We start from the raw sequence: 72,089 nt of genomic DNA on the forward strand, positions 1-72,089 counted from the left end.
AAATTATTTTGACTCAATATATCCGAATATTGGACTTCGTGATTTAGAAAAAGCGGCTAACATGCAACATAAAGAAGCATGTTATGCTTACGGATTAGTAATGTTCGCTTCTCACCAAAGTGAGAACAAGAACATCGGGCTACAACTATTAAACAAAATGTTCCCACAAGTGACGGAGTCGGTAATTAGGGTAAGAAATCAGGTTTTTAGATTGTTACGGGACTGTTGGACATTACGTAACCCTCGTCCCTTTGACAACGTTACAACACGCTATCTTATCAATGGCCATAACGGTTATGTTCCACAAGACCAAGGATGGGAAGTAATCCTAGTAAAACCAGAATGCATGACTTGTTTCTGGACGTATGAATTACGTGTCTTTATTGCCTTTGCTGAACGACTTGTGTACTAGCTAGAATTATCTTCACAACCATCTTGTATCAAATTTATTGTGTGCTATATTTCATGCAATATGTAAAATAAGCGGTATTGTAAGTTTGTAAAATATTGTGTAAAAGTTTGAACGCGAATTATTATTATAATCAGTTTTTCATATAGAATTGTAGTAGTTGAATTGTATATTAGCTACTAAGTATGAACTTAACGGGTAGGTACTACCCGAATTTAAACTTATAAAATGCTAATATGAAGAAAAAGCTTTTATAAATGAGTTCATATTATGCTACGAAATACTATTAACTACTCTTAATATTCTGTATGATTAACTTGTTCCATTTGACTATTTTGAAGGAAATGGCACCGACTACTCGACACACCGTGAATATGAATGAAGAGGAATTCCGTACTTTTCTAGCTTCAAACATAGCCGCAGTACAGGCTGCGCTACATACCAACAATAACCTTGGATCTAGCAGTACAGGAAATCGTGTAGGATGCACCTACAAAGAATTTACTGCCTGCAAACCTTTGGAATTTGATGGAACCGAAGGACCGATCGGATTGAAATGGTGGACCGAGAAGGTCGAATCGGTGTTTGCCATAAGTAAGTGTACTGAAGAGGACAAAGTGAAGTACGCTACGCATACCTTCACAGGTTCTGCGTTAACATGGTGGAATACCTATCTAGAGCAAGTCGGACAAGACGATGCGTACGCACTACCGTGGTCAGCATTCAAGCACTTGATGAACGAGAAGTACCGTCCCAGAACCGAGGTCAATAAGCTCAAGACAGAACTTAGAGGGTTACGAACCCAAGGATTTGATATTATCACGTACGAAAGACGATTCACAGAATTGTGCCTACTGTGTCCGGGAGCATTCGAAGATGAGGAAGAGAAGATCGACGCGTTTGTGAAAGGATTACCGGAAAGAATCCAAGAAGATATAAGTTCACACGAGCCCGCCTCCATACAACAGGCATGTAGAATGGCTCACAAACTAGTGAACCAGATTGAAGAAAGAATTAAAGAACAGACTGCTGAAGAGGCCAATGTGAAGCAAGTCAAAAGAAAGTGGGAGGAAAACGGTGATAAGAATCACCAATACAACAACAACAGCAATTACAACAATAATCGCAACAATTATCCCAACAATCGCAACATCAATCGCAACTACAACAAACGGCCCAACAACAACAACAACAACAGCAACTACAACAATCATCCCAACAACAATAATAACCGCAATAACAACAACAATCAGAAGCAGCTATGCCAAAGGTGTGAAAAGTATCACTCGGGGTTCTGCACCAAATTTTGCAACAAGTGTAAAAGAAATGGTCATAGCGCAGCGAAGTGTGAGGTCTACGGACCAGGGGTTAATAGAACGAAAGGAACAAATGGTGTCGGAACGAGTAATGGCGGAGCAAGTAGTGTCGGAGCAAGTTATGCCAATGTAGTTTGTTATAAATGTGGAAAACCGGGCCACATTATTAGAAATTGCCCGAACCAGGAGAACACGAATGGACAAGGCCGCGGAAGAGTTTTCAATATTAATGCGGCAGAGGCACAAGAAGACCCGGAGCTTGTTACGGGTACGTTTCTTATTGACAATAAATCTGCTTACGTTTTATTTGATTCGGGTGCGGATAGAAGCTATATGAGTAGAGATTTTTGTGCTAAATTAAGTTGTCCATTGACGCCTTTGGATAGTAAATTTTTACTCGAATTAGCAAATGGTAAATTAATTTCAGCAGATAATATATGTCGGAATCGAGAAATTAAACTGGTTAGCGAAACATTTAAGATTGATTTGATACCAGTAGAGTTAGGGAGTTTTGATGTGATAATCGGGATGGACTGGTTGAAAGAAGTGAAAGCAGAGATCGTTTGTTACAAAAATGCAATTCGCATTATACGAGAAAAAGGAAAACCCTTAATGGTGTACGGAGAAAAGGGCAACACGAAGCTACATCTTATTAGTAATTTGAAGGCACAAAAACTAATAAGAAAAGGTTGCTATGCTGTTCTAGCACACGTCGAGAAAGTACAAACTGAAGAAAAGAGCATCAATGATGTTCCCATTGCAAAAGAATTTCCCGATGTATTTCCGAAAGAATTACCGGGATTACCCCCACATCGATCCGTTGAATTTCAAATAGATCTTGTACCAGGAGCTGCACCAATAGCTCATGCTCCTTACAGACTCGCACCCAGCGAGATGAAAGAACTGCAAAGCCAATTACAAGAACTTTTAGAGCGTGGTTTCATTCGACCAAGCACATCACCGTGGGGAGCTCCTGTTTTGTTTGTCAAGAAGAAAGATGGTACATTCAGGTTGTGTATCGACTACCGAGAGTTGAACAAACTTACCATCAAGAACCGCTACCCACTACCGAGAATCGACGACTTATTTGATCAACTACAAGGCTCGTCTGTTTATTCAAAGATTGACTTACATTCCGGGTATCATCAAATGCGGGTGAAAGAAGATGATATTCCAAAGACTGCTTTCAGAACACGTTACGGTCATTACGAGTTTATGGTCATGCCGTTTGGTTTAACTAATGCACCAGCTGTGTTCATGGACCTTATGAACCGAGTGTGTGGACCATACCTTGACAAGTTTGTCATTGTTTTCATTGATGACATACTTATTTACTCAAAGAATGACCAAGAACACGGTGAACATTTGAGAAAGGTGTTAGAAGTATTGAGGAAGGAAGAATTGTACGCTAAGTTTTCAAAGTGTGCATTTTGGTTGGAAGAAGTTCAATTCCTCGGTCACATAGTGAACAAAGAAGGTATTAAGGTGGATCCGGCAAAGATAGAAACTGTTGAAAAGTGGGAAACCCCGAAAACTCCGAAACACATACGCCAGTTTTTAGGACTAGCTGGTTACTACAGAAGGTTCATCCAAGACTTTTCCAGAATAGCAAAACCCTTGACTGCATTAACGCATAAAGGGAAGAAATTTGAATGGAATGATGAACAAGAGAAAGCGTTTCAGTTATTGAAGAAAAAGCTAACTACGGCACCTATATTGTCATTGCCTGAAGGGAATGACGATTTTGTGATTTATTGTGACGCATCAAAGCAAGGTCTCGGTTGTGTATTAATGCAACGAACGAAGGTGATTGCTTATGCGTCTAGACAATTGAAGATTCACGAACAAAATTATACGACGCATGATTTGGAATTAGGCGCGGTTGTTTTTGCATTAAAGACTTGGAGGCACTACTTATATGGGGTCAAAAGTATTATATATACCGACCACAAAAGTCTTCAACACATATTTAATCAGAAACAACTGAATATGAGGCAGCGTAGGTGGATTGAATTATTGAATGATTACGACTTTGAGATTCGTTACCACCCGGGGAAGGCAAATGTGGTAGCCGATGCCTTGAGCAGGAAGGACAGAGAACCCATTCGAGTAAAATCTATGAATATAATGATTCATAATAACCTTACTACTCAAATAAAGGAGGCGCAACAAGGAGTTTTAAAAGAGGGAAATTTAAAGGATGAAATACCCAAAGGATCGGAGAAGCATCTTAATATTCGGGAAGACGGAACCCGGTATAGGGCTGAAAGGATTTGGGTACCAAAATTTGGAGATATGAGAGAAATGGTACTTAGAGAAGCTCATAAAACCAGATACTCAATACATCCTGGAACGGGGAAGATGTACAAGGATCTCAAGAAACATTTTTGGTGGCCGGGTATGAAAGCCGATGTTGCTAAATACGTAGGAGAATGTTTGACGTGTTCTAAGGTCAAAGCTGAGCATCAGAAACCATCAAGTCTACTTCAACAACCCGAAATCCCAGAATGGAAATGGGAAAACATTACCATGGATTACATCACTAAATTTCCAAGGACTGCAAGTGGTTTTGATACTATTTGGGTAATAGTTGATCGTCTCACCAAATCAGCACACTTTCTGCCAATAAGAGAAGATGACAAGATGGAGAAGTTAGCACGACTGTATTTGAAGGAAGTCGTCTCCAGACATGGAATACCAATCTCTATTATCTCTGATAGGGATGGCAGATTTATTTCAAGATTCTGGCAGACATTACAGCAAGCATTAGGAACGCGTCTAGACATGAGTACTGCCTATCATCCACAAACTGATGGGCAGAGCGAAAGGACGATACAAACGCTTGAAGACATGCTACGAGCATGTGTTATTGATTTCGGAAACAGTTGGGATCGACATCTACCGTTAGCAGAATTTTCCTACAACAACAGCTACCATTCAAGCATTGAGATGGCGCCGTTTGAAGCACTTTATGGTAGAAAGTGCAGGTCTCCGATTTTTTGGAGTGAAGTGGGGGATAGACAAATTACGGGTCCGGAGATTATACAAGAAACTACCGAGAAGATCATCCAAATTCAACAACGGTTGAAAACCGCCCAAAGTCGACAAAAGAGCTACGCTGATATTAAAAGAAAAGATATAGAATTTGAAATTGGAGAGATGGTCATGCTTAAAGTTGCACCTTGGAAAGGCGTTGTTCGATTTGGTAAACGAGGGAAATTAAATCCAAGGTATATTGGACCATTCAAGATTATTGATCGTGTCGGACCAGTAGCTTACCGACTTGAGTTACCTCAACAACTCGCGGCTGTACATAACACTTTCCACGTCTCGAATTTGAAGAAATGTTTTGCTAAAGAAGATCTCACTATTCCGTTAGATGAAATCCAAATCAACGAAAAACTTCAATTCATCGAAGAACCCGTCGAAATAATGGATCGTGAGGTTAAAAGACTTAAGCAAAACAAGATACCAATTGTTAAGGTTCGATGGAATGCTCGTAGAGGACCCGAGTTCACCTGGGAGCGTGAAGATCAGATGAAGAAGAAATACCCGCATCTATTTCCAGAAGATTCGTCAACACCTTCAACAGCTTAAAATTTCGGGACGAAATTTATTTAACGGGTAGGTACTGTAGTGACCCGAACTTTTCCATGTTTATATATATTAATTGAGATTGATATTTACATGATTAAATGTTTCCAACATGTTAAGCAATCAAACTTGTTAAGACTTGATTAATTGAAATATGTTTCATATAGACAATTGACCACCCAAGTTGACCGGTGATTCACGAACGTTAAAACTTGTAAAAACTATATGATGACATATATATGGATATATATATAGTTAACATGATACTATGATAAGTAAATATATCATTAAGTATATTAACAATGAACTACATATGTAAAAACAAGACTACTAACTTAATGATTTTTAAACGAGACATATATGTAACGATTATCGTTGTAAAGACATTTAATGTATATATATCATATTAAGAGATATTCATACATGATAATATCATGATAATATAATAATTTAAAATCTCATTTGATATTATAAACATTGGGTTAACAACATTTAACAAGATCGTTAACCTAAAGGTTTCAAAACAACACTTACATGCAACGACTAACGATGACTTAACGACTCAGTTAAAATGTATATACATGTAGTGTTTTAATATGTATTTATACACTTTTGAAAGACTTCAATACACTTATCAAAATACTTCTAATTAACAAAAATGCTTACAATTACATCCTCGTTCAGTTTCATCAACAATTCTACTCGTATGCACCCGTATTCGTACTCGTACAATACACAGCTTTTAGATGTATGTACTATTGGTATATACACTCCAATGATCAGCTCTTAGCAGCCCATGTGAGTCACCTAAAACATGTGGGAACCATCATTTGGCAACTAGCATGAAATATCTCATAAAATTACAAAAATATGAGTAATCATTCATGACTTATTTACATGAAAACAAAATTACATATCCTTTATATCTAATCCATACACCAACGACCAAAAACACCTACAAACACTTTCATTCTTCAATTTTCTTCATCTAATTGATCTCTCTCAAGTTCTATCTTCAAGTTCTAAGTGTTCTTCATAAATTCCAAAAGTTCTAGTTTCATAAAATCAAGAATACTTTCAAGTTTGCTAGCTCACTTCCAATCTTGTAAGGTGATCATCCAACCTCAAGAAATCTTTGTTTCTTACAGTAGGTTATCATTCTAATACAAGGTAATAATCATATTCAAACTTTGGTTCAATTTCTATAACTATAACAATCTTATTTCAAGTGATGATCTTACTTGAACTTGTTTTCGTGTCATGATTCTGCTTCAAGAACTTCGAGCCATCCAAGGATCCGTTGAAGCTAGATCCATTTTTCTCTTTTCCAGTAGGTTTATCCAAGGAACTTAAGGTAGTAACAATGTTCATAACATCATTCGATTCATACATATAAAGCTATCTTATTCGAAGGTTTAAACTTGTAATCACTAGAACATAGTTTAGTTAATTCTAAACTTGTTCGCAAACAAAAGTTAATCCTTCTAACTTGACTTTTAAAATCAACTAAACACATGTTCTATATCTATATGATATGCTAACTTAATGATTTAAAACCTGGAAACACGAAAAACACCGTAAAACCGGATTTACGCCGTCGTAGTAACACCGCGGGCTGTTTTGGGTTAGTTAATTAAAAACTATGATAAACTTTGATTTAAAAGTTGTTATTCTGAGAAAATGATTTTTATTATGAACATGAAACTATATCCAAAAATTATGGTTAAACTCAAAGTGGAAGTATGTTTTTTAAAATGGTCATCTAGACGTCGTTCTTTCGACTGAAATGACTACCTTTACAAAAACGACTTGTAACTTATTTTTCCGACTATAAACCTATACTTTTTCTGTTTAGATTCATAAAATAAAGTTCAATATGAAACCATAGCAATTTGATTCACTCAAAACGGATTTAAAATGAAGAAGTTATGGGTAAAACAAGATTGGATAATTTTTCTCATTTTAGCTACGTGAAAATTGGTAACAAATTTATTCCAACCATAACTTAATCAACTTGTATTGTATATTATGTAATCTTGAGATACCATAGACACGTATACAATGTTTCGACCTATCATGTCGACACATCTATATATATTTTGGAACAACCATAGACACTCTATATGTGAATGTTGGAGTTAGCTATACAGGGTTGAGGTTGATTCCAAAATATATATAGTTTGAGTTGTGATCAATACTGAGATACGTATACACTGGGTCGTGGATTGATTCAAGATAATATTTATCGATTTATTTATGTTCATCTAACTGTGGACAACTAGTGTAGGTTACTAACGAGGACAGCTGACTTAATAAACTTAAAACATCAAAATATATTAAAAGTGTTGTAAATATATTTTGAACATACTTTGATATATATGTATATATTGTTATAGGTTCGTGAATCAACCAGTGGCCAAGTCTTACTTCCCGACGAAGTAAAAATCTGTAAAAGTGAGTTATAGTCCCACTTTTAAAATCTAATATTTTTGGGATGAGAATACATGCAGATTTTATAAATGATTTACAAAATAGACACAAGTACGTGAAACTACATTCTATGGTTGAATTATCGAAATCGAATATGCCCCTTTTTATTAAGTCTGGTAATCTAAGAATTAGGGAACAGACACCCTAATTGACGCGAATCCTAAAGATAGATCTATCGGGCCCAACAAGCCCCATCCAAAGTACCGGATGCTTTAGTACTTCGAAATTTATATCATATCCGAAGGGTGTCCCGGAATGATGGGGATATTCTTATATATGCATCTTGTTAATGTCGGTTACCAAGTGTTCACCATATGAATGATTTTTATCTCTATGTATGGGATGTGTATTGAAATATGAAATCTTGTGGTCTATTATTATGATTTGATATATATAGGTTAAACCTATAACTCACCAACATTTTTGTTGACGTTTTAAGCATGTTTATTCTCAGGTGATTATTAAGAGCTTCCGCTGTCGCATACTTAAATAAGGACGAGATTTGGAGTCCATGCTTGTATGATATTGTGTAAAAACTGCATTCAAGAAACTTATTTTGTTGTAACATATTTGTATTGTAAACCATTATGTAATGGTCGTGTGTAAACAGGATATTTTAGATTATCATTATTTGATAATCTACGTAAAGCTTTTTAAACCTTTATTGATGAAATAAAGGTTATGGTTTGTTTTAAAATGAATGCAGTCTTTGAAAAACGTCTCATATAGAGGTCAAAACCTCGCAACGAAATCAATTAATATGGAACGTTTTTAATCAATAAGAACGGGACATTTCATCTAGTATGTTAAAACATAAAAAGCGCATGTATTCTTAGTCCCAAATATAGTTAAAGTAAAAAAGGGAGCTATAACTCACAGTGAATGTGCGGTAAAATTGATACGAAAACGTAAGCAAATAGTAAGTCGGTCCGAAAAGTCCTCAACCTAAGTCAAAGGTTACTAGGTCAGTAAATCGTCCCAAGAGGTTTAAAAGTATGTAAGTTAAGTCCTAAGCATCATCATTATCATCATCTTACGTAAAAGATAAAGTAAGTTTTCAACAAGAATAGAGATCGAAACAAAGGGCTGACTTCGGACAGCTGCTACGACCTCTATACAAACTGAAATGGCGCGCGGCCAGTGGCCAAGGCTCCATTTGTGAGTCCTCTTACCGTTGTCCAATTTTCAGATCCTAAATCGATGTCGTTTGACCGTGGTGACGGTTCAAGCGCGAGTAGGTCAGAAATTTCAGCACGTCGTTACGAAGGCATAGTGATTTTTGGAAGGCTATAAATCCTAAATCGTATATAAGATTTAGGTAAGTCTTAAACAAAAAGTCATCTAATCGAACCGAAATATTTGAAAATCAACTTTCCAGAAGCCCCAGGAGTCTGATCAGACTCTGAAAATAGAAACAAGTGCTCTGGTGGGTTTCTTGGTGTTTGATGCTTATCACGGTTCTCATCCTTGATGCATATAAGCCTCAAGTGTACAACTCTTTGATGTTTTAGCATCATTATGACCAAGTTTTAACCATCAACACACAACTAAAAGTAAAAGTTAACTTTCTATAAGTTTTGAACATCAAAGTTGTCCCTTTATTGTATAAACACAATAAAGCTTCAACCTTTGTCCTTTTGACACAAGTTTATGCATCTTCATCATATGAGATGATGAAGACTTGATTTTTATCACCATAAAAATCATAGAAAGGTTCCAAGTAAGTGAGATCTATAATAATAACTTAGATCTCAAGTGTTAAGAAACCCTAAGCTAGAAAGCTTGGATTTTTACAAGATTAATGAGACCATAAGCTAGAAAGCTAAGATCTAGTAAAAGTAATGAGATCATAAGCTAAAAAGCTTAGATCTAAACAAAATAATGAAACTCTAAGCTAGAAACCTTTGATCTTTAATGTTCTTGAAGATCTTTAAAGCAAAAAGTTAGATCTTCAAGTTTCATGAAGATCATAAACATAAGTTTTGATATTTTAACAAAATAAAGTGATCTTAAGCTACAAAACTTAGATCCAACAAAGAAATGAAGATTCAAAGCTAAAAAGCTTGAATCTTTCATGTTCTTGAAGATTCCAAATCAAAGTTTGAATCTACAAGATGTAACAAGATCAAAAAGCTAAAAAGCTTGATCCTTTGATGATGATGATGATGATGATGTCGTGATTCAAGAAAGAAAAAGAAGAAGAAGAAAATTCAAGAACTTACAATTTTAGTGTGAGAAAGACTAGAGAGAAAATTAGAGAGCAAGTGTGTGTGAAATGAGAATCAAATGAAGTGTGAAATAAAGAATGAGGCTTGCATTTATAGTGGTGGTGGTGTGCATGGTGGCCGTAGGTTTTGGGGACAAGGGGGGACAACTTTTGCTTTTTGCATGGTGGTGGTACAAAGATGGTGCTTATATGTTGGGATCCCATGCAACATGTTGTAGTAATGGCACACAAATATGCTAGTATGTTGTCTTATCTTAATGGGTTTTTGTCTTACATTTTAATGGGTCATAATTCCATTAAAATTGGGCTAACTTAAAAGTCCAATAGCTAGAGTAGGGTGGGCCTAAGTCCATTAAGGTAAAAAGTCCATTAAGACTAACTAGTGTACATTAGTAAAACACTAAGTGTAGTTAAGCAACCAATAAGCCAAGTAATTGTCATTAGAAAATAACAATTAGTTTTAAGTAGTCATAATACTCCAATTATGACAAAAGTTTAACATGTACAAAGTACATAGCTCGTTTTAAACGACAAGTGACACTAACGGTCGTAAAAGCATTCGAAGATCAAGTTAAGTGATTACGCACTTAATAGCACGTTGTAAGATATTAACAAAAGTTATTAACATGAATAATAATCCCAGAATATAATGCACAGTTTCGTGAAAGTAATAAGTATAAATATAATTCGAAAAAGTCGGGTCGTTACATTATCTTTGCGTGGCAACATATGGATTGAAGCCATTATGACATGTTTTCTGATATAATTGATTATGTTATATTATAATTATGTCAATGAACCCATACGATTAATGTTCACGTCATTATTTTATTGCTTAGATGGTATTTTCGTATTTTAGCACCCTTAGATATTTGTTGCAGCAATTACTGTTGAGTTTGTCTTCGGTTGTCTTTTTACAACAACCACCATATTTGATGTTGTTTTCGTAGACTTACCTGTTTTGTATGCTATAAAGAACTAGGTTGTGATGGTAAACATATTGCAAGTGGCGTAAGCAAATTGATTAAATATTTTCGTATCATGGCAGTGCAATCTCCGAGTTGCAGCCATGGCGATTCATTTACAGTTGATTGGTTTATGCATATGTATGAGCTACAAAGAGGACCACAAAGTTTGGCACAACGACTTTTGAGTGGTCTTCTTTACCCACACAACACATTTATATTAACAATTTGTGTTTAATTTGCTCACAACTCCGAATTAAAATGAATGATGTTTCTAGAAAGGAAAGTTAACAAAAGAGGCTGTGATGATTAACTTGTCGGAGTTTGGTCAAGAAATGAGTTAAAATGATTTCGTACCTTGACGATACAACTTATAGTTTGCAGCCATTGCGAACCCTATTCTCTTGCTTGATTTTATCCACTTATTTTATCCGATCCTATGTCACTCCTTCGTTACCATTTTGACGGTTTCTAGCGACACAACTTGCATCTCCTTCGAGCCGTCACCTCTATCTCCTATGCCTCCATCGCAACAACCGTCATCATCTTCACCATCGTTACGTGATTTTCTGTGTAACATGTAAAACTTTGCTTATGTTACAAAATTTGCTTTTGTTGGTATAATGAATAATCTGTAAAATTTAGGGTTTCAGATTTGGGGATAATAACTATTGACAGATTCATGCCCTTTATACTGTAGAGACATAAACCTCCATTTTCATTCCGACATTTTTTATTTTTGTGATATGATCTTTCTGAATTCAAATGAATCGAGAAAGATCTCAAAACAATCGGGAAGCGTCGAAGGAAGAATCAGCTTCGGAATTGAATCGAAATGAACTTCTATTGATGTTATTCAATTGATAGTTCACAGTTTACAGAGAATAGAGAATAGGGAGAGAAAATGTGTTTCCACAAAGTACAAATCTTAAGCTAACTACAACTACATTTAAAACTAGGACTTATACTACTCCTACTTGTTTAGTATATTCAGTTATTTCACGTGTAGGCCACATGCCATATATGAGCACATAACAATCTTTTCCGCTTGAAAACATTCTTGTCCTCAAGAATGTGAAAAAAGTAACAGCAAAGTCTCTTATGATCAGTTCTCATAGGCTGGGATTCGTACTACGCACTACACCCATGGTTGAAGTTGAGCATCCACTCTCAGCCACTCCCAAAGGAGGGTTTGCTTGCTTTCTATACCTCGATCTTGATCGCTTTCTATACCCAGATTGGTCAATGTGCACATCAGGAGTTGACTCTGTTTGAATGACTTCCCCATACTTGCAATTCACTTTCCCGAGAGCATCTATTGTGTCAATTACAACGTCTAATCTTCCTTCCTTGATAAAAGGGCCCTTGAGCTCCCGAAAGAAAGCGTTAACATTTGAAATGCAGTTAGAAATCTGATGTTCAACCACGTCCTCGACATTCATCACTTCCACATCAGTACCAGTCATATATATCCTGTCATCTCTCCAATGTGATTCCAAATCATTCGAAATCGAAACGGTCCCAATGAAGCTCGTGAATAGATCAGCAGCACAATCATATCTATTTAACTTATTCCCTATCAAATTTGACAAAAATATAAGTCCTGGTTTCCATTCGAATGTATCAACAACTATCAAAGCACTTACTAACAGCCATGTTCTTTTATCTCTAACGAAAACAAACTCCACAACCTTAGCACTCTTTTCAAAAAGAATCCAAGTCCCTTCTTTCCTGGAACTTCTTGAAATTGTATGGACAAGTAGACTAGAGAGGCTGTATTCGTTGAAATTATATGCGTCAAGATTTTTTTTATTCACAGTAACATCTTGTAGTGGTTTTTGGTGTCCAACCAACAGATTCTTTGTCTTGTAATCTGATTTCACGAGATCAAGAGTTTCACCATTTTTCGGACTTTGCTCCGGGTGGAGTTCATCTTGAAGTTTATCAATGCATTTGTTGGGTACACTGAGTGAGACTATTTTCCCATGAGTAATCATCTCATTGTTGGTTACTGTCTCCGATGATGTATCAACGTCATTAGCATGTGCTAGAGTCTCATCTTCCAAGCTCAAATCATCGCGAAATTCTTGAATGTAATTTTCGATTCTGACCTGCTCTGCCATATGTTTATAATCTGCCATTAACTCATCAGATTCAACGATTTTAACAAAGCATTCTGAACCTTCCATGACTTGTTCCTCAAGCTTCGCTTCTAGTTTTTCCACATTGGTGTTTAACAACAGTAGTTCACTTGCACTCGCATATTGGTTCGATATTGGAAGAATTGCTGACCTGCGTTTAATTACCGCCATTGTATCTTCTTGTACTTTGGCCAAAATATACGCATCATGCAACGAACGCGGTTTGAAATTGTTAAGACTACTCTTGATTTCTGGTTCCAACCCTTTTGTAAAGTAGTCAACAATCTGAATTTCACTCAACCCGATTGTCTTACTTAACAGAGCTTTAAACACTTCATAGTAGTCATGAATAGTGCCATTTTGTTTGACATTTTCTAAGCTTAGCATTTCCTCAAACACCTGATATGCATTTTTATTTTCCTTAAGAATTTTCTGTTTAGTACACTCACTTGCCACCAACTGCCTTGAATCATTCATCATATGCAGATTTCTACTCACATTATTCATATCAGGACAAGAAAATTGATTAATTTGACCATTACCTCGGTTCACTTTGATCAATTTCTGCATTTCTTTAGTTAACAGGGTTTGTGATGTAGGTCGTCTGTTAGCACTTCCTTGCTCCAAATTGAGCATACTTCTTACTTCACCAATCAACAATTCTTGATTCTTTTCAACTAACGCCAATTTCATGTTAAGATTTTTGCCAAAATTCTTGATAGAATTGGAAAGTTGTTGGATTTCTTGATTCAGTTTTGAAATTTCAGTAGCAGCCATTGAAGAGGTTTAAAACTTCTACTTCAATTCTTGATTTTCATAATAAATAGTCCAGAAAAGTGCTGTGATACCGATTGATATGATCTTTCTGAATTCAAATGAATCGAGAAAGATCTCGAAACAGTCGGGAAGCGTCGAAGGAAGAATCAGCTTCGGAATTGAATCGAAATGAACTTCTATTGATGTTATTCAATTGATAGTTCACAGTTTACAGAGAATAGAGAATAGGGAGAGAAAATGTGTTTCCACAAAGTACAAATCTTAAGCTAACTACTACTACATTTAAAATTAGTACTTATACTACTCCTACTTGTTTAGTATATTTTGTTATTTCACGTGTAGGCCACATGCCTTATATGAGCACATAACAATTTGTAAATAAGTTAAATTAAAAGATGCAATTATGTTTTTGAGCTTTTGGTTTCTTACTTGCTTCATTCTAATTCGGCAAACTAATAGAAAAATATGTGTAGATTTATATACATGTATGTATATAAATATGATTTGGTCATATCAATGTAAAATACATTTTTTTTTTAGTTTTTTCTGCACCAACTTTATGATACGAACTCGGTTTGGTAGTGTTTGATTTAATTTAGTTTATCTTTTACTTCTATTTTTTTTTTCATTTGCTCCAGTGGTGCTGATTTGAACTGTGTCAACTCGGTTGGCAAATCAGAAATTACATATAATTGTCGATTGATTAATTAAAGTCGATTTAACGGTGGATTCAATTCAATGATGGAGAGATGGATTACCGAGTTTGACGATAATTATGTGTTTACTATATCAGAATTTGAATTTATGTTTCTCTATCAATGATGAAGGTATCAATAAATGTTCACCTCTTAACTTTATTTTGTATTTATGTATACGATTTTAAAGCTAACTTTGTGATGTATACATTATGTATCAGGTTATTCTATGCTAAGATTTAGAGATAAAGCAGTCAATTATGTTGAAGTACCTAATCCATCTTCATGGTTTGGTTTAGACAGCTTCAAACATCAACGGGCCAGTACCAATTAATGAGAAATGAAGGTGAGGGATTAAAACATGTATTGTTTTCACACAAGTGCATCAAGGTGGTAATATCATCTGATATAGTTATATCACATTCTATTTTATAGTGCTACGTTTTGCGATTCGTCTATCTATTTGAACGTTGAAGGTATATCACTATGATTGTAGTTCTATTTATATGATTTCTTACTTTCTCATGTCTTCATACATGCGTAACTCCATCCGATTCTAATTAATATTTCTAAAACGGGGTGTTTTGCTTTCTTTTTTCTTTTCATAATGAAACCTAGTCATCCAATGTGAGAGCTTCTTATAATAGAATGAGTTTCAAAATCTTGTGTGAATGATCTGACAAAATATTCAGATTGAAAAAGGGGGCTCTTGGAAGGAGTCTTGCGCTCTGTTGTTAACGTTAGTTGCACTAAAATATCACTTACAATATTCGTTAACGAACTGATTGTATTTCATTTTTCTAGGATGTATCGAAAGCTATATTTGTACTTTCAACTTGCATTCTGTTCATCGTAATTTAGACGTGTTTTCTGCAATTCACTTTCTCAGGTTTGTTTTCTTTGTAAGTCATTAATTGTATTTTTCTATGTAATATTTGTTTGCGATGTTGTTATTTTGTTACTTATTCATTCCAGTTGCTATTTTGATTCGCCAATGTGTGTGTATTATGTTTGTTCATTACGCTGACTGTCTTTAATTTTTTTTGGTTGAAATTTTGCAGCTAATATAATTTTAGGGACTACCAAGTGTTGTTGCTGCTAAGTGTCGTTGCTACTGCTATTTCAGTTTAAATTGGAAACGGGTCAAAAGGGTTGGAAGTCACCGAAGTTTTGAAAAGACGATCCTACTTCTGTATAGTTAATGCATGCTAGTACAACATTTCAACTTTGTTACTTAAAAAGTCTATAAAGAGAGCATACTACGTTGAATACCCTACTAAATTGCACTCGCACAAGACTTTAAAATGGTCGGTCACCGCAACGCACGGCTGACCATATGTTTGTTGAAATACATACGATGACTTTTAACAACGTGAACAAGTGATATATATAAATATAAAATATTAAACAATGAACTTTAATATGTGAGTCGAGTCTTAATTTTAAAACAGACTTCTTAAAATATCTTTTAGATACATGTTACGATATCACTATTTGGTTAGATTATGTGATCGACACTGCTTGGTTTAAGATTTTGACGGGGTTTGTCTTAGTTATAATTGGATGTTATCGTTGTGTTGGTCGTGATCGATTTTTTACTATGTACATGCTTTCTTTTGGGTGATTGCCCTTTTGTGGTATTGTGTAATGTTGATTTGGATGCGGATTGATTCTTCAATTGTTCAATTGTAGCCATATTTATTGTGTGTTTATGAGGTTTGTGTATTTTGAATCGAGTTGTAAGGTCTTTAGCAATTGAGGTGCTAGTCGTGGAGACGTAAGTCTTCGTCGAGTCGTATTTATTGAAGATATCCTTGTTGTAATTACTAGCTTTTTGTTATTTTTATTTTATTAATATTATTGATTGCATTTCATAAAAAAACTTTACTAATTTATAGAGAAATATAATACATATTATTATTATAATAACTAGGGATGTCAATGAATCAGTTATGGATATGTATCCATATTTTATATCCATTTAATTTTTTAATCTATATTCATATCCGTTATTTTAAATATTATTCATCAATATATATTCACATTCGTTGAATTATGCGGGTTGATGAATATCCGTTAGATATTAAGTTTTCTTTAAGATATTATTATTAAGATAACATTATGAAATGAAGCATCAAATTATGTTTGTTTCTTTAAGATAAACAAACGTGTAATCATCGTCGTTAATTGAGAAAAATCTATATGTTTTAACTAACGTTACATGTATCTTTAAGTTTATTAATTAGTCACACATGGTTTGAGCTAGTTTTGATTGTTACTGTAGTCACACATAGTTGGTTTTTTCACAATCCATGTATTCGACAACATTTTAATAGTTTATGATGTATATGTATAACGATAAGGACATGTACATGTATATATATATGTATTTCGGGTGATAAATGAATATATCTATGTATCATCAATACCCGATCTACTAATTTCCACATTATCCATATCACTATATCATTCATTTATATCATCTATGTCTACTTAATTCAATCTATCTGATAGACATCCGATGAATCGAACATACATCGTCATCCTCTATTATTCCTCTATTAATAGCTCCTCATTAAATAAATAAAATAAAGAAGAAAAAGAAAAGTAGTACTAGTAGTAATGACAAAATTCCCAACAACTTATGGAGTTGTCCATTATTCAATTTTATTATTACTAATTTTGTAGTATAATTCATTCAATTCAATCTTCATTTAGCTATAATCCATCCATTCTCTATATAAGCCTATATTCACATCCTAAGCACCAAGTTATTATCTTCATCCAATCTCGCACCTTTCTTCTCGAATTCATCAATGGCATTATACTCATCAACAACAACCCATCTTCCATCGCTATCATCTTCATCAAAAACCCACCTCACAATCCACCCATTTCTATCTCTAAAACCAAAAAGTCACAGCTTTTTTGTCTCGATTAAAGCTTCTGAAAATGGGTCTGGAATTGCCATTCCTGAAATCGAAAAGAAAACTTCTGAACCACCGGTGGACGGAAATGTAGCTCCGGTACCGGAACCGGTGGAAGAAGTGGTGGTGAAATTTGAAGACCCGAAATGGGTTTCTGGGACTTGGGATTTGAAGCAGTTTTGGAAAGATGGAGCTACTGACTGGGATGATGTTATTGATGCTGGTAACATTTCTTTTGATTTTATTGATTTAAAGCTTCAATTTTTACATATTTTCAATGCAAAATAATAAAGTTATTTAATTTAATAATAATAGACCTTGATATTCTAAGATGCGGTTCTATTGAATTGTTGAGCTGATGATGTATTACAATTTGGTAAATTGGGTGGTACCCCTATATAGTGACTATAGTGGCAAAGTCGCGAGACATAGACGAGTCGGTGACGGCTTTGAAACGACTAGTCGGTCGAGTCGGGTCAAGTCGGATGTTGACATACGGAGTATATATTAATCTATCTATATATATATATATATATATATATATATATATATATATATATATATATATATATAAAAGAGAGATTTGATTAGCTTACATGTCATTAGCTCCTTAATTGTAATTTCCACATGTCACAGTTATTCATATATACCCTTATCAACCTTTAAAATCACACCTAAGTAAATAACATAATATCATATATAACCAATTTAATACTAAAAACTACCATATGTACCCATTTAATTTAAAAAATTCACTAAACCCAATTTTACACAATTTAATTCCTGTTCCATCTCTACAACGATCCTCATAAAAACTATAGACATTTATTCATACACACATGTCGTATTATTATAATATATTCAAACACACATTTGTTCATATAAAATCATAAGAAAAACTACCAAACAATTTTTAATACTAATTTTGAGGGAATAGTAACGTATTACTCTTATTAGTAAAATTATGTCATTACATAATTAGATTCAACCGATTTCTTAAATTTGATAGAACTCGAGCAATTTTTTGTTGCAACTACACGCAATATGAAACATATATGTATTTTATAGTCCCGTTTTGCCAATGAAACATACTAACATACTATAAATGCGTCATTTTTTAACAACTATGACTTATTGAAAATAGAGTACGGGCTCAAATTAACCACACTTAAGTTATTGGGTCGACATTTCTCCCTTAAATGCAACCACAAATTGCTTGAAAATGTAGATCAAGCGTCATAAAATTAAAATAAGTGACTTATTTAAAGCGGATTTTGAGTAGTCGTGCAACGCACGGGCTCAAAACCTAGTATACTATATACTACACTTAAATATTTCAAAATAGGGCACAAAATCAGAATGTAGAAAATATTAAATTTTGACCAACCATTGACTTTGACGGATTCAGATCGACTTTGAACGACTTTGACATGACCTTTTAGCGTTGGTTGACTAGTCGGCGTTTTTGGCAAAACGGGACGAGCTACTACTTGTCGGCCGAGATTGCCACCATCTGCAACACTGGACTTGATGCATGAACTGTGCCTTTTTGATTAAATATTTTAAAGTGTTGCCATATATGTGTGTGTGCGCGTGTGTGCTTGCACACACGTGCCTGTACTTGACACTATGATCTAAAGAATCATTAAACTAGCAGAATTAAAATAAAAAAGGGTAAAATGAGCTATACTTATCATTAGGCGAAGCCAAATGGAGTGTTCTTTTTTATAGTTGTTTTTGACATCTTCAGTTTTTTTGAGTACCATCTGTAGCCATTTGTTGTACTGCTGGATGTAAATGAATATGATAATATGAATACTCTCATGTTTCGGTTTCTACCAACATATGAAAGCGTTAATCTTATTGGCCAATTGTGATAACAGAGGTTAAAAGAAGAAAATGGCTAGAGGACAACCCGGAATCATCCAATAACGACTTCCCTGTTGTTTTCGACACCTCAATTATTCCTTGGTGGGCTTGGATGAAGAGATTTCATCTTCCTGAAGCCGAACTACTTAATGGTTTGCTTGTCATCTTAATTTTGTTCCTTCTAGAGTTCCTACTTTACAAGGTTGCAAAAATCGCTACTCGAGTACTCGGTTGTAACTTTTTAGGGAATACTCGGCAACTCGAGAAGTACTCGAATGTTGACCAATTTTGACTTTGACCGATTTTGACCGGTTATCCGATTAATCCCTAGTTTTAGCCGAGTTTCGACCAATTTTTTGACTTAATCCCGAGTTTTGACCTAGTTTGACCGTTTTGACCAAGTTTTGACTTAGTTTGACCGATTTTGACCCAGTACTTGCCAAGTAATTCCAAGTTCTACAACACTGCTACATATTTACTTTTGTAATCCGAAACTGATAACAAACAGAATACCAAATTTGATCAGCCATCACACGGGTCACACAGGATGGGTAACTGTCAGAATGGGTGAATGTATTTGAGTATCAAGTTGGGTTGACCCAAAACACTTTCACTTAAAAGGAATTAATATTTTACCAATAAGTCCTCTTGTCGAATAAATTACATGAAATATACTGTTTCATATATTCAATACTGAAGTAATACACTTTGGTCAACTTTTGACCTTATACAAGTTTGACCCGTTAGAGATAAATCATAACCCAAATTGACCTTTTTTATGACTCAAAGTACTACCTCCACTTCTTACTATTTGACCATTTTTGTTGCAGGCCGAGCTGCAATGGTTGGGTTCTTCATGGCTTACTTTGTAGATAGTTTGACTGGGGTCGGTTTAATTGACCAAATGGGAAATTTCGTCTGCAAAACACTTCTATTCGTAGCAGTTTCGGGTGTTTTGCTTATTCGGAAGAATAAAGATTTGGACAACTTGAAAAAACTGCTTGAAGAGACTACATATTATGACAAACAATGGCAAGCGACTTGGCAGGACCAGAACAAAGACTAATCGGTTATTCGAAGTCTTTTGTTTTCAAGAAAATGGTCAGTGTTGTTTGTCAAGAATCAAGTTCCCAACTTTTTAAAGTAATTTTTAGCACTATTTTACTGTTTCTGATAGTATCTGTTATGTTGTCTGTTTTAGTGTTGGATTTTTAATCATATTTAAAGTTCTATAAAACAAAAGTTTCAATTTTCGAGGCTGAGTTTGATGCGTGAATATGAATATGAATAAATATATATACAGAAAATTTCTGTAACAATTGATGTTAGTCAACATGCTAATTAAATTGGACCTATTGCAATGTGGTTGAAAAAATTTGATGAATTATTTTGTGGGGTTTGTTTCTTGATTCGGAATTCTGTGCCAAGGTACTTTCTACAGGTTTTAATGCATGATTTACATGTTATTAAAGCCACGTTGGTCAGAAGGGCCTACAAGACTTTATGAGAAAATGATAGTTTGTTGGTGTGGAATAATGTACTTGTAGTTTGTTTCTTGGTCAGACGGGTTTACTTTGCAATTTTTTAAAAAATCATGGATTTTTTTGGAAGATTACATCATTGACTTTTTTGATCAATTCCATGTTAATCCTTCATTCCCGAAAGGATTCAACTCATCCTTTATTGTGTTGATCCCAAAGTCCAACTCGGCTAAAAGTATCGATCAATTGAGGCCGATTAGCCTCATCAATGCCACTTACAAGATTTTAGCCAAAACGCTTGCTAATCGAATGAAGGTCGTTATCCCTTCTATTATTAGTGAAAACCAAAACGGCTTCGTCCCTTCAAGACTTTTAGTTGATGGTATAATGGTTGTTAACGAAGTCGTTCACTTGGCTAAAAAGAAAAAACGACCGATTATCCTTCTTAAAATCGACTTCTCAAAAGCCTACGATTGTGTGTCCCATGAGTTTTTGCTTACTGTTCTTGAAAAAATGGGGTTCGGTCCAAAGTTCATTTCTTGGATTAAAGCGTGTATCTCTAACATTCATTTCTCGGTCCTTTTAAATGGCTCTCCTTCTCGCGAAGGAATCATGAAACGGGGTTTGAGACAAGGTGATCCGTTATCGTCTTTCTTGTTTCTTATAGTGGCGGATGTTTTGAGCAAGTTACTTTCTTTAGACTTAGCAAACGGTTCGTTAACCGGATGTCATTTTGGCAATGGATCGAAGATTAATCACTCGCAATTCACGGACGATACAATCATTTTTGCACAACCTTCGTTCCAAGAGTTAGGCCGTATCAAACTTCTTTTGCAACTTTTCTTCAATTTATCGGGTCTTCAAATGAATGCAATTAAAACCACCATGTATGGTATTCATGTTTCGAAGGAAGATATGATTTCTTTCTCTTCTATTTTCGAATGTCAAGTAGGCGTGTTTCCTTTGACTTATTTAGGAGTTCCTATTGGCCTTAATCGTGATAAGACTTCGATGTGGAATCCTATTATTCATAAGTTCAAAAAGAAGTTAGTTGGTTGGAAAGGTAGATGCATGTCGTTCGGAGGTAGACTAGTAATGGTCAGTGCGGTTCTTTCAAATTTACCGATTCACTATATGTCCATCTACAAAGCTCCGGTGTCTATAATCAAACAACTCGAACGGTATCGTAGAAATTTCCTTTGGGGAGGAGATTGCCTCAAAAAGAAAACATGCCTAGTTAAATGGGCTTCTGTTTGTCTTCCCAAAGAGATGGGTGGCTTAGGTATTACGCCTTTACGCTTAAAGAATTTGGTGTTATTGGCAAAATGGTGGGCAAAGCTTAATTCTAACAAGCAACCTCTTTGGAAGTCTATCGTTACTTCTTCCTTTGGTCCCTTGGTCCCTCTTTTAGTGGTAAAATTATGAATGACGTTTCGTCATTACAAACATCCCAACTCTCGCCTATTTGGAGGGATCTAATTAATTTGCAAAAAGATGATTCTTCTAAACTTATAGTGGGTTCTAACATTTGGTCGTGGGAGCTTGGCAATGGTGCAAGTCTTTTGTTTTGGTTCGATCCTTGGGCCGACGGTCATATCTTAAAAGAAGACTTTCCTTCACTCTTCTTAATTTGCTCGAACCGTTGCATCACTGTTAAAATGTGTCGACATCCCCCTGATGTATCTCAAGCCCAAACCGGTTGGGCCTTCCAGTTTACTAGGCCCATGGATGTTTATGAATCTCGCAAGTGGAATGAATTGCAATTGTTTCTGTCTACTTTTCATCTTAGTGACAATAAAGAGGATCATGTCTTATGGAATGTTGAAGGGTGTGATTCTTTTTCAGTTGCGGACGCAATTCGTATTATTTTACAATCGGGCAATATTACCATTCCAGTATGGCCTAAAGTTATTTGGAGTAATAACGTGCCTTCCAAGGTCATGCTTTTCCATTGGTTGGCCATTAAAAAGAGCGTGCCCGCGTCTTACCTTAGCACTTAGACACATTCTACCTCCTAATATCTCAACTTTATGTGTTTGGTGTATGCTTGAAGAAGAGTCAATTGAACACCTATTGCTACATTGCAATTGGACTTTTAAAATTTGGGCCGAATTGTTTCGTTGGTGGAATATTAGGTGGGTTCTTCCAAAGTCGGTTGAAGATTTTTCTTTCGATTGGTACCATGGTATGGGTATTAATGCATCCAAGTTTTGGAAGATGATTGGTCCCGCGACTTTTTGGGCTATTTGGATTGCCCGCAACGACATTATTTTTAATGGGAAATTTACTTGCCGTTCGGTCATCGTTCGGAATATCAAGCTCAAAGTTTTCCTTTGGGCTACTAACCTTAAACTTTGTCATGGCTTACAATTCTATGTATGGGATCAAAATCCCTTTTTATTATGTTTGTAAAAGTCTTTAAGACTTAGCTTTTCAAGCTCTCTTTGTAATTGTGGGAAGGTTCTTCATTGATTTAATGAAGTCCTTCCATTATTCTAATATAATTTTCTTCTTCGCCTTTAAAAAAAAAAAAAAAAGATAATCTTTCAACATCATTGCATTGGAAAATAGGTTTTGCTCAATTGATTACTAGATTGTTTTTTTCTTTCATTTTTATTTTTATTTTTAAAATAAGGTAATAACACTCCTAACATCAAATATATACAACCGATACAACGAACCAAAAGGAGTCCTAGCGAAACTAAACGAACCTAAACAAAACGGTCTCGCCAACAGAGAGACGCCAACTGAGAAAGAGCACGTTTGACTAGGAAGTATAACAAGTCTAAAAACTATAACATATGGAATCAAATCAAACTACCAACTATACTAAGATACAAACAAACTAAATAAACGAATGCCGGTGGCCGGGAGAACTCCAACCACCACCATAATAGAACAAAACAATGACCGCATGTAACCCGAGCCGTCACAAAAAGCTCTCAACCTGCAGAAGACCAGAAAAAAAAACCCCTATCTGGACCGGATCTCCAACAGGAGATCGTCGCCTGATCCAAATCTGAAGGCGCCACCGGAAAGGCAAGAGGTCGAGAAATAACCACGACAATAGATTACTGGATAGTTGAGTTGTACATAAGATTTCATACAAAATTTAAAGCTTGATTATTGAATTACTAAGTAGCTACTAGCCATGTAATTGCTAAAAGGTTCATCAAAGATTAAAAAAATTTCTAAAGTGAAATGCCTTCAAAATAAAGTTTTCTCTGAAGTTTCAATGTATAATTTTATATCTAAGATACAAGTTACTAAAATTCACATTAGACAAATAACATTCACATATATGGTCCTTTTTTTGGCAAAATAACGAAAACTTGTATAAAAACAGAAAACGTTTTCGAATAGAAAACGTCTTCAACAAAGGATACAACGAGAAAAAACCGCGATGAGGGCTCATACCTAGACACAACCTTACGAGCTATCTATATCTAACCTCTTGACCATTCCTAACCAAAATCCGAAACAAATTGGGATAACTATATAACGGAAATAAACCAACGCTAAAAACCAACTAACAAACTAACAAGGACATCGAACTCAAAAACAACAAAGACACAAAGAGACACAAAGCCGAGAACAACAAGGTCAAATATCTTGCAAGGACATTATGGTCATCTATGGTCATCTAGGGGGTTAACTTGCAAGGACATTATCACATATTAGTGTAACGGTGAATCCAAAGATTTCATGCAATATTGCCTTTCTTGGCCTGCACTTAATTTCTATCTATTTATCACTTAAACACAAATTAATGTCAAACAATTAAGGTAAAACCTCTCTTTTAATCACTTCCATCTCTATCTCTTTGATTAATCCACAAATGGAATTGCAGGATTCATGCTTAAAAAACAAGACTGTGTCTATAACGGTTTATGTGGAGAAACCAACAAAGAGAAGATCAACAACAAATAAAAATGGTCACCATCATCACTACGACTACCACCTTCGTATTGACCGGTCAAAGAACGGTGAAGGTTACGATAAAAGAGCTGATCTTCTTAGATACTCACAACGCTTACGAGAATTTGCAAAATCGACATTGATATCTTCATCTAACCAGCAACAAAAATCTGCTATCGTTTCTGAAACAAAGAAGCAACAATCTGCTCCTAAGGTGAGTGATTTAAATCAATTAAATTTATTATTTATATTCAATATTAATGTGTTTAGACTTGTGTAAATGTTATGATTTAAATTTGAGGTTAATGAAAGGGTATAACGTGAAATGTGATTCATATTCACTCGTATTTTGCAGGTCGTTCCATGTATAAAAACACAGAAGGTGAACAAGCGTCGAGTGTGCTTTGAATGGATGTCGTTAAAGTTTGACGATAACAAGATGGAGACCACAAAGAAGAAAACAGAGAACACTTTTATGTCCAAAGTGATGACAACAATACAAAACTGTAGGTGATGAACCGTGCGAATATCATAATTTGAAAGTCTAAAAGTAGTAATTCGTAGATGAAGAGACTATGTATGGACTTTCACTACCATGTTGTACAAAAACAATAATGATATACATGTGAGACACTCAATACTATGTTGTCATTATAAAAGCATAACGTGTTTTAAACATACTACAACATTGTTACATTTGAATACATGGTCAGCAAATCTATGATGTTTCTATCATGATGTGCCCTGTCTAGGCAGGATACTAATTTCTTTCACGACACAATTAGAACTAACCAAATTCATAACGCATATCTAATTTTCTCCACATCAAAATTTGTTGCTTAGCATTTCAAATTTAAGTAAAGATAGTCTATAACAATCTTTGTTGTCGAGTATACTCCCAGAGAGCAATGGCACCACTAACATGAACATTGAGTGATCTCACAACTCCTAACTGCGGGATTTCAATGCAAGCATCGAGTATATGAATTAAGTCAACTGGAATACCTTCCTTTTCTCTACCGAGAACCAAAACCTATATTCAAGGGACCAAATATATTATAACTTATATATGTTAAAAAAAACTGGAATTAACATTATCAAAATGGATATAAATAAAGGTTACTCACAATCTTTTTGGGGAAGGAGTATTGGTCAAGAGCAACGCTGTTAGCTGTTTGTTCTAAACCCATGATAGAAAACCCCTCTCGTTTCTTCTTCTCCAAGAAACCTTTTACATTGCTTACAGGTACCTCTATTATGGGGACCCACTTCTCTGCAGTCACACTAATACACACACAAAATAAATAAATAATCAAACATTAGGTTATCAAGCACATAAGTTTCAAATTGGTTTGTAAACGAACCTGATAAGTTGGAACTGCTTGTCGTGTAATACGTTTAGATTGTCGATCACCAAGCTTGATGCTTTAAAAACCTACATGTAACATAAATAAAAGCACAAAATAAATTATCAGCAGCATTCGTTCCATTCTTGTGTGAATTAGCCGTTCGTTGTGCACAAGTGAGATACATTTATTAAAGAAAATTGAAAAATAAAATGAGTAAGAATGACATTTTGCAAAAGGATGAGACTTTTTGTTGATGTAGATTAAAATCTCAACTAAATAAAGAAAGGGTAAGTAGATAATATTATACACCTGTATCATAAGTTTTCTTGTAGTGGGTATGACCCTCATTATCCAAACTATTCATCCAAACATTAAAACTTGACTATATAAAATAATATTATCCAAAATGCAATTTTTAGTATGGTAATATCGAAAAGAAAAAAAAACTTACCTCGCACGTCCGAGCTAATCCAGCAAGATTAGGCACACGATCAATTAACGAAGCTACGAGAATTATTTGTTGTCGCCCTGCTTTTAAATTTCCCATAGCAATATGTCTGGCTCTTAATGACTGATCAAGAAGCTGATCTTCCTTTTCCACATCTAGGCTCAAATCAAGACTATTTAGTTACTCGTGTGCCCCTTTGAAAATATTTAACATTTACACAAATGTTTAGCAACAAAACGAGCGCTAAAACATACCTAAAAGTGAACTATAAGTGTCATTGTTGTTTAAGAAGTTAGAATGTGAATCCTGTGCCTCTTGTTTGGAAACGATAACTTTTTTCTGAAAATCCAAAGACGGGTCGTTTTGCATTTTTGCAGATGTTTCGTTATTTACTTGATCGATAGACTCAGAATCTTGCATATGCATCTGCTCGTTTTTCAATTGTGTTGCATCTTTAGCCATTGAAGATCTGAGGTCTTTTCTGACATCCTGTAAGCGTTAACCATGAGAATTCACTAAATGCAAGAGAGAACAACAAAAGGGGATCGTCAAAATCTTTAACTTACATTTAAAAAGTCGATCACACGTTCTAAGAGTGATACATGAGCACATTCAAATTCAATGTCCTGTAAACAAGAGAATATTAAATATCATTGTGATAAAACAAAGGACTGCCATTACCAATATAATTAGCGAATGAAATGATTTATAAAATATACTAAATGAAAAAAAGTGAAACAGGTCAATCCAAACAATACAGTTTTTATTAATCTTTTACATGCAAGTTGGCCTGACCCGTCATGACCCGTACTTAGGAGTGCGCATATCGCGGGAAAAACCGAGGAACCGAACAGGTCCCGAACCAAACAAGCTATTCGGTCGGTTCTCGGTCCACATTTTTCCATATCTCCGGTCTTCAGTCCGGACCAGACCAAACCCAAAAATAACGAACCGAGCCAAAAAATATATGGTCCGAACCTCATCCCAACTTTCTGCAACAAATTGGGACTTGGGACAGAAACCGAACCGAACTAGTTTGGTCCTGTTCTGTACCATGCACACCGCTACCTGTACTAGACAGTTATCGGTTTTGACACATCTTGTCTTCCGAAGAAAATTTTTTGGGAATTGGCACAATCAACAGTGTTTAAAGAAAGTATTTAATACGAATATGTGCAAGCATCTTACATCAACTCGGTTGCTAAAAATTCTAGCTGGCGTTATGGATTTATTTGGATCAAAAGCATCAAGATGAACTTCCATAGATACTCTCAACCTGCAACACACAAAAAAAGAAAACTACCTTCTAAGCACAACACTATTTTTCTTTACTAAGATTTTAGAACTAAAATATATGTATCATACCGTGCACAGTCAGAATTATCTTCTAAAAAAGATTTTAATTCAATAAAGCATCTTTTCTCCAATGAGAGTGTTCCATAAGCATCCAAATCAAGGGACGGCAACAGTTTGGATAAAACTTGATACACTAATAACTGGTCAAAAAATCATATTGTTTAAGCACGGAAAAATAATGAATTAATCTATATTAATTTTTATGATTAATCATCACTCGCCTGAGTAAAACCACGTAAACTATGGTGATGCGAAGTCAACAACGGTACAATAGGAGGGAGCAATTCATCCAAATGATTCGATTGGGTATCTTTTGTTGCATGTAGAATGACATTTGCTGCTATAAACACATACGATGAGAGAGCCTGCAACAAGAATCGTTATAACTAATGTTAAAAACTGAAACTTTACAATAATTAATTTAGATTTAAATATGAAAAGTTAATTATAATCTTTGCCTGAGTTCTCATATCGTATGTCCGAACCATTGGGACCAACTGCTCACCAACCTGCAGCAAGTTGGTTCGTTATATTTACATTTTTTAGAATAAATCTTTTACGCATTTCTCGTAACTTTCTTACCAGTGATGGAAATTTCAGATATACATAAATTGCAACGGTTTCCAGATACTGTCGAACAGCTGGCATGTTGTTTCTCTACATCAAGATCAACGAAAGTGCAAAAGTTGAGATGTATATGAGGTTTAAGGAAAACTATTATATTGAAAACAAAATTTCATTTACTTACATAAAGAGCTGTATGCAAGTAACCCATAACCTCGGATACTATATCTTGATCAACAAATCGTGATAAAATGCATATCATTTGCCATGCGCGAACTTTGCGCCTATGAGTCTGCCAAAGTAAAAATTAGAAAAATTGAAGATAAATTTTTGAAGGAAGTAGCAACAAATTTAACAAAAGATGGAAAAAGAGGTTAAAAACTAACCGCACTGTACTTTTTATACAACTCCTTTGCAAGATCAGTATCGTTCACCTGCATTTTAATAATCAAGATTTTAAATAACATAACAAAAGCACTTTCAAACGCTAATCTAAATACTTACTTTTCCAATATTAATTTTTGAAAAGCATTACGGGTTTCAAACTATAATCTTAATTACCACAGACTGTAAGAGTTCGAGCAAGAATAGTTTGCCAGATTCTAGGGAGGCATGGCTGCTTTCGAGTTCATCATTAGAGCCAATCATATTGGCCAAGTCTGCTAGTTTGTTGAACATAACAGCAACAGATACCCTCGCATAAAGCTCTGTGTTGATAAATGCCTAATGATGGAAGTCAAAATTAGTCAATATTGGGCAATTTAGGAAGTCAAAACAATGATTCAGGAAAAAAAAAAAAAAAAAAAAAAAAAAAAAAAAAAAAAAAAAAAAAACTTAATATCAGAGCAGAAAAAGATAACAATAAAAAGGAAAATAATATAAACAGCAATGGAATTGGCAATCCACTAGTTTTTAATAAAAACTAGTGAAATACGACTCAATTTGGCTTTTAACATAAAAACTTTTTATGTTACTTGACCATGTGAAATACGACTCAATTTGGCTTTTAATTCAAGCAAACTAACGTAACCACCCACCTCAGTTAACTCTGGGTCAGGACTAGTTGACAAGATGGAAACTTCAGTCCTTGCATCATGATTTTCAGTCACTTCAGCTTCAAAATCCTCATCGAATGCAACTGACAAAAACTCATGTGATATGCATGTATTACAGATATTACAGCAAGAGCAACGTTGAAACGAAAATTTAGACCCAATATTTATACATAGGCCAATCATATATCATCTAGATGTGAGAAACCTTACTAAACAGCTTATTTCACAATTAGAATAAATCTAATTCTATCATTATTATTGTTAAGAATCGCATAGCCTAAACACAATGTCCTGCAATATAAGCCCAAGAGTCCATCCTTTTCTAAAACCAATTGGTGATAGAGGGACTTCCCCTTAGACTTATATACATACATTTGTTTTATCCCATGACCGATGTGGGACTTTGGTTTGCACCCTTACAAACCTCCCCTCAAACCTAAGTCCATCTAGGCCTCCCCTCCAACGATAGTCTGGATCCAACCTTTACCGCCGCCAACTCGGAACTCTCAACCTGGTGGGAGGGCAGGGAGATTTCGATACAAGGCTTACAGGATCAACTCATCGTGCCAGGGTCCCCCTCGAACGAGAGCTGGGTCCACTCATCGCTGCTAAAGACCGAGGGGTGCGCCACGTCGCTGTGTGCGCTCAGGGGTGCGCCCTACTGCGCCGTCCACCACATCGGGGCTATAGCCTAGCTCTGATACCACTTGTTAAGGATCGCATAGCCTAGACACAATGTCCTGCAATATAAGCCCAAGAGTCCATCCTTTTCTAAAACCAATTGGTGATAGAGGGACTTCCCCTTAGACTTATATACATACATTTGTTTTATCCCATGACCGATGTGGGACTTTGGTTTGCACCCTTACAATTATAACAAAAGATAGTTTTTGAGATAATATTAGTGGCATCAATCTTTTATAAAACGGAAGATTGATGTCAACCCAGCCAACCAAACGCCTTTGACCCATACCTTGCCATATTTAAAATACACTAAGACAACTCAGTAAATAAGTAATGGTCTTAATAAAAGGGTATTTGTGCAATTAATGTACCGGAACCATACAGAGTTAACAACTTTAACTCCTTCATGTAATACTTTATCGCGCTCGGGTATGAGAGCCACAATCCGGTTAAATGCAAAGCTGTAAGACGAATAGTACGTGGACTTCTTGTTCCTTCTTCAAGAATTTTCTCCACAAACTACACAAAAGTATTAAATTAGATCATAATTATGTCGATAGTTCAATTAATTTCAACTAAACTGTACAGATAGAGTCAGTGGTGTCTATGTACCAACCTCTCATGTATGAAAAATCGTTACGTGTGCATATGCGTAAACACAGGTGCATATTAAACGTGGCAGGACGTTCACGTCAGGCGGGTTGTGTAATGGATCAAAAATGAACTGGGTTGACCAGAAAATACTATCTTGTTCAATTTATACCCATTGGTAATAAACTATTAACGAGATTAAATATAAAAAACAGAACTTTAGTAATAGCAATAATATCCTATGATAAAGGGGTTTACAAGGCTGTATGCACTAAAAATACACTTCTGGCAATTTTTAAGGTGTTCAACACATTAGGCCGAAACCACACCCTTTCTAGCTAAAAAAATTACTTAACTTTTTAAATATTAGAAATATCCCAGATCAGCATAAATCGTTCCATAAGTGGTCGAAACTGCCATATCTAATGCGTGAAAGTAAATATATGGAAACATGTTTATGTTAATACATACCCACTTCAAAGGTCCTGGAGCGTTAACACATTCATGCATGTCCATATTACTGAACACAGATTCATGTAAAATAGATGACAAAAGTGCCGCAATAGGTGCCACCCTTCTCTTATTACAGCTAACATGTAATAACCATGAAGAACGAACCAAATGCCACATCATCTGCAAAAGATAAGAAATTGTAAATATTCAGCCTATAATTTAGAAACGAAATTTAATATGATTCTTCGATAAAAACCTGGACACTGATGCCAGTGTCATCACATGAGGAAACACCCGGGCCTTTCTTTCCTAAAGCGAAATGATCCAATACCAGTCTGACAGATCTTAACATGGGCAAAACCGAACCTTCACCGGCATTTTCGAGGCTGTAAAATAAGTCAACGATGACTCCAACAGTCTAAGCTAAATCTAAATATTAATAAAACAAATGATGGAAACTATGACTTATACACTACAGTATAGGTCATTTGGGTTGTGCACTTGTTTTTACATCTTAAAATGGTCTAATACGCAGAAAAGATTGAAAGTAATCCAACAGTTAAGGTTTAATACTGTTATAATCATGTTTAAGTGAACAATTTTTTAGCACAATAACTATTTCTACGAGCTTCGAAATGTGGACAGATGATTGTTTGTGGGTCAACCCAACCTAACCCACATACTCCAACGTACACCATTTTGACTCATTACCGAAACCCGCCCATATTACAACTTACCTTTCCACTAGATCATCAAATATCCTTCTGACCATGTCATCTGAAAATAAGTAATTACAATCATCTACCTTAACTCTCTGAATAGAATTCTTTGATATCGATAACAAAGATTCCAAGCACATCCACTGAAACAATTACAAATATATCCCCATAAATAAAGATTTGCAATTAGTCAAATATATTCAATTTAATGTATACAATAAAAAGGGTATAAAAGGAATCAATAATTCAGATGTTCACCTTCCAATCAATCAATATTGCTCTCCGTGCACGTGTCAAATATCCAGCTTCGATCACATTATTAATGTTTTCTAAAAAATTCTGAACAAAGTCATCTATGTGTGGCTCGACTTCAGCTTTCGATGCTGAAAAATTATTAGGTCCCGTTAATTGAGCTAATTCTGAAGGTAACAGCATAAACGCTAGAGATTTCAGAAGATGATGTAATGCTTCATATCCTCCTAGGTTGATTTCTGCTTTAGTCTGCATCACAAAACCATATAAATTAATAACGTTACAGTAAATTAAAACAAACTCAAATCATATTGAAGACTTCTTGACACTAGTTTTACTCAATAAAAGGTTGAACACTTGTTGTTCACAAAAATAACTCTTTACATAGATAGTTAGATACAGTGTCCCAAATACGATTATAAAATATACATAAAACCTGCTTATGCAGAAAAAAAAAATATGATAATCTAACTTCACGAAAATAATAGTTTTGGAGGTTTCACACATAAACAAACTCTGTACAGACTACTGACCCGTTTGATCTGTTTTTTAGGGTCTATATTATGCCCGTTTGGATCATAAGATATAAAGTACCATCACATGAAAGTACCTCTGAGTCACATGTTGTGCAAGATACGAACTTCCAGGAGAGTTGCCATAGAACATGGAGACGAGAATTTATAGACTCTTCTAGAAATTGTGCACAATATGAAGATACAGATGCTAGAGTCTTGACTGACATTATCTGTGTGCATAACAGAATAATATTTAAATGAATAAGTAAATAAAAATAGACAACACCGTAAGGACCCCCATAGTAGAGTAGCATAAGTCATACAGCTTGTAATACCGCAGTCGTTTTAGACGAAGACAATCGTCGTTGACTAAGTCCACCTAGCCTCCCTTTAACAGACGAAGGCAGGTCCGTTTCCCCAGCCTCGTTGCACCAGAAAACAGAACATGAGCGGTTAGTATATGTCATCAGCTCGTCCTGCAAATAGGTCGTGTTATCAAGTGACATTAATTACTAGAGTCTAATTAAGTACATGTTTAACAATATCTACCAATATGTTAGCGAACGATATAGTAAGCTTCTTAATAATCATGGAAGTATCTATATCCTCTGGATGATCCACTTTTTCAACCAAACCGTCGGTTCTTAATTTTGCACGATTATCAACCATTTTGGTTTTCATTACATTTAGTTCTTGAAGAATGCTTAACATAATAATCATATATTTTGTTGGTAACCAATCATGGTCGCCACTCTTTTCGCCGAGTTTATTGCCATGTGTTTGAATAAACTGCAAGAAAAAAGTAACAGTTAATTGAAACCCTATAATCAGGTTATATGAAACTTTTTGATTTAAATGATTAACTATGAAGTTATGAAAGACACCTGCAATACAGAATCTAATTGATGTTCCTTTTCTATTATAAGAAAAATAACTTGCGCCCATCTTTTTGCTTTAAGCTCCCATGTTTCTATGTCTTCATCATCATAATTAACAATATATGTCGCCAAGTATTGATGCTTTATAAAACTTGCGGGGAACTCATCGAGCTTTTTTAAGACCTTAGCTTGCTTTTCGTAACCTTGAAGCCATCCCCGCATTTTTTCTCTTAAAGAACCTAGAAGCCAAATGTAGTTAAATAAAATTAATGAATTAATGTCACGAAAACATAACATTCATGAAGAACATGTGAGGTTGCTTACCACCATAGGTAAGAAACTCTGAAGGAAAAGATGAAATAAAGTGAAGAAGGGGCTCGAGAGGCACGTCGTTTGGTGATATTACCGAAATAGTAGCATCCAGAATCTTTCCACACACTGGAAATGAAGGATTAGGTAACAATTGTCAGAAAAACTTACATATTGATGGATAATAACTAAATATATATCTGGTATTATCTGAAAGTGATAAATGAGGGTAAATTAGGAACAACAACAATACTCAATCCCTCGCTCGCGAGGTATGGGAAAGGTAAATTAGGGAGTTTAGTGATATTTAGTAGTTATTTTTTGCAACTGGACAATTAGTTTGAGAGAGGTATAAATAGTAAGGTAGGCACTTATTTTGGGACGGAGGGAGTATATAATTAGAAAATGCAATACTATGTATAAATTGATTTTGAAGGTTGTATGCATTAAGATACACTTTAAGCAACTTTTGACCCAATTGACCATATTCCCAATTAACTAGTACTTTAAAATGGGACCCGTTGATCCGTTGGAGATAAACCATGACCAAAACCGACCCATTACCCTTATGAAATTTCTATTAATTTAGCACTTCTCAACCTTTAAGACGGTAGTTAGGATTAAAATGTTGTTTGCTGCTCTCAATAATAAATCTGAACAAATCAAGCAATGTCGCCTTATCGTTGTAAGTAGTATCTTTATCACTATGTTCCACTTCATTCTTGCCAGGTGGCGGAATTTCAGCAGCAGCGGCGGCAACACATTCAGCAACACTCATTAGGCCCGCACGACCAAATGAGTAGTTTTTTACAAGACATGCAACATTGCTTAAAAATGTCATCTGTTCCCTGATAATAATATTAATATATAATAATAAAAAAATTCTCAGAAATGTTGCAAAAAAAAAAACCTGACCTGAGAAGAATACAAAAGTATAATAATCAAATTACCTTTCACTTAGGCATGCAGTATATTGTTGTAGAAATGTACTAGCACCATCAATTGTCCTTGAAGAATAGACCCCTTTTAGTCCTAAATGTGATAAATAATAGATGGAAGAAATCAACAGACAGTAATAATTATATTATAAGGAAAAATATGATAAGAGTGAAATATAAGAAGGAAATATATAGATCGAACCGAATTCTTTGTGATGTACAGGATCATTTAACCCTTGTATAAAAGGACCAAGTATAAAATCTCTAGGCACAAATTTAGCATAGTTTCCATGGTTCTTCCATTCTATCCCGAAAACTGACTGCATGATCAAACACCGTACTGCATATATAATATATAATAAGTAACATTTGAGAAACATATATGAAGATTAAATCTCACGAAATGTAAGAGAAACAAAGAACAGGTCAAAACAGGTAATTTGTAATTTGACTGAAACAGGCCAGGTTGAAACAGGCCAGGTTGTGACCCACTACCTTTTAAGCTACTTCTTTTTTATTTGACTCATTCGAGATAAAACATAACTCGAATCAACCGGTTCATCAGTACACAGGCGAAACTTACCACTCTAAGCACACAAATAACTGAGAAAGTATCAGATTATGTGAAGACTAAATACGTACAAATTACTTGCCTTGAGGATTATCATGGCAAAGGCCGCGTTGCCACAAGACAGCTAACCAATCGAACATATCTTCTAATGTTTCCATTGGATCAAGATTAAGCCTTTCACCAACAGGATTAAATGAATTATCAGAAGGTTGAGATGTCTGAAGCAACAGGTTCATCTGCACATATATCAAAGGTGTTATATTTACATAAACAAAATACTATCTGATAATAAATTTTACGTCTCTAAGTAATAGATGAATAAAAAATACCATTTACGAGTGAATGCTAACTCAGTTAAACAAATTATTAGTATTGTTCTGGATATATAAATCATGTGAGTGACCAAAGGGCATTCGGCCTAGCGGTATCGAGGAGCCCCTCTAACCTTGAGGTCATGGGTTCAAGTCCAGGTGGTGGACACTATTGTGTAAATATAGGTGTAAAATTCGTGTTAGGGAGTGTGAGTTTGCCTTTCAAAAAAAAATTAAATTAAATCCTGTGAGTGGCTTCTCTAGCCTTTACTTATTTATTATAAGGTATACATATGCATAACTCGGTCAAAACTTAGGATTACTCAGAAAATCGGTAAAAACTCAGGATTACTCGGAAAATCGGTCAAAACTCAGCCAAAACTCTGGATCACTCGGAAAATTGGTCAAAACTCAGGGATTACTCGGAAAATCAGTCAAAATTGGTCAAAAATAGTCAAAATCGGTCGAAGTCAAACTTGGTCAGAGTACTCCCTGAGTACTCCCTGAGTACTCTCCCAGTTGCCGAGTACTCCCTAAAAAAGTCCCAAACGAGTACTCTTCCGAGTAGCGATTTTTGCAACTTGCATTTAGGGGTACAAATATATAGAAAAATGGCATTTTTATCCAATAGGCTGGTGAGGTATTTAAATCCTTCTTTTTATTCTCTATATAATCTGATAACGTATCAAGAAATATCAATAAAGCAAATGCAGTTCAAACCTGGTAATTCCATGCAGCCTCAACAAGATGAGTGCCGTACTCTTCGAGCATTTCATACAAAAGAAAAAACGCAACCCATTTCTGCTTACTACTTGAACCACTATCAACTGAATCACGTAAATTCTCGATACCAAGAGATTTGGCTTCTTTGGTAGCCCATCGTTCTCTTTTTGTCAAACCGTTCAAATTTGGTGTTTTCTCACTGGACATTGCCTCCACAACACTAGTTTGTGGCTTCCCCTCATATGTAATAACTATATTCTTCAATATATGCAATGATTGCTTCCTCACTATACCTTCTTTATCAACCTAAAACATATTCAAATAATTAGAGAAAAAGCTAGTAGTACGTTTATCTAGTGAAACCTTAAAATAATTGGAAAATGGTAAAACTAATACATATGATTTTCTAACTAATATATGATTAAACAGCAGAAATACATGCAATAAGCATCTCCAATAACCAATAGATTATAGTATGATTTAAAATGATATAAAATATCACATTCATTTTCAATATTATAATCTAGACACCATGTGATCGAATGTAACCAAACAGTTATATACCAAGCCTTTTTTCATCTCATCCCAAAATTCCTTCTCGGCCCTTAAGTCAAATGCTACGTCTCCGATTGTAGGATCATCATCAAATCCGTCACCTTTGGAGAAATAAGATACATACAAAGAGAGTATAGTGTACGCATCTCTTCTCTCAGTGGGCCCCATTGAATACAAATCCTTGCAGCATTTCCAAATTCGAGCAACGAACGTCTTCCTGGAACAAAAAAAAATATATATATATAAAAAAATGCATATATGTATAATGTGGCATCTGTAATGCAATTAAAAGTACCCTCAGGTGGATGGTGTGAATACAGCAAATTACATAAGAACTTTAACTAACATTTGCTAAATTCCGATTCATGTAACCGACTTTCAAAAAGAAGAAAAAAAAAACAATGATTTCATATGAACTTGTAAGCCAACATACACAAAGTTATCATGACATCATTGTCACTGTATAACCACGTCATATTACCTTAAAATAAAAATTTTGAAACTAAGTAAAAAAAAAAAAAAACTATTGAGGTTTTCTTGCCCTAGAAAGTTGGTTACTGAAGACAAAAACAACAAAATTGGTTACATTATTATGAAAAATATCCTTAAATGAGCATTATTTCTTTTTAATATAGTACAGAGTAATTATTACAAGAAGGATTGGATTCTACCTTGATAGAATAAATTTCTGCCCGTAAACTGAGATCTTGAACGGATTTTCAGATACAAATGCTTTCAAAAGCTGCGGAAGAAAAACGGTGATGGCACAAGACCGATGTTCCGGGCTGTGTGAAAGCATTTGCAAAGCCATGTTACAAATATCCCAAAGAAGGTTATCTGTAAATGTATGCACACGGCATCCATTGGCCAAATTTGATCCAGATGTACTTTCTGAAACAGATTTACCTTTTACAGAAGCATCTAAAATCGATGCTAAAATATGGCATGCCATGAACAACGGGAAAGACTCAAAAGCAGTTGATGAAGAATCTTTATAACTTTGACTTTTTCCAGTCAACTTATCAACTGCAGACGGTTCATTATGAGACATACCCATAGTTGAACCAACCACTTTGATAAAATAGGGGGCCACGGTTTCTTCTACAACCCCCCAAGCATTTGTTTCCGTCACCACATCCAAAAATGAAGCTATAGCCTATATAATAATCATGTGAAAACGAACAAACGAATGAACAAAGATCTAAAAAGCGTTGATTAGGGTCCTGTTTTATCTCTAACGGTAACATTGATACAATTTGCTTGTATGAAAACTAGTCAAACAAGCAGAAAGTTGCCCAAGGTGTTTTCTTACTGCATAAAGCCCTCTAAATCGCCTTATTCAATTTAAACAAATTATTGTTGAAAAAACCATAACTTTTGTAATCAAATTTGACATGCTAGTTATTTAATAATCATACTAAATTGTTGGACAACAAGTGTTTCACATTAACCCGGCCCGGCCCATTTTGACACTTTGAGACCCTAAGCATGATCATATTAATATATTAATATATCCACATATATACCTTGTCAACTATCTCGCGATGACAACTCTGGGTCATCCTCATTATTGCAATTAATACCTTCCAAAAAAAATCCTGTAAAGCCTCCACATTTAGCCCTGCAGGGAACTCGTTGAAAATTTTCTACTACTCATTAACGGACCTCGGTCAAAATTTTAGCTACACTAACGAATTACCCATGGCACAATCTTATGACTTGCCTAAACTTCAACTAGCAACAGAACATAATATATGCATAAATGAACACTCATAATTCATATTACAAAGTTCACGAGATCTTTTCGTTAGCTCTAAATCCACATACATAATAATTGCACAAAGTGATATTGCGAAAAACTTATATAAAATAATACAATTTACCTGGCTTCTTTAAAAGGTGACAAAGTGCACCCACATATGATGCAATAAAATTACAAGTTTCATCATCCAAGCTCCCATATGTAAGTTCCTATTCCAAAAAAAGAACAGTCAAACTTAAAACTCTGTATATATTATAAACTTCATATTTTAACATCATAAAATTCTTACTTAAACAGTTAATAATCATGCATTATCTAAAAAAATCCACCCCAAATTAAGAAACAATTTCAAGAAAAATATTAGAAGAGAAAAACACATTTTTTTTAATTGCCCGTTCTTGTTTCTGTCAAATTTACGCATATAAAAAGTTCAAATCTTTATGGTAGAGTGGTTAACATTGAATCAGTTCATTAAAGAAATAAGGGTTTGTACCTTTGACAGGATTGAATGTGAATCAAGGAGTGAATAGAAAAGAGAAGATGGAGATGAAGCTGTTGAAGAAGCTAAGATACAATCTAACGTCGCCGGAATAGCAGCCGGAGGGATTCGCCGGAAACTAGACATAAGTAACGAATCCGCCATTATTTTATTTTTTTGGGCTAGGAGGGAAGATGGAAGGGTTTTTACCTTGGTTAGGTTTTAGCTCGTGAGTTTTCAAAATGGTTTTTAAAAAGGATTTTTCAACAACAATAAAAATTATCATTAAGTTGTTTAAATTTTTTTGTATGTTGCGATTATATATTTAACTAGTCCGGATCCGGCCCGCGCGATGCGGCAGGTGCTTTCAGCTTGTGTATTCATATTTAACGTAGCGTTGCGTATTTACAGAGGGGAAAACGGCTCATGTCTTAAATGCCGTTTTAGATGTCGTTGTCTTAAACTTTTTTTAAAAAGTGTCCGTTTCGGACGTAGTTAGTTTCGTTTTGTTCATAAAAAAAATTTGAGTGTAACGGTGCTGTCGAAAAAATTTAACTTGCGGCGAACAGAAAGATACGGGTTGTCGTTGTGTTAAGCGTTTTTTAAAAAGTGTCCGTTTTGCGTATAGTTAGTCCCGTTGGGTTCGTGAGACTTTTTCGAGTTGAACGGTGGCCTCGGAAAAATTTAACTCGCACCGACCGAGAAGATAGGGCCCGTTATAAATTCGGAGAATTACTTTTTTCTATTTTAATAAAATTATATGTTTACACTTTTTACCCCTGAGAAATTGTAAACTTGAGGGGTTGTTGTGTAAATTGAGTCGAATTCGAGGTACCGAGTGTAGTGTGAACACAAATCCAAAACTACAATCCAAATAAATTTAAACTACACATTTGACCATGAGTTTAAGTATATATATATATATATATATATATATATATATATATATATATATATATATATATATATATATATATATAAGGGTTAAACATTTAACCATGAGTTTTAGTATATAAGGGTTAATAATTTTAAATAACTATTAATAAATTCTATATCTATAATCTATTATATATTTTAACGATAAAGATAAAAAAATTCAAAAAAACCTTTTGTAAAAGGGTTTAGTTCCTTATAATCGGTCGGTTTCAATGTGTAAAAGGGTTTAGTTCCCACCGAACTATTAGTTTACCGGTAAAAAACCTATGTTGGTCATGGGTCTGTATATTAGAAAAAATAGGTGCAAGTTCAAATCTTGGGGAGAGTTTTCTCAGAGGTTAAGCAGTTAACCTAAATCATTTCGGGTACGCTTTGCGCGATGGATGCGGGGAGTTTCTTCTTAACGGATGTGTGGATGGTAAATGAGAGGATTCAGTGCTAAAATTGTCGTTATAAAAAAAAGAAAAAAATGAAAGAGTGGTTCAATGTTGGTTTCAGTATTTTGCTGAGATAAAAACTTAATTCTTTTAAAATTATTTATTATTTATTTTTATTATTTGATTAAAAAGAAAAGCAAATTCCATATCAAACGGATCAATTTTGAAATTCGAGAACCACACTCAACGAAAGGACCAGTGTTGAGCAAGAGACTTTGGAATGGAGACACCGAAACCGACACTGAAGGGGTGTCGTTGATAGTCAGTATTCGATTTCAGTTGAGAGGCGACGCTGAATAATGAAAGGACCCGTCCTAATCCATCCGGACGAAGTCCACATCGATTACAAACGAATCACAATAGTTGATTACATCGCGAGGTACTTGACCTCTATATGATACATTTTTACAAACATTGCATTCGTTTTTAAAAGACAAACTTTCATTTCATTGAAAGTTGACGACATGTATACCATTTCATAATACATCCAACTATAATTGACTTAATAATAATCTTGATGAACTCAACGACTCGAATGCAACGTCTTTTAAAATATGTCATGAATGATTCCAAGTAATATCTTTAAAACAAGCAATTGCACAGCGGAAGACTTCTTTCGTACCTGAGAATGAACATGCTTTAAAGTGTCAACTAAAAGGTTGGTGAGTTCATTAGTTTATCATAAATAATCATTTTGTAATTTTAATAGACCACAAGATTTCATATTTCTATTTCTCATAAACGTACGTCCCATGCATAGAGACAAAATATCATTCATATGGATTGAACACCTGGTAACCGACATTCACAATTATGCATATAAGAATATCCCCATCATTCCGGGATCCTCCTTCGGACATGATATAAATTTCGAAGTACTAAAGCATCCGGTACTTTGGATGGGGCTTGTTGGGCCCGATAGATCTATCTTTAGGATTCGCGTCAATTAGGGTGTATGTTCCCTAATTCTTAGATTACCAGACTAAAAAGGGGCATATTCGGTTTAATAATCCAGCCATAGAATGTAGTTTTGATCACTTGTGTCTATTTCGTAAAGCATTTATAAAAGCAGCGCATGTATTCTCAGTCCCAAAAATATATATTGCAAAAGTATTTAAAAAGGGAATAATGAAACTCACGCATATAAATATTGTAAAACAGTTAATAAAGCATTTGCATGTATTCTCAGCCCCAAAAATGTAAAGAGTAAAAAGGGAGCAAATGAAACTCACGCATATAAATATTGTAAAACAGTTAATAAAGCATTTGCATGTATTCTCAGCCCCAAAAATGTAAAGAGTAAAAAGGGAGCAAATGAAACTCACGCATATAAATATTGTAAAACAGTTAATAAAGCATTTGCATGTATTCTCAGCCCCAAAAATGTAAAGAGTAAAAAGGGAGCAAATGAAACTCACGCATATAAATATTGTAAAACAGTTAATAAAGCATTTGCATGTATTCTCAGCCCCAAAAATGTAAAGAGTAAAAAGGGAGCAAATGAAACTCACGCATATAAATATTGTAAAACAGTTAATAAAGCATTTGCATGTATTCTCAGCCCCAAAAATGTAAAGAGTAAAAAGGGAGCAAATGAAACTCACCTAATGTATTTTGTAGTAAAAATACATATAACTCTATTGAACAATGCAGGGTTGGCCTTGGATTCACGAACCTATATCATTTGTGTGTATATATTAATACACATAATCGCAATCGAATAAGTTATATATATATATATATATATATATATATATATATATATATATATATATATTCTATTAATGTTATTATTTTTATATAAAATATATATTTATATTTCCTATATTTCTTTTATATATATACAAAAAAAAACATTGTGTTATGTTATGTGTGTTAACATATATATATATTTATGTATTTCATTTGTTTATTCAAAACAGTAGTTTAAATTGTATTAAATTATTATTAGTAAGAAAAAAAATAATGTTAATACATTAATAATATACTTATGTTAATAATAACTCTATTAGTGACAATAATAATGATATTAATAATAATACTTGCAATCGAACAAAAATTTATATTATTCAGTGATATCATTTTTATATTAAAAAAATTTGTAGTCTTTATTATTTGTTTAAATATATACATTTCATATACCTTGCAGATATTAATATAGTTAAATTATGTAATTTAAATATATCTTTGTATATATAATCCTTAATTATATACGTATACTCATAACAACGTTAATAAAACTTTAGTAACAATAATATTAATACTTAACAACAACAATAATAATAATAATAATAATAATAATAATAATAATAATAATAATAATAATAATAATAATAATAATAATAATAATAATAATAATAATAATAATAATAATAATAATAATAATAATAATAACTACCTTAAAAGAATAAGTTCCAAAAAAAATATAGCTGCCTTTGCCTAGGCTCGAACTCAAGACCTCATGCTTAACACTAGCACTCCTAACCAATGGTCTGCTTGTAGCTTTTCTGTTTTAAACCCACTGCCTTAAAGTATATAACATGGTTATCGGATTGTTTTCTTCAGCTCCTCATATAAAAAAAATAATACAACCACAGATCGAACCCAAGACCTCTCGTTCGACGACCACATGTCTAACCATACCACCGTCTATTATTTTCTGTAATAACTCAACCATTAAAAATGTTTTAACCCTTAACAGTCTTTTTCCTTCTTCTTCATTTTCTTAACTCCTACACTACGCATCATCATCTTCTTACATCTCCATTATCATCTTCATTTTCGTGATCATCATACACAACATTACATATGATAATCAGCAGCCATCTATACGGGATCTTTGGCCAAATCAGGACGTAACCCAAATAAAAACATGGCAGCCCATTAACTAAAACACTGTGACATGTACGGCCCAATTATAAAACGAACAGCAGCCCAAAAGCAAGTTTAAATGGCCAGGTTCATCACGTTTGAAATTTCTATCAGGAAACCAGAATAATTGTTATGTAAACATCTTTACAGCTCAGCAAAACTATCTAGGATTCATTTTTCTTAAATTGTCCCACAATATTTTATCATTCCACCAAGCATCCCACTAATCACAAGTCTAAAAGGTGTAAGGTTTTAAAAAAAAAAAGTAGTATGGCCTGCAGTATCTTGTCGACCACTATAGTAAAACAATTGTTTATTGATTCTTTGTTAACTAACCCATCATGGAACGAAGTTGCAGTTGAGGCAATAAAGCATTTGGCAACAAAGGAGTATTTATATATTACTCCACTACTCGTCTTATAATATACATAAAGGGATCGACCCACATGCAATTCTTTAACCATAGTGATATCAAGAAATGTATACATGTCTTCTTTATATAATAACTTAGGTGAGAACCCAAGTATCAACGCATAACCGGCAGGGAAAAAACATAAAATAAAAAGGAGTTGTATCATTTATGTGTTTTGGATTGTTATAGTGATTATGGCGAGAGTTTTGATGATAGAGCTGCGGTGGTTTGGGTTTGTTGTGAAAGGTGACGATGTGGAGTTCACGAAGAAGAAAACCAAGAAGGAAAATGGTGATCAAAGTTGGTGGATTGTGGTTAGATCGAAAGACTTCGAGCAAGGTGGTTTTGGTTGTGTTTGATTTGATTCTTGAGTATGTTTTGATATCGACACAAAGAAGAAATATATAGTTGTAGGTTTCATGGAATGGTGGTTGATGTGGGTTGTTTATGAGAGGAACAGACTCGAAATAACAAGACCAGTATGTGAGGAAAGGAAACACAAAAAGATAGATGGTGATGAGTTAAGGAAATAACGAAATGGGTTTGCTTCCATATGCAATGTCGGCATATAGGTTTGTATATAAGAATTAGTTAGATTCGATAGAAAGTGGTAGACAGGTATAATCAAACCAAGGAAGAAAGAACAAAAATATCAAAAGTGAAAAATGACTTCAAACGGAATTTGTTTGTATACTGAAATTAGTTCGATATATTAATACAATCAGAAAACAGAAACCAACTTCATAAAGTCTGATGTTGATATAAAAATAGATTCTGTAATATTTGATTGATATGTTGATTAAAATATAGATGTGTTAATAATATCTTAATAATAATAATACTTTCCATGTTATTAATAATTAATAACTATAATTACATTAATACTAATAATATTACAGTATATAGTTTTGTATTTTATTTTACATTCTTAATTATAGTGTTTAAATTATATTATAGAATTTCAGTTTATTACTAAGACTTACATTATATATATATATATATATATATATATATATATATATATATATATATATATATATATATATATATCCATGTAATAACATATACTGAATATTTATTATTTATACCTTACAATATAATAATTATTATTTATAGAACGTATATATAATAATATCACATACATATTTATATATATTCATATAATTGTAACTTAATTATTCTATTTATTATTTTTCATTTATAAGTCCAATTGATTAATTGTATTTTATTTATTCGAAATACTATATATACACTTATACTTATATTTACATACATATAATTATTTACAGACAATTGTTCGTGAATCCTCGGGAACAGTCAAAGGGCAATTGCATAAATGAAGACACTTCAAAATATATGAGATTCAACAATACAGGCTTTGCTTATCGTGTCGAAACATATAAAGATTAAATTTAAATTTGGTCGGAAATTCCCGGGTCACTACAGTACCTACCCGTTAAAGAAATTTCGTCCCGAAATTTGAGTGAGGTCGTCATGGCTAACTATAAAAATATTTTCATGACGAATATTAGTTGATAATTAGAGTTTTATCATTATTGGGTAATGTGGATAAAACAATTCGATTAATCGAAGAGTACGAATTAAGCTATCACAAAGGAGTGGAATAAAGAAATAGAGTTTCGTGTTATCTTTTGACGTAGTCACTGTTGCATTTAGAAAATAAAGTGCGCCTTAACTTTTGACATAGAGGGTTGAATTTTGAAAGTAAGATACATCTCAACTTTTGATGTAGTCACGATTGAATTTAGAAAAACAGGATGCGTCTTAACTTTTGACGTTGTTTTGGTTGAATTCCGGAATTCAAGGGATTTAAAGAAAATCTTCGAAATTTAAAAGGTTTGATTCTTTGGCGTGTGAGGAAATTAAGATTTTTATAATTAAATACGGTGATCTGCCTCGATTACTCTGTCTGATATTTCCACTATAAATTAAGCTCTTCCGTTCCCTTATTCTCACCATTCCTGTACTTTTTCTTTTTAGTTCATACACCCAAAAGATTATGAAAATGCTTAATCCATTTCTAATCCTTGATATTTTCCCAATTATCATTTCTGTCATCCTTCTTTTCGTTCTTCCACCAGAAAAATCTGTTTACTTCTACTATCGCCTTGGGGTGATACTATTCTTAATTATACCGTGTCTTTATATTGCTATTCATATTAATATCCATGATTTGTAATTTATGTGTTGTTATCGAGCTTTATATCTTCCCTTATACTTCGAAGTCCTTGCTTCTGTTTTTCTATAATCATTGTCATCCATAGTTAATACGCTCTCTTATTTGCTGCGATTTATATTCCAATTTTCTATTTCTTTTGGAGCTTTGTCCCTTCGTTTCTTCTTTTTTTTATGATTGGACATCTCTGGTGATGGTCCAGAATTCGTAGATATGAAATTCGGAATGAACATAATTAATGTTCTAAGAAGGAAATTGTAATGGCACGATCTTGATTTGTCGAATTACCAGGATATCCTGGAAAAGACCAAATTATCAAGAAAATATTTTCTTGATATGTTTAGAGATTAAATAGAATGTAAGAGTCGTGTAACATATCACATGATGATGGTACTGTGAATCATCACATTTCATTAGAAACTCAACATGAATTACTGTAATATAATCACGTTGATCAAATGTCATTATATTATACTAACTCATGCATCAGTTTCCAACACTACTTCAAAAACATTCATAATTTAAACTTGAAGGTTTACAGAATATAGAAACTAACAGTTTCTATATTATGTAACACTGATAGTACGAAGAGATTAATGATTTCAGATAAGAATAGTTATAAAAATATCTTCAGAAATATGGAGGATATTTATAATGAAAGATACAATAATATCTCGGAATATCTAAGATCAGAGGATGATAGAAACTATTGTCTGCAAGGGTTTAGAGTAAGGAGCAAGTTATTCATTATAGACTTTAGCAGTCATTGAATCATTTGGATTCTTTGAAGTCAAACTTATTCTTTGTGATTTGTCCACGGCTTTCTTCATAGTTTCGCATAATCTGCTTTTCGGTACTATATTTTCTATTGAATGTTTCCAATATAATGATACACAGGAAGCACGAAGAGGTATATAATTTCAGACGAGAATATTTATGAAAATATCCTCAGAAATATCGAAGATATTGATGATGATATTTCAGAATTTTCTAAGTTCGATGGTTGATGGAGAAAGATTTTCCGCAAGATTTTAACATGACTTCGGAGCAAGATATTCTCTAAAGATTTCAACGGATCCAGAATTACCTGAATCGTTTGAATATAGGGTTTGGTCCTTGTATTTGTCCTTGGTCTCCTTCGTGGTTAGCTCAATCCGTTTTCCAGTTCCAACTTTTCTGAGCTTTTCCAACATACTATTGTTTATTATCAAACTTTCGATGATTAAGGTCGTTTACGGTTGTCTATGGTTTCTGCTGCTTCATTCAGCTTTTTCAACATTTAGAGTATTGATTTGTGACTGAGTGCTTTTCAGAATTTCCGAATGAGAGATCATAATTCTAAGAGATAAATTTCATACATATAACTGTTGATGTAGATATGCTGTGAGTTTTCAAAGTACTGATTGCTGATTCTCGGTAATTATTATGGCAGTTCTCATTACCAGATGCGGATGAGTATATGATAGAGTTTCAATGAATAAATATAATTGTGACGATCGCTCCAAATCCATATGGACGAACACGTCATTCATTGATTTCATTGCGAGGTATTTGACCTCTATATGATACATTTTGTAAACATTGCATTCTTTTGAAAATGCATACCATAAATGAATATTTAAATCAAAGGTTTTCGACATCTGATGATTTCTACATATAGACAATCACCGTATATAATAGTTTACAATAGTACTTCCGTTGACAATGCAGTCAAAATAAGGTACATGATGATGAATTGGTGAATGCAACGTTTTCTTGAAAAATATGCCATATAAGACTCCATGCACATAGCTTGTCTATCATATAAGCAAACAGCGGAAGACTTCTAGGGAACCTGAGAATAAACATGCTAACAAGTGTCAACACAAAGGTTGGTGAGTTCATAGTTTGTATGTTTCGCATAATCTGTATATAAAGATGGATCACAAGATTTCAGTTGTTTCATCCAGAAACGCTTATCAAAATATTCTACGAAATTGAGCACCCTGGTAACTAAACTTAACGTATATATAATTTGTACCCTTTGTATAATCATCTTAATAATACACGCAAACCAACGTGTACGCTTCTCAAATAGCATACGTCCGTTAAAAGGCTAGTGCTCTAGCTCGGACGGGGATATCAAGCCCTATGGATCCATATACTATTACTCGCGCCCACCAGTTCTTATAACTGGCAGTTAACAATTACCAAAGCTAAGGGATTTTTGGTTCAAACTCAGTGTAGAATTTAGTATGTACTTGTATCCATTGCGTTTAAAATAAAGTGCATATATTCTCAGCCCAAAAATATATATTGCAAAAGCAATTAAAAAGGGAGCAAATGAAACTCACGCATATAAATATTGTAAATCAGTTTATAAAGCATTTGCATGTATTCTCAGCCCAAAAATGTAGAGAGTAAAAGGGATCATATGAAACTCACCTTAGCTGCATAAAAAGTCGTTCACCAAAATGTGACCGAAACTCGGATTACCAAATAACCGTAGATCTCAACCTAGAGAACATATGTTGGTCAATAATTGTTTATCAAGCTAGGTCAGGTCATAGTGTATCACAATCCTAATGCTCGAGATCGACATACAATAGTTATCAAAAGTTATTTCAAAAAGTCAATCTGACTCCATACAATAGTTGAATGATCATGGCAATCGAATCATTTTAATATTTCACATAGGTTTTCAATTAAACTATAGTTTTTATAAGGCTTTAAAATATGATAAAACGATCAGTTTTGACAATTGTTCAATAAAACGAGACGTGCCTTATATAAGATTTCAGTTACTCGGTTGGTAATATTTAAAAATCCATTTTATCAATCTCGTAAACAAGTTGTTTATATCTTAATTGCAGATTCAAAAGCAATTTCAATTAACGTCAATCATAATTCAGTTGATCATATCTTTTAATCCGTTCATCGAAGCTATTCGATATCTAAATGAAAAGTTATTGATTTTTCGCCAGCTTTCCAAAAACATGTATATCATATACCTTTTACCAGTAATATATGTATTTAATTCGTGATTCATTATAACTGTTTAACGACGAAATTTAGCATACAAGCATGTATAAATATATATACTCGAGCACTGGACATGGATACACAATTAATATATAAAAGATAAAATATGAGTGCTTACGTATCAATATTGAGATTCAATATTGTAGGAAAGTATGTAAACGTAACGGAGATGATAAACACTAGGTTTGACTTTACGAGCATAATCCCCAAATCATACCCATGACCTCCATAGCTATAACTCATAATTTCCTTAGCTCTATCCCGCTCGAAAAACCATTTTGAAAGTGACAAGCTCATGACCTCGTCGTAGTATTTTATGTATAATATTACTAAAAATATTAAGATTAATAATAATAATAATAATAATAATCTTAATAATCTTAATAATATAATAATAATAATAATAATAATAATAATAATAATTAATATAAATAATAAATAATAATAATATTACACATGGAGTAATATATGTGTAAGAACTCGAGCAGAAACTGGACTTTTATAGGCAACTTTTTGAAATCTGATGCCCATGCGATCGCATGGGTTTTTAGTGTATTTGTCATGCGATCGCATGGCCGCCTGATCCAGCTCAAAATATTTTTGTTTTCTTGTTTGTCAACATATTATTATATAATATATATAATATATATAATTTAAATAATTAATTATATATTATATTAAATTCATGTGCATAGTTGACTTGTAATTTTCGTTCCGATGACCCGTACGTTGTCACTCGACTTATGTCCCGGTTTCGGTTTCTCGAACGCATTTTTGTACGCTTAGAAAACTCGCAATTTACGTTTTGTGACTCGTACCTTTGTCAAAATATAGTCTTAAATTATCAATAAACTATATCATTCAAAGTGTATCTTAAACTTTCGAGTGTTTTGGTCATTTACTTCTATAAATCATTGTCTCGCTATTTGTTGATATATATATATATATATATATATATATATATATATATATATATATATATATATATATATATATATATATATAATAACAAATCGTTTTATGACCAAGTTAATATATATTTTCAACATTTATAAACACGTTTTAAATATACGTCGCAAGTTATTCATATAATTAATATTCCAACTTATCATATATATTCAAATAAATATTTAAACCAATAAGTTTAATGTACGGTATCAAACAATTAATACATTGTTACATTTTCAAGTTATAGTATATATATATGTATCTATATACATATAATTGTTCGCAAATCGTCAAGAATAACCGAAAGGTATTTGAATATATGAAAGTAGTTCAAAAAATTTGAGATTCAGTTTTACAAACTTTGCTTATCGTGTCGGAAATGTTAATCATACAAAGATTAAGTTTAAATTTGGTCAGAAATTTCCGGGTCATCACAGTACCTACCCGTTAAAGAAATTTCGTCCCGAAATTTGAGTGAGGTCATCATGACTAACAATAAAAATGTTTTCATGATGTATATGAGTTGATAAATAGAATTTTATCACCGTTGAATTATATGGATAAAACAATCCAATTACTCGAAGCGTATGAGAGAAGTTAGCGTAATAAAGTGAAATGAGGGAATAGAGATTCATCTTAACTTTTGACGTATTAACGATTGATTTCTGGAATTTAAGGAATAGAAAATCTTCATAATCTATATAAGATTTGATTCTTCGGAATTTGCGGAAATTAGGATTTTCTTTGATTAAATACGTAATCTGCCTCGATTGCTATGTCTGATATTTCGCTATAAATTGACCTATTCCGTTTCATTTATTTTCACCACTCCTATAATCTTCTTTCTTATTTCATACATCCCAATAGATTGTGAAAATGCTTAATCCAGTTCTGATTCTTGATATTTTCCTGGCTATCGTATCCTTCATTCTTCTTTTTCATCTGCCACCAGAGGAATTTATTTTCTTCTACTATTACCTTGGGGTTATAGTGTTTTTCATTCTCCCGTGTCTTTATATTGCTATACGCATTGATATACACGGTTTGTAATTTCGGGGTTGTTATCGGGCTTTTTATTCTCCATTATATTTCGGAGCTTCATGCTTTTATTTTTCCTTCCCGACTTCAAGTCAAGCGAATAATGGTCCAGAATTCGTAGGTATGGAGTTTTGGATGAACATAGTTAATGTTCTAAGAAGGGAATTGTAATGGCACGATCTTCATTTATCAAATTACCAGAATATCCGAAAAAGACCAAATCATCAAGAAATATATTTTCTTAATATATTTAGAGATTATATAGAATGAAAGAGTTATGTAACATGGTTCATGATGAGAGTGGGATCTGTGAACCTTTATCACGTTCCATTAGAAACTCAGCATGACTTACTGTAATATAATCATGTTGATCAGGTGTCATTATATTATACTAACTCATGCTTCAGTTCCCAATTACTACTTCAAAAACATTTGTATTTTAAATTCGAATTTTTCAGAATCTAGAAACTAAAACAGTTTCTTTTATGATATTACACAGATAGCGTGAAGAGATAAATAATCTCGGACAATGATAGTTATGAAGATATCTTCAGAAATATCGAAGATATTTATAATGAAAGATATGATAATATCTTAGAATTTCTAATATCAACGGATGGTGAAGAAGATTTGTCTGTGAAGGTTTAGAGTCAGGAGCAAGGTATTCGTTAATATCTTCAGTAGATACTGAATCATTTGGATTCTTTGAAGGCAGGTTTAGTCTCTGTGATTTGTCCACAGCCTCCTTCATACTTTACTCAATCCGTTTTTCAGTTCCAAACCTTCTCTTTTTCTCAACTTTACCACCATACTATTCTTTATCATCAAACTTTTGACTGTTAAGGTCGTTTACAGTTTTTGCTGCTTCATCAGCATTGTTCCAATTTCAGAGAACTAGTTCATAGTTTAGGGTGTTTTTCAGAAACTTCACATTCGAAGTCTGTAAGTCTAGGAGATAGATATTATATGTTTATATATAACTGTTGGCGTAGAATTGCTGCGAAATTCAAAATACTGGTTGCTAATTCCCGGTAATTGGTATGGCAATTATTGTTACAAGATGTGGATGAGTACATGATAGGGTTTTAATGAGTATAATGATTTTTCAGAAGGTCAAGGATTAATGAAGTTGTTAGTAAATTTACTGCTAATGTGGTGGAACATAAAAGGTTCCCCGGTAACAAAAACGTATATGTCAAGGTTACAATAAGGTTAATCTGAAAAGTCAAAGTTGACTGGTTGAAAGTGTGATAAAACTGGATACTTTGAAAAGGATGGCAAGATTATTTTCAGTAATAACAATGCTAAAGGATCTTTCACATTTTTGAAGTCAAAGTATAGCTTTGAAAGATGTAGAGATCTAAGAATGATGTCACCCGTTAAATCTTGACTTGGATTCTGATCCGTCAATATCAGAATATGTAATTGAATTTGTATGGAAACGATTGTATATGACTATGAGCATAGTTAATAATTTTTGAATCAAAGTTGAAGAATGTACAGTGTAACATATTAATTGTGAACTTATATATTCCCGAGTATTACCTACCCATTAAAGATTTCACAATTAATATTCTGTACAAAAGAATTTTCATTACAGTCTTTATGAAAATATATGTATGTATATTTCTTCAGATGTAATACAGATTTAATGAGGTAATATCATATTAAGCTCATTTGATTTTTAACTTGAATTAGAAATGAATAATCTCTAAAACATTAGAGATTACGTAATCTTCGCGGAGTATTTCACTAATGAAATCAATACTTCATTATTTATTCTTATTGATATTCCTTGGTGAAGGGTGTTGATATTCGTGGAATTCTTGCAAACTTCGCAAGGTGAAAATGATGTTTTCTAGAAAGTTTCGAGTGCATCGAAGATGAAAGTGTAAAATCAACCATGTTATTGAATAATACACTTGGTTTATTATGAAATGAAATTCATTGAATTGAAACAGAGATTGTAGTTATCGATGATTAAGCCGTTAATGAAGGATGTACATCATTGCATATTAGTAATATGAACTAACCGAGTAGTACCTACCAGTTAAGATTCACACGTAATAGCTTAGTACGAAAATATTTATTTTGATTTCAAAATTCATATATATTAAATATACATAAAATTTCTTCAGGGGAAATGAGTTAATACTTCATCGGTTATTGTTGCTGGTATTTCTTGGTAACTACGGTGCGTATGACGTTGATGCTCGTGGAACAGATTGTGAAGTTGAGGTTTGCGATGCAGATGTTGTTGGTGGTGGTAATGGTACTGTTGGTGTTGTTGTCGGTGGTACTGTTGATGCCGGTGATGCTGCTGGTGTTTGTAACCTTTGCACCATATTCTCCAAAGCCACTACCCGAGCACGAAGCTCGTTGACTTCTTCTACTACACCGGGATGATTGGCGGTTCGGACGAGCGGATGAATAAGATCCAGAATTTGAGATAGTATATTATCGTGACGAGATACTCTGGAAATGAGAGAGAAAATGGTGTCTCGAACAGGTTCACCGGTAAGTGCTTCAGGTTCTTCGCCAAGAGGGCAATGTGGTGGGTGAAAGGGATCGCCTTCTTCTTGTCTCCAATAATTAAGTAGGCTACGAACCCATCCCCAATTCATCCAGAATAGATGATGGCTAATTGGTTGATCCATTCTGGTTACACTGTCTTCGAAATTCAGGTGAATATCCATATCGGAATAGCTGTCAGAGTTTGAACTAGATACGGGATCCATCTTGTATAAATAGGGAGATGATTTTTGATATGAATTAGATTATAGAATTTAGTTTGGTATTCTTCAATACATAATTTACATATGTATATATAATACCAAATTCCATAAATCACGGAGAAATTTTCGGAAGATATCAGGAAAAATTTACAGTAACAGATACGCTAAGATATGAATTTTTGTCTGTGCACTATTTATGCAATAAATGCAGAAAAACGTGTCTAGACTTAAGAATGATAAGCATGTAATTTCCGACAAGAAATGATAAGCAAAACTTTTAACTTGCAGATACGGTCGAAGTCCAGACTTACTAATGCATCTTAACAACTATCAGTTAGACACATTCATGCAAGACCTGATTCGCTAGGACCAACGCTCTGATACCAACTGTGACGATCGCTCCAAATCCATATGGACGAACACATCATTCATTGATTTCATTGCGAGGTATTTGACCTCTATATGATACGTTTTGTAAACATTGCATTCTTTTGAAAATGCATACCATAAATGAATATTTAAATCAAAGGTTTTCGACATCTGATGATTTCTACATATAGACAATCACCGTATATAATAGTTTACAATAGTACTTCCGTTGGCAATGTAGTCAAAATAAGGTACATGATGATGAATTGGTGAATGCAATGTTTTCTTGAAAAATATGCCATATAAGACTCCATGCACATAGCTTGTCTATCATATAAGCAAACAGCGGAAGACTTCTAGGGAACCTGAGAATAAACATGCTAACAAGTGTCAACACAAAGGTTGGTGAGTTCATAGTTTGTATGTTTCGCATAATCTGTATATAAAGATGGATCACAAGATTTCAGTTGTTTCATCCAGAAACGCTTATCAAAATATTCTACGAAATTGAGCACCCTGGTAACTAAACTTAACGTATATATAATTTGTACCCTTTGTATAATCATCTTAATAATACACGCAAACCAACGTGTACGCTTCTCAAATAGCATACGTCCGTTAAAAGGCTAGTGCTCTAGCTCGGACGGGGATATCAAGCCCTATGGATCCATATACTACTACTCGCGCCCACCAGTTCTTATAACTGGCAGTTAACAGTTACCAAAGCTAAGGGATTTTTGGTTCAAACTCAGTGTAGAATTTAGTATGTACTTGTATCCATTGCGTTTAAAATAAAGTGCATATATTCTCAGCCCAAAAATATATATTGCAAAAGCAATTAAAAAGGGAGCAAATGAAACTCACGCATATAAATATTGTAAATCAGTTTATAAAGCATTTGCATGTATTCTCAGCCCAAAAATGTAGAGAGTAAAAGGGATCATATGAAACTCACCTTAGCTGCATAAAAAGTCGTTCACCAAAATGTGACCGAAACTCGGATTACCAAATAACCGTATATCTCAACCTAGAGAACATATGTTGGTCAATAATTGTTTATCAAGCTAGGTCAGGTCATAGTGTATCACAATCCTAATGCTCGAGATCGACATACAATAGTTATCAAAAGTTATTTCAAAAAGTCAATCTGACTGCATACAATAGTTGAATGATCATGGCAATCGAATCATTTTAATATTTCACATAGGTTTTCAATTAAACTATAGTTTTTATAAGGCTTTAAAATATGATAAAACGATCAGTTTTGACAATTGTTCAATAAAACGAGACGTGCCTTATATAAGATTTCAGTTACTCGGTTGGTAATATTTAAAAATCCATTTTATCAATCTCGTAAACAAGTTGTTTATATCTTAATTGCAGATTCAAAAGCAATTTCAATTAACGTCAATCATAATTCAGTTGATCATATCTTTTAATCCGTTCATCGAAGCTATTCGATATCTAAATGAAAAGTTATTGATTTTTCGCCAGCTTTCCAAAAACATGTATATCATATACCTTTTACCAGTAATATATGTATTTAATTCGTGATTCATTATAACTGTTTAACGACGAAATTTAGCATACAAGCATGTATAAATATATATACTCGAGCACTGGACATGGATACACAATTAATATATAAAAGATAAAATATGAGTGCTTACGTATCAATATTGAGATTCAATATTGTAGGAAAGTATGTAAACGTAACGGAGATGATAAACACTAGGTTTGACTTTACGAGCATAATCCCCAAATCATACCCATGACCTCCATAGCTATAACTCATAATTTCCTTAGCTCTATCCCGCTCGAAAAACCATTTTGAAAGTGACAAGCTCATGACCTCGTCGTAGTATTTTATGTATAATATTACTAAAAATATTAAGATTAATAATAATAATAATAATAATCTTAATAATATAATAATAATAATAATAATAATAATAATAATAATAATCTTAATAATATAATAATAATAATAATAATAATAATAATAATAATAATAATAATAATAATAATAATAATAATTAATATAAATAATAAATAATAATAATATTACACATGGAGTAATATATGTGTAAGAACTCGAGCAGAAACTGGACTTTTATAGGCAACTTTTTGAAATCTGATGCCCATGCGATCGCATGGGTTTTTAGTGTATTTGCCATGCGATCGCATGGCCGCCTGATCCAGCTCAAAATATTTTTGTTTTCTTGTTTGTCGACATATTATTATATAATATATATAATATATATAATTTAAATAATTAATTATATATTATATTAAATTCATGTGCATAGTTGACTTGTAATTTTCGTTCCGATGACCCGTACGTTGTCACTCGACTTATGTCCCGGTTTCGGTTTCTCGAACGCATTTTTGTACGCTTAGAAAACTCGCAATTTACGTTTTGTGACTCGTACCTTTGTCAAAATATAGTCTTAAATTATCAATAAACTATATCATTCAAAGTGTATCTTAAACTTTCGAGTGTTTTGGTCATTTACTTCTATAAATCATTGTCTCGCTATTTGTTGATATATATATATATATATAATAACAAATCGTTTTATGACCAAGTTAATATATATTTTCAACATTTATAAACACGTTTTAAATATACGTCGCAAGTTATTCATATAATTAATATTCTAACTTATCATATATATTCAAATAAATATTTAAACCAGTAAGTTTAATGTACGGTATCAAACAATTAATACATTGTTACATTTTCAAGTTATAGTATATATATATGTATCTATATACATATAATTGTTCGCAAATCGTCAAGAATAACCGAAAGGTATTTGAATATATGAAAGTAGTTCAAAAATTTTGAGATTCAGTTTTACAAACTTTGCTTATCGTGTCGGAAATGTTAATCATACAAAGATTAAGTTTAAATTTGGTCAGAAATTTCCGGGTCATCACAATAATGATTTGTCAGAGAGATTTAAGCCAAAAAGCAACGAGGTTGCTGGTACGTCTGCTGGTAATATGGTGAAATATATAAAAGAATTCTCCGGTATCAAAAGGCTAATTGTATATCTCAGGATTATAGTAAGGCTACTTCGAATGAAAAGTCGAAGCTGACTTGTTGGAGCTGTGACAAAATTGGCTACTTTGAAAAGGGATCGCAAAGTTATTTTTTTTTTAAATTTTTTTTTTTTTTGCTAATAAATGCCAAAGGATCTGACGCGGCTACGTCTTAAACTTTTACTCAGTTGTCGAGAGTTTTTCAGGTGCATAACTATATGCATAAATCTTTCCTTTCGTAGATGAAGTGCGGTTGATTCATCCTATCGATTGAGGTGTTTTCAAGAATCATGAAAGGTTTGAACGCAGATTGTAATTGTGATGATACGAATGGGGTTTAAAATGAAATCAAGTGGCAAACTTGAAGAATTGTTTAGTTTCGTATGTTTTAATCAATATTTTAATTCATTTTAATTGTCCAATGTTGATAACCCATAATTCAAAGTTCACAGTTAGCAATTCAATAATTCATATATAGTTTAATATATAATATTCGAATTAATTAATACGTATCGTGACCCGTATACATGTCTCAGACTCGATCACAACTCAAAGTATATATATTATTTGAGAATCAACCTCAACCCTGTATAGAGAACTCGATCATTACTGCATATAGAGTGTCTATGGTGATTCCAAATAATATATATAGATGTGTCGATATGATATGTCAAAACCTTGTATACGTGTCCCGATATTTAAAGTGCGTAAAAATAAATAACAGAAATTTAAATGACGATAAATAAAATTGCGAGAATGTAAATTGCGAGAATGTAAATTGCGATAATTAAATTGCGATAAATAAAATGTAATCAGTTAGCTAGGAACAATTAGCTAGGAACAGTTAGCGTGGATTCTTAATTAAAATTTCTCATAGTTAATTTATTTGTTTCTAACAAATTTTATTTTGTCAAATGTTTTCTTCATTATGCCACTTGTTGGATTCTGATAAATCAAAATCCAAATATGAAATTGGATAAATATGGTTATTCTGTGGTGAACGGATTTGTATATCGGTGGATGTAAGTAGGATAGTATATGACTGTTGAAACAGATTCGAAGAACGTACAATGTAACTTATTAATGTGAAATTTAAATATTCCTCGGGTATTACCTACCCGTTAAAATATTTTCACCTTTAACAGTTTGTACAAGAGAATTTTTAATTATAATCTTTATGAAAACATATATACATATATATTTTCTTCAGATGTATTCATGATTTTAATGAGTTAATATGATATTAAACTCATTTGCTTTTTGGTTGGAACTAGAATAAATAATCTCTAAAACTTTAGAGATTACATATTCGCCATGTCGAACGAAGATAAATGAGGTAGAACGATACGTAGAATGAAGATCATACTCGAGGTACATAATGAGATGTTGAGGCGTGTGATGTTGAAACTTGGGTTGTTGGTGATACTAGTATTGATGTTGGTGTTACTGTTGGTGCCGGTGATGTTGCTGAAGCTGGTACGTTTTGCGCCATATTTTCTAGATTGATTACTCAAGCGCGAAGCTCGTTGACTTCTTCTATTACACCAGGATGATTGTCAGTCGAAACTAACGGATGAATAAGGTTTAGAATCTTAGATAGAATATAATCGTGATGAGCTACCCTAGAAATGAGGCTGAAAATGGTGTTTCGGATAGGTTCGCCGGTAAGTGCTTCAGGTTCTTCATCAAGAGGTGAATTCGGTTAGTGGAAGGGATCGCCTTCTTCGTATCTCCATTGATTAAGTCGACTACGAACCCATCAGATGAATTGGGGATGGCTGATTGATTGATTCATTCTGGTGACACCGCTTTCGGAGCTTAGGTGAATATCCATGTCGGAATAACTATCGGAATAGCTATTGAAATCTGAGGGACTCGAATTGGTTAAGGGATTCATCTCGTACGATCAGATAAGGATTTTCGATAAGAATAGATTATAGGATGTAGATTAGTACTCTGCAATACATAATTTACATATGCATATATAATACTAAAATTCCATAAGTTACGGAGGAATCTACGAAAATGTCAGGCAAAGTTACAGTAACAGAAACGTTAAGACATGAATTAGCAGATATGATAAGATATGAATTTTGTCTATACACTAATCATGCAATCAATGCAATAAGATGTGTCTAGACTAAGAATGATAAGCAGATGATTTCCGATTAGAAATGATAAGCAAAACTTTTGACATGCAGACACGGTCGAAGTCCAGACTCACTAATGCATCCTAACGACTTATCAGTTAGACACACTAATGCAGACCTGGTTCACTAAGACCATCGCTCTGATACCAACTGAAAGGACCCGTCCTAATCCATCCGGATGAAGTCCACATCGATTACAAACGAATCACAATAGTTGATTACATCGCGAGGTACTTGACCTCTATATGATACATTTTTACAAACATTGCATTCGTTTTTAAAAGACAAACTTTCATTTCATTGAAAGTTGACGACATGTATACCATTTCATAATACATCCAACTATAATTGACTTAATAATAATCTTGATGAACTCAACGACTCGAATGCAACGTCTTTTGAAATATGTCATGAATGATTCCAAGTAATATCTTTAAAACAAGCAATTGCACAGCGGAAGACTTCTTTCGTACCTGAGAATGAACATGCTTTAAAGTGTCAACCAAAAGGTTGGTGAGTTCATTAGTTTATCATAAATAATCATTTTGTAATTTTAATAGACCACAAGATTTCATATTTCTATTTCTCATAAACGTACGTCCCATGCATAGAGACAAAATATCATTCATATGGATTGAACACCTGGTAACCGACATTCACAATTATGCATATAAGAATATCCCCATCATTCCGGGATTCTCCTTCGGACATGATATAAATTTCGAAGTACTAAAGCATCCGGTACTTTGGATGGGGCTTGTTGGGCCCGATAGATCTATCTTTAGGATTTGCGTCTATTAGGGTGTCCGTTCCCTAATTCTTAGATTACCAGACTAAAAAGGGGCATATTCGGTTTAATAATCCAGCCATAGAATGTAGTTTTGATCACTTGTGTCTATTTCGTAAAGCATTTATAAAAGCAGCGCATGTATTCTCAGTCCCAAAAATATATATTGCAAAAGTATTTAAAAAGGGAATAATGAAACTCACGCATATAAATATTGTAAAACAGTTAATAAAGCATTTGCATGTATTCTCAGCCCCAAAAATGTAAAGAGTAAAAAGGGAGCAAATGAAACTCACGCATATAAATATTGTAAAACAGTTAATAAAGCATTTGCATGTATTCTCAGCCCCAAAAATGTAAAGAGTAAAAAGGGAGCAAATGAAACTCACGCATATAAATATTGTAAAACAGTTAATAAAGCATTTGCATGTATTCTCAGCCCCAAAAATGTAAAGAGTAAAAAGGGAGCAAATGAAACTCACGCATATAAATATTGTAAAACAGTTAATAAAGCATTTGCATGTATTCTCAGCCCCAAAAATGTAAAGAGTAAAAAGGGAGCAAATGAAACTCACGCATATAAATATTGTAAAACAGTTAATAAAGCATTTGCATGTATTCTCAGCCCCAAAAATGTAAAGAGTAAAAAGGGAGCAAATGAAACTCACCTAATGTATTTTGTAGTAAAAATACATATAACTCTATTGAACAATGCAGGGTTGGCCTTGAATTCACGAACCTATATCATTTGTGTGTATATATTAATACACATAATCGCAGTCGAATAAGTTTATATATATATATATATATATATATATATATATATATATATATATATATATATATATATATATATATATATATATATTCTATTAATGTTATTATTTTTATATAAAATATATATTTATATTTCCTATATTTCTTTTATATATATACAAAAAAACATTGTGTTATGTTATGTGTGTTAACATATATATATATTTATGTATTTCATTTGTTTATTCAAAACAGTAGTTTAAATTGTATTAAATTATTATTAGTAAGAAAAAAAATAATGTTAATACATTAATAATATACTTATGTTAATAATAACTCTATTAGTGACAATAATAATGATATTAATAATAATACTTGCAATCGAACAAAAATTTATATTATTCAGTGATATCATTTTTATATTAAAAAAATTTGTAGTCTTTATTATTTGTTTAAATATATACATTTCATATACCTTGCAGATATTAATATAGTTAAATTATGTAATTTAAATATATCTTTGTATATATAATCCTTAATTATATACGTATACTCATAACAACGTTAATAAAACTTTAGTAACAATAATATTAATACTTAACAACAACAACAACAACAACAACAATAATAATAATAATAATAATAATAATAATAATAATAATAATAATAATAATAATAATAATAATAATAATAATAATAATAATAATAATAATAATAATAATAACTACCTTAAAAGAATAAGTTCCAAAAAAAATATAGCTGCCTTTGCCTAGGCTCGAACTCAAGACCTCATGCTTAACACTAGCACTCCTAACCAATGGTCTGCTTGTAGCTTTTCTATTTTAAACCCACTGCCTTAAAGTATATAACATGGTTATCGGATTGTTTTCTTCAGCTCCTCCTATAAAAAAAAAATACTACAACCACAGATCGAACCCAAGACCTCTCGTTCGACGACCACATGTCTAACCATACCACCGTCTATTATTTTCTGTAATAACTCAACCATTAAAAATGTTTTAACCCTTAACAGTCTTTTTCCTTCTTCTTCATTTTCTTAACTCCTACACTACGCATCATCATCTTCTTACATCTCCATTATCATCTTCATTTTCGTGATCATCATACACAACATTACATATGATAATCAGCAGCCATCTATACGGGATCTTTGGCCAAATCAGGACGTAACCCAAATAAAAACATGGCAGCCCATTAACTAAAACACTGTGACATGTACGGCCCAATTATAAAACGAACAGAAGCCCAAAAGCAAGTTTAAATGGCCCAGGTTCATCACGTTTGAAATTTCTATCAGGAAACCAGAATAATTGTTATGTAAACATCTTTACAGCTCAGCAAAACTATCTAGGATTCGTTTTTCTTAAATTGTCCCACAATATTTTATCATTCCACCAAGCGTCCCACTAATCACAAGTCTAAAAGGTGTAAGGTTTTAAAAAAAAATTAGTATGGCCTGCAGTATCTTGTCGACCACTATAGCAAATCAATTGTTTATTGATTCTTTGTTAACTAACCCATCATGGAACGAAGTTGCAGTTGAGGCAATAAAGCATTTGGCAACAAAAGAGTATTTATATATTACTCCACTACTCGTCTTATAATATACATAAAGGGATCGACCCACATGCAATTCTTTAACCATAGTGATATCAAGAAATGTATACCTGTCTTCTTTATATAATAACTTGGGTGAGAACCCAAGTATCAACGCATAACCGGCAGGGAAAAAACGTAAAATTAAAAGGAGTTGCATCATTTATGTGTTTTGGATTGTTATAGTGATTATGGCGAGAGTTTTGATGATAGAGCTGCGGTGGTTTGGGTTTATTGTGAAAGGTGACGATGTGGAGTTCACGAAGAAGAAAACCAAGAAGGAAAATGGTGATCAAAGTTGGTGGATTGTGGTTAGATCGAAAGACTTCGAGCAAGGTGGTTTTGGTTGTGTTTGATTTGATTCTTGAGTATGTTTTGATATCGACACAAAGAAGAAATATATAGTTGTAGGTTTCATGGAATGGTGGTTGATGTGGGTTGTTTATGAGAGGAACAGACTCGAAATAACAAGACCAGTATGTGAGGAAAGGAAACACAAAAAGATAGATGGTGATGAGTTAAGGAAATAACGAAATGGGTTTGCTTCCATATGCAATGTCGACATATAAGTTTGTATATAAGAATTAGTTAGATTCGATAGAAAGTGGTAGACAGGTAGAATCAAACCAAGGAAGAAAGAACAAAAATATCAAAAGTGGAAAATGACTTCAAACGGAATTTGTTTGTATACTGAAATTAGTTCGATATATTAATACAATCAGAAAACAGAAACCAACTTCATAAAGTCTGATGTTGATATAAAAATAGATTCTGTAATATTTGATTGATATGTTGATTAAAATATAGATGTGTTAATAATATCTTAATAATAATAATACTTTCCATGTTATTAATAATTAATAACTATAATTACATTAATACTAATAATATTACAATATATAGTTTTGTATTTTATTTTACATTCTTAATTATAGGGTTTAAATTATATTATAGAATTTCAGTTTATTACTAAGACTTACATTTATATATATATCCATGTAATAACATATACTGAATATTTATTATTTATACCTTACAATATAATAATAATTATTTATAGAACGTATATATAATAATATCACATACATATTTATATATATTCATATAATTGTAACTTAATTATTCTATTTATTATTTTTCATTTATAAGTCCAATTGATTAATTGTATTTTATTTATTCGAAATACTATATATACACTTATACTTATATTTACATACATATAATTATTTACAGACAATTGTTCGTGAATCCTCGGGAACAGTCAAAGGGCAATTGCATAAATGAAGACACTTCAAAATATATGAGATTCAACAATACAGGCTTTGCTTATCGTGTCGAAACATATAAAGATTAAATTTAAATTTGGTCGGAAATTCCCGGGTCACTACAAATAATATGATTAAAACAAGAGTTATAGGTTCGCGCGTTGCTGCTCTAAGGTTTATGCGATTTTAATGCTAGCTATCGATTTAGACGGCACATTTTACTTCATGTTTTTTGAGGCATACAAACTACAAACAAAAACAATTATAGCCTCCACAAATGACAATCATTTGTTGACATCCATATCACAAATTTTAAGTACATACGATCATAGGTATTAAATTTAAGAGTTAAGTTACATCACAAATTGTTAAGCTTACAAACCTACCATCATTTACATTACCAAGTACCTGACCATTAGAAGCTTGCATTGACATAATGCTGAAGCTTCAAAAGACGACCCGAACACATCCATACTTACACCAAAAGCGTCTAATCCAAACTACTAATTACCATTCTGCCTAACAAATTGTTAAGATTACAAACCATGACAAGCTTGCGTTTGCATAACGCGTAAACTTCAAAAGAGAACCATATCAAATCCATCCATACATACATCAAAAGAGAACCATAAAGTTACTTCGATCGTCTACACATAGAGACGCTGCCATCTCCGATGACTGTGGCCAGACTAAGCATAGTGGCTACCATGTCCGAAGACGGTAGCGAAGCTCCTCGAAACAATCTGAATTCTTTCAGCAGAACAACCCATCATCATCACCCACAATCCTCACCAACCTGCATTTAATACAATAAATTTGAGTTTTGGATATCTAAATCCTCATGAATTCGTGTTATCATGTATTCCCAATTCCAACTTAAACTGATAAAAAATCAGTATTCACTAATATTACCACTAAAATGCAATTCAAATTGGTTACATTTCATAAGCAATCAAAAATAGCAACTAAAAAACTCTTGTACACTGAACCAAATAATTGTACAATATAAATGTGTTTATATAGTCGAGCCATTTGACCGTTTGGACATCTAATTTAGTTATATCAACTTGCTGTATTGAAAGTCCGATGAAATCTCTATAAATTTGTAACACGTACAATAGAAACTAACTAAAAAGAAGTAATACCTCTAACGCTACAACAACATAATACGGCTATCAACAACCACAAACTGTTGATGCATAACCCCAAGTTCTATATTGTGATGAGTTCTATTTGTAATGTTACTTATAATTCAGTCATGTATGAACATTGTCATTGGTATTTTGTGTTTGATTTGATTAAGCAATGACGTGAAATGGTTTAGAGCTGATTGGTTGGTAGCTCAGACCATCGACCGATGGTAGGGACCATCGGTCGAGGGACAAACACCATCAGTCGAAGGTCACAAACCATCGACCAATGGACACTGTAAACTAATATAAATAGGGAAGTTGGGTTTCATTCATAGGTTACAAACCCTACACCCTTTAGCCGACGTTTATTGATCTTGCAGTTGTCCTAGACCAAACCCAACCGAATAAACATCCTTAGGCGTCGATTACGTCAACCATTGTTGGTATTATTGATTCCGAAGTGTCATAGTATTCGTTATCACCATAGATTAGTGATTTCCGCCTCTAATCTAGCTATTACGATTAATCTAAGATCCTAATTACGTCTACAAAGTGGTATCGGAGCTTTGGATTGCTGATTTAATCGTTTTTCAATCGTTTAATGTGTTTTGGTTTTTAGGGTTTTTGGTCAAAACGGGTTTTTCATCAAAAATTATAATCTTTACCTGTTTCTTTCAAGTTTTTTTTTTGTGTTTTTAGCATCTGAGCGTGTTTTCTAGGCTTTCCTCGTAATTGGTTGTGTTTTGAACATCAAAATATTGCTAAAATCGAAGTTTAGGTGAAAACCCTAGGTTTTTCTGCCCAGATCACGTAAGAACTACCCTCGGTTGAGTATCTTTAACCATCGACCGTTCGTCAGAGTCCCTCGACCGTTAGTTATCCTCATTCGCCCGATCGTCTCACCTAGAACCGGAGGAGAGTTTGTCATAACCTTGAGCAGTTTGTCTTTACCTTCGGACGTTCGTTCATAGACCATCGACCGAAAGACTTAGAACTTATTAACTGCTACTTTAGTACTCACCATCGGCCGTTAGTCAAGGACCTCCGACCGACAGTCAAGGACCATCGACCGATTGTCACACCTTCGGCCGACACTCTTTGTTATAGAATTTTAAATACTTCACTTAATCAAACTTAATTAATTAAAATGTCGAACACCAATGAACAAGTGGCTAATGAATACAGTGCTTTAGTGATTGCTCCTGGACTTCAAAAATTAACACTTTCCGAAAGTGAGTCTGGAACTACCAATTAGGTCCCAAAACTTGATAATCTGAAAGACTTTTTGGACTGGAAAACACGGTTTATGATATATCTGAATGGTATCGATTCTAGACTATGGGAGTTTATTAAGACTGAATATGTGTGGCCAAACGGAGCAAATGGTGAACCAAAGGAAACTTCACAGTTTAATCCTGCTGAGCGTGAACAGTATAATTTGGAATGTAGGTGTTACGCACAGCTCACACAGGCACTGTCTAAGGAAATCTTTCAGCAGTTCAAAAACAGGAACAAGAATTCGTACACTCTTTGGCTTGCTCTTCAATCAGCCACAGAGGGTACACTACTTATCGTGCCACTAAGGGTAAAGTTTTAAAGGATGAATGGAGAGTGTTTGCAGCTCTTCCATCAGAGACTCTTGGACAAACTTTGGAGAGATATCGCTTACTGGTTGCTGAGATGGCAGATTATGGGATAGAAGTGCCTGATGATAAGGCGGTCAGGGTTTTGAAAGATGGTCTTCCTGAAAAATAGGACAATGAAATTGAAAAAATTCAGAACAGGTACATTGTATCAGGTCATACACTAACATTGACCGCCTTTACATCTAAGTTAATGGAAAAGGATATCCAAGTTGAAGCAAAGAGAAAGAGGCTTGGTACTGTAGCCGCTTCTTCCACTATTGGGTCATCTTCTGGAGTTCATGTTCCATTACAGACAGGGTACATCTTAACCAATGCTGCACAGACATCGGCACCACAGTCAACGTCTGGTTATTTCCATGCTAAATCTCAATCTCAGAACTCTACAGTTAAAATGATTGAGTCTTCTCCGATTCAACAGACTCAGACACCATTGTTTCAAACATAGAATATCAAGAAAAGGTCTCTAGAATCGATTCAGGAAGATATGGCACTGGCAGCTATTGTTGTCAACTCGTACAACGACATGATCGGTGGTCAGATTATTAATGGTCATCTAGAGAATAAAGATCATAACCAAATTGATGAGGATGAGATTGAGAGAATGGATATACTTTATGGTATAGGTAGTATTGTAAGACGTGCAAGAAAATATTTGAAAAGAACAGGTCAAAAGACATTGAGCTTAAATCGTAACACTAAATTTGGATTTGACATGTCCAAGGTCAGGTGCCACAACTGTGATGAACTTGGTCATTTTAAGAGGACGTGTACAAGACCACTAAAGCTTGGTTTTCATAATCCATTTCAAACCACAACCATTGAAGTGAATCCAAAGCTAGTGAGTTCAAATTTGGATAAAGATGCTACAGTAACTGGTCAATCTAAAGCATTGACTACTACTTATGCAGATGAGGTGTGTGATTGGTCTATTTCAGTAGACACTGAGAAAGCTAATGCTGTTTTCATAGGTAAAAGTGAAGCTGAGATTGAGGAAGAAAGGATTGTGAGAAGAAATGTTGGTTGTATGGGTAAAGATAATGCTGATTGCGCATGTTATGTATGCAAATGTAACGCTAGAATGAAAAGGGTAGAAGAGGTAATGAAGATGTGTCTTAAGAAGAGGATCAAAGATCAGTTGTATGATAAGTTTCGCAAAGCTAAGGACTTGTCTGATCTTGAGTTTACTACTGATTCCTCCGATGATGATGAATCCTTGGGAATGAGTTGTCATTCTAGTACTTGGTTTAGAAAAGAGCTTACACACTTGATCAACGGTGATGTTAAAGGTACTGATGAGAAGATAGTTACGGTTAAGAGTTCGGATAGTTCTTCTAAATTGGGGGCAAAGGAGGTTATGATGCTGATTATTTGGACATTACAAGTTCAGAGTCAGAGCCAGAATCGGATGCAGATTCGCAGATTGGTAGAAATCATTACGCATTCATGGCTAACACGTCCAGTAATGACAAGGTATGTAATGATTCAGCTTCCATTTGTTCTAAATGCATTGACCTTGAACAGGAAATAGCTAGACTTGAATGTGTAGTTTCTAAGCTTAATGAGATACCTGCTAATTGTGAAACTTGTCCGAAACTTAGACTTGAACTTAAGAATTTGAGTCTAGAAAATCTGACAAATAGGAAGAATGATAATGCTAAAAACGAACATATATTTCATAGCATTATCCCTCAAAAAAGACAAGTTTTTAGTTGCAATTGTTCTATTTACAAGTGATATTCGTTTAAATATTAAAAGGTGAAGACAAAAGACAGATTCGACGATTTGAAAACGCAAACGACCAAAAAGCTAAAAAGTACAAAGTACAATCAAAGTGGTTCAAATTATTGATGAGAAACGTCTCAAAATTACAAGAGTACAAGACGCAAAACGCAAAGTACAAGATATTAAATAGTACGCAAGGACGTTCGAAAATTCGGAACAGAGACATGAACCAACTTTCAGTGCGCGACGCAACGGACCAAAAATTACAAGTCAACTATTCACGAGAATATAATATAATATATAATATATATATATATATTATATATATATTAAAAAATACAGCAGCCCACGTTTAAATCAAGAGATGAGCTGTAATCAATACTTCCGCACTCGCGGAACTTTTGTGAACAAAATATCCACACTCGCGGAGGTCTACAGTGAATTGTGGGGCTATAAAAGTCGCGCATTCTGATCGAATTTTTTACATCTTTTTCTATTATCCTACTCTATATACATAATATATGTATCAATTATCCATCCAATTAGTAATCTCAATTTGTAATTTTAATTTTAAGTTAGTGATAATAATAAGGTTGGGTCAGTCGAATGCTTTAAGGTTGTGTAAATCGAAACTCTGTCCGTGTACCACTACGCTAATAATACCCACTGTAAGTTATGCTTAATTTTATTGTTAAATTAATGTCTCGTAGCTAAGTTATTATTATGCTTATTTAAGCCGAAGTAATCGTGATGTTGGGCTAAATATTAAAATTGGGTAATTGGACTTTGTACCATAATTGGGGTTTGGACAAAAGAACGACACTTGTGGAAATTAGACTATGGGCTATTAATGGGCTTTATATTTGTTTAATTAAATGATAGTTTGTTAATTTAATATAAAGATTTACAATTGGACGTACCTATAAATAACCATATACACTCGATCGGACACGATGGGCGGGATATTTATAAGTACTAATAATCGTTCATTTAACCGGACACGGGAATGAATTAATAGTTAATGGACTTATTAAAACAGGGGTGAATTATATACAAGGATACTTGGTGTAATTATAGTTTAAGTCCCCAATTAGTTGGAATATTTGACTTCGAATATAAGGATAATTTGACGAGGACACTCGCACTTTATATTTATGACTGATGGACTGTTATGGACAAAAACCAGACGGACATATTGAATAATCCAGGACAAAGGATAATTAATCCGTGGTAATAAACTAAAATCAACACGTCAAACATCATGATTACGGAAGTTTAAATAAGCATAATTTATATATTTCATATTTAATTGCACTTTTAATTATCGCAATTTTATTTACTGTCATTTTATTTAATTGCACTTTTAATTATCGTACTTTTTAATTATCGTAATTTTATTTTATCGCACTTTTATTGCAATTTCATTATCGTTATTTACTTTACGCTTAAAATTAAGTTATATTTATTTTTAATATTTTACATTAGGTTTTAACTGCGATTAAAGTTTTAAAATCGACAAACCGGTCATTAAACGGTAAAAACCCCCTTTTATAATAATAATACTACTTATATATTTATATTTATACAAATATAGTTTTTTAAAAAAAATATAGCGTTAAACTTGGCGAGTTCCCTGTGGACGAACCGGACTTACTAAAAACTACACTACTGTACGATTAGGTACACTGCCTATAAGTGTTGTAGCAATGTTTAGGTATATCTACTATATAAATAAATAAATAACTTGTGTAAAATTGTATTGTATTTAATAGTATTTCCTTGTAAAAATTAATACTATTTCGTATACACCTCTACGCACATCAAGTATTTTTGGCGCCGCTGCCGGGGAACAACACTTAACGCCGAAGCGAGACGCTATTAAAAAAAGAAGAAGGTATTTTTAGTTATAAAATACTAATAAGTGATTTTTATTTAAAATATAAGTTTTAGTTATATTATAAAACATTTTCTATAAAATAAAAACAGAAAATTAAAAAACAAAACATAAAAAGTAAAAAAAATATAGAAACTGAGACTGAAAAATTCGACATGCATCTCATCTGAATCTGTGGTATCCGCACTTGCGGTACTTTTTGCCAGTTGGCAACCGCACTCGCGGAGGTATCTGACAGGTCAAACACTTGAGCATTAATTACGAAATTAGGGTTATTTAATTACTTATTATTATTAATTAGGGTTTAATTAAAATATTAATTAGTTTTAGTTAATTAAATTTGTATTTTTAGGTATTAATTAGTTTTATTACTTATAAAATTAATACTTTTATAAAATATTAATTTAAAAATAATATTTTTATAAAAATTGTATTTTTACAACTTTAAGTTTTATTTTTAAAATTTCGTACCTTTTTAATCGTTTATTCGTGAGACGACCCGACCCAATCCATAGGGACGAATACAATAACATATGATAACATTGCGAGGTACTTGACCTCTATATGATACATTTTACAAACGTTGCATTTATTCTTAAAAGGCAAACTATCATTACATCAATATTTGACATTTTCGTCTAACATTTCATAATATCCAAATGAAAAAGGTTCAGAATCGTTGTTAGAAACTTTCTGCATAATTAATTTGAATAAAAACTTTAAAACGAATCCAAATTTTAAGATGGTCTCGTCGTTTAACTTTTAAGTTTCTAAACTTTAACTTCGAAATTCTAGTTCGTTTTGATAAATTAAAAGATGAGATTTTTCAGATAGCTTCATAAGATGATTCCTAACAAATCTGTTTTTATAGATTTTAAATAAATAAAAAAAAACGAATTCGAAGTTTTTGGAATTATGATATGAAACAGAGGTATCGGGTTTGTTTTCCTCAATTTTCCTCGGTTTCTAATTCATTTTGCAGTACAGAATATATAACGTAATTATTAACAATCACTACAGCAATTATGATTTGAGTTTATTTGTTTTGTTGCTAAATTTCTTCGGTTTAAATTTTCTATCAATATCAATACGTATAAAAAAATAAAAAGTGAAAATGACTTTCACAGATTTTTTTTTGGCTGCAAATGGTCAATTGGGATCCAGCTGTTTAACCTAGTCTACAATTTCGCAATCAGAAGAAAAAACGTAAAAGCATTTAATGAAAGATATACATATTTCGTACATATTTGATATAATATATTTTATATTTTATATTAATAATAATAATAAACATATTTATAATACTGTAATATAACAATAAAATAAAAATCATAGTATTAGTTAGTAATAATAAAAAAAAAATGATGGTAGAAACAATAATAATGTTAATAGTAATAAATAATACTGATAATAATAATACCTGATAATAATAATAATAATATAATGGTAATAATAATATCACTAATGATAATGATAAAAATAATAATACTAATCTTATAAATGATACTAATATTAATATTATTAATGATTTGATGAAAGAAAATAAAATAAAATAAAATAATAATAATAATAGTAATAATAATAATAATAATAATAATAATAATAATAATAATAATAATAATATTAGAAATATTAGTAATAATAATAATAATCAAAATATTGATAATCAAAATTAAAAAAAAAATTTAAACTCTTATATTAATGAAATAAATAACATTATAGTTATAACAATATTAAAAAAAATATATAACAGTTTAAATGTATCCGATTCCTATCTATATATTATA

At 33.2% G+C, this 72,089-nt stretch overlaps 2 protein-coding genes across 4 annotated transcripts; one reads left to right on the forward strand and one right to left on the reverse strand.

Moving 5' to 3' along the window:
• Positions 1 to 17,365: 17,365 nt before the first annotated feature.
• On the forward strand, positions 17,366 to 24,864 carry LOC139861568 (light-harvesting complex-like protein 3 isotype 2, chloroplastic). 3 transcript variants are annotated; one of them, XM_071850011.1, is made up of 3 exons: positions 17,366 to 17,764; positions 20,241 to 20,511; positions 24,742 to 24,864. In XM_071850011.1, the coding sequence occupies exons 1-2, from the start codon at positions 17,431 to 17,433 to the stop codon at positions 20,474 to 20,476; spliced, it is 570 nt and encodes a 189-aa protein (XP_071706112.1). In that variant the 5' UTR covers positions 17,366 to 17,430; the 3' UTR covers positions 20,477 to 20,511; positions 24,742 to 24,864. The 3 variants fall into 3 exon arrangements, with proteins under 3 accessions (XP_071706112.1, XP_071706118.1, XP_071706103.1); XM_071850017.1 differs by lacking the exon at positions 24,742 to 24,864 and adding an exon at positions 19,425 to 19,562 and having other exon boundaries at positions 20,241 to 20,642; XM_071850002.1 differs by lacking the exon at positions 24,742 to 24,864 and having other exon boundaries at positions 20,241 to 20,642.
• A 541-nt stretch (positions 24,865 to 25,405) lies between these two features.
• On the reverse strand, positions 25,406 to 39,519 carry LOC139861589 (uncharacterized). Its single transcript, XM_071850028.1, has 35 exons — positions 39,336 to 39,519; positions 38,964 to 39,051; positions 38,607 to 38,701; positions 37,752 to 38,236; positions 37,090 to 37,297; positions 36,523 to 36,831; positions 35,574 to 35,727; positions 35,123 to 35,260; positions 34,933 to 35,014; positions 34,583 to 34,830; positions 33,998 to 34,111; positions 33,680 to 33,912; positions 33,345 to 33,584; positions 33,119 to 33,271; positions 32,891 to 33,025; positions 32,287 to 32,529; positions 32,047 to 32,171; positions 31,566 to 31,695; positions 31,328 to 31,489; positions 30,637 to 30,784; positions 29,564 to 29,664; positions 29,088 to 29,249; positions 28,913 to 28,960; positions 28,711 to 28,818; positions 28,545 to 28,619; positions 28,421 to 28,471; positions 28,184 to 28,327; positions 27,972 to 28,102; positions 27,795 to 27,882; positions 27,173 to 27,232; positions 26,861 to 27,095; positions 26,610 to 26,761; positions 26,174 to 26,244; positions 25,937 to 26,093; positions 25,406 to 25,842 (listed from the first exon to the last, which is right to left on the reverse strand). Exons 1-35 carry the CDS (start codon positions 39,483 to 39,485, stop codon positions 25,678 to 25,680), a joined length of 5,388 nt encoding a protein of 1,795 aa, XP_071706129.1. The 5' UTR covers positions 39,486 to 39,519; the 3' UTR covers positions 25,406 to 25,677.
• Between the last annotated feature and the right edge of the window lie 32,570 nt (positions 39,520 to 72,089).

This window comes from Rutidosis leptorrhynchoides, chromosome 1 (genome assembly GCF_046630445.1).
Source record: "Rutidosis leptorrhynchoides isolate AG116_Rl617_1_P2 chromosome 1, CSIRO_AGI_Rlap_v1, whole genome shotgun sequence".
NCBI classification, from domain to species: Eukaryota; Viridiplantae; Streptophyta; class Magnoliopsida; order Asterales; family Asteraceae; genus Rutidosis; species Rutidosis leptorrhynchoides.

Coding starts and splice junctions, on each gene's coding strand:
- LOC139861589 (XM_071850028.1), bottom strand. CDS start 39,485: ATGGCGGATTCGTTACTTATGTCTAGTTTCCGGCGAATCCCTCCGGCT. Junction 39,052..39,335: donor CACATTCAATCCTGTCAAAG/GTACAAACCCTT, acceptor TTTTTGGAATAG/GAACTTACATATGGGAGCTT. Junction 32,172..32,286: donor CAATATTGATTGATTGGAAG/GTGAACATCTGA, acceptor TAATTGTTTCAG/TGGATGTGCTTGGAATCTTT.
- LOC139861568 (XM_071850017.1), top strand. CDS start 17,431: ATGGCATTATACTCATCAACAACAACCCATCTTCCATCGCTATCATCT. Junction 17,765..19,424: donor GGATGATGTTATTGATGCTG/GTAACATTTCTT, acceptor TTGTGATAACAG/AGGTTAAAAGAAGAAAATGG. Junction 19,563..20,240: donor TGAAGCCGAACTACTTAATG/GTTTGCTTGTCA, acceptor TTTTTGTTGCAG/GCCGAGCTGCAATGGTTGGG.